This window comes from Festucalex cinctus, chromosome 15, assembly GCF_051991245.1.
Source record: "Festucalex cinctus isolate MCC-2025b chromosome 15, RoL_Fcin_1.0, whole genome shotgun sequence".
NCBI classification, from domain to species: Eukaryota; Metazoa; Chordata; class Actinopteri; order Syngnathiformes; family Syngnathidae; genus Festucalex; species Festucalex cinctus.
Genome location: NC_135425.1, coordinates 4,198,528 through 4,270,616, shown reverse-complemented (window position 1 = coordinate 4,270,616; position 72,089 = coordinate 4,198,528). Strand labels below are relative to the sequence as shown.

Genomic DNA, 72,089 nt, shown 5'->3' with positions numbered 1-72,089 from the left:
AATAATAATAATAATAATAATTTTTACAAAAACAATAGGGACCTCGCAGCGGTCGCTGCTCGGGCCCTAATAATAATAATAATAATAATAATAATAATAATTTTTACAAAAACAATAGGGACCTCGCAGCGGTCGCTGCTCGGGCCCTAATAATAATAATAATCCGATCGAAAAACAATAGGGACCTCGCAGCGGTAGCTGCTCGGGCCCTAATAATAATAATAATAATTTTTACAAAAACAATAGGGACCTCGCAGCGGTCGCTGCTCGGGCCCTAATAATAATAATAATAATTTTTACAAAAACAATAGGGACCTCGCAGCGGTCGCTGCTCGGGCCCTAATAATAATAATTTTTACAAAAACAATAGGGACCTCGCAGCGGTCGCTGCTCGGGCCCTAACTAGAGCTGCGAGCAGCTATAAAGGGCCCTCGCAGCCCGGGCCACGTTGGGGTCCTTGCACGTTGGGGTACTTGCACGTTGGGGTACTGGCACGTTGGGGTACTGGCATATTGGAAGCAAAATTTCTTTGAAAATGGCATAATAAACGTTTACATGTAGAATATTTTTTTGCCAGTGTGTGTGTCAAGTTCAACGGGTTTTGGTGATTGTTAAGACCTGCAAAAATCAGCGTTCTTTTTTATTTTTAGGCAGCAGTTGCCCTGATTGGTATTTTTTGTAAACGTGTATATACACATCATCGCTCGTTGTACTCATTGCACAATTGTCCAAAGGGGCAATTAAAAATGAATAAAACAATTAAAAATGAATAAAACAAAATGGAAACGTACATACGTTTGGATCGGTGTGAAGCCAGTGAACAATTTGAGTGGTGGAAACTAAAAGAATATTCATAAATGACTTAGTTATCACACTTAGAATGAGTGTACATTTTTTGTACAAAATACCGTATGTGGGGTATTTTATTTTTTTTATATAATATGCCTCAAGGGCTAGATGGCGCTGTATTTATAACTGAATGTTGTCATAGAGATACCTTTAGGCCTTGATTATAAGCATACATGTCAAGTGTGGGATTTTTTTTGGAGCATGTACCGTGGAGTTATTAAGCATATCCTTCATTCACGATATTGCTTTTAATGTCCACAGAGGCTATCAAAAATAAATAAAAAAATATATATGTTTGGATAAGTCTGATGCCAGTGAACATTTTGAGTGGTGGAAACTAAAAGAATATTCCTAAATGACTGAGTTATCACACTTAGAATGAGTTTACATTTTTTGCACAAAATACCGTATGTGGGGTATTTTTTTTTTATGCCTCAAGGGCTAGGTGGCGCTGCATATATAACTGAATGTTGTCATAGAGATAGCTTCAGGCCTTGACGATAAACATACATGTCAAGTTTGGGATTTTTTGGAGCATGTACCGGGGAGTTATTAAGCATATCCTTTTTCAGTGCGAAACACAAATTTTGATGCCCCGCCTTCATCATATAGTATTTCGAAAGGTCAAGATTTTTCCCCCTGTCGTTGGCTCAGGTCTTGACATGGTCCAGGTCAAGTCTTAACTCAGTCAGATGAAACGTGTAGGAGAAGTGGGCAAAAGTCTGCCCCCTGTGAATGTGCAAAAATTGTCAAAAATGGGACATTCAAAAATTCGTAGCTCACTTCCTGTTCATTTTAGCATATGGGTCCAAGAGACTTTTTTGTAGGTCTTGGGCTCCCTCATACACCTAAAAATATTCGTCGTTCTTGCTTAAACGTACAACCGGGGCTGCTTCGTTAAAAACTTCTAGGGGGCGCTATTGAGTCATTTTTGTAAAAATAGCACAATCAACAATAAAATATTGCTCATTTTACCAGGCCAGATGTGTGTGCCAAGTTTCATGAGTTTCTGTGCATGTTTAGACCCTCAAAACTGGCGTTGTTTTCTTGGCGAACAGCGCTTAGCCACACCCACAGCATTTCGCGAAAATTCACAAACTTCGTGATGTGACATCATGAAGGCCGAAACCCTCATCTGAGCAAATATGAGGTAGGTCCAGTTAACGTGTTTGGAGAAAAACGTAGAAGAAAATTCGTAAGAAAAAAAATGGCCACTAGGTGGCGCTATCAGTTAGATGAAATATAAGTCAGTAGATGTCTTTAGGGCTGGACTCTCATCAAATGTGTGAAATTTTGAGAAGATAGGATCATCTCGGTCAAGTTAATGCAGCTTTTATTTTCACGAAAAATCTTCAGACTTTGCGTCACCGTAGCGGCCACGCCCTTTGGCGAAAAGTTACAATATTCGGTGTGGGGCATGATCAACATCTTAAGGCTTTTCTGACCAATTTTCAAATGGATCCCTTCAACAAGCTCAGCACAGTAGCTAAAAACGTAAAGTATGACATTTATTGTAACCACTAGGTGGCGCTATATGTATAACTGAATTTTATCATATAGATGTTTTCAGGCCGTGACTATTACGTTGCCTGAGAAGTTTGAGATTTTTTGGAGCTTGAACATGGGAGTTATTAAGCATTTGCTCTTTCTGGACAAATGAAATTTTAAAGGCAATATTTGATGCCCTGCCCCCGTCATATAGTATTTCAAAAGGGCAAGATGTTTTGCCCAGTTGTTCTCTCAGGTCTTGAGATGAGAAATGCCAAGTTTGAAGTCAATTGGATGAAAAATGTTTGCAAAGGGGGAAAAAGCATGACCACAGTGAATGTGCCAAAATAGGCCAAAATTGGACATAAAAAAATTCATAACTCACTTCCTGTACATTTTAGCTACATGGTCCCAATAGACTTTTTTGTGCGTCTCGGGGTGCTACACGTGCCTGCCAATTTTTGTTGCTCTAGCTCAAACGTGCCGGGCTTGGTTTTTATTTTTCTACGCTAGGGGGCGCTATAGAGTCGCATTGTTATGACGACTTAATAATATCAAATTTTTCGCCGCGCCTGAGGAGTGTGCAAAGTTCGGTGAGTTTTCGTGAATGTTTAGGTACCCAAAATCGCGATCGTTTGCGGAGAATAAAGAATAATAATAATAACTAGAGCTGCGAGCAGCTATAAAGGGCCCTCGCAGCCCGGGCCACGTTGGGGTCCTTGCACGTTGGGGTACTTGCACGTTGGGGTACTGGCACATTGGGGTACTGGCATATTGGAAGCAACATTTCTTTGAAAATGGCATAATAAACGTTTACATGTAGAATATTTTTTTGCCAGTGTGTGTGTCAAGCTCAACGGATTTTGGTGATTGTTAAGACCTGCAAAAATCAGCGTCCTTATTCATTTTTAGGCAATGAGTTGCCCTGATTGGTATTTTTTTGTAAAAGTGTATATACACATCATCGCTCGTTGTACTCATTGCACAATGTTTACTTTTATTGTCCAAAGGGGCAATCAAAAATGAATAAAACAAAATGGAAACGTACATACGTTTGGATCGGTGTGAAGCCAGTGAACAATTTGAGTGGTGGAAACTAAAAGAATATTCATAAATGACTTAGTTATCACACTTAGAATGAGTGTAAATTTTTTGTACAAAATACCGTATGTGGGGTATTTTTTTTATTTTTTTTTATATAAGCCTCAACGGCTAGGTGGCGCTGTATTTATAACTGAATGTTGTCATAGAGATACCTTCAGGCCTTGATTATAAGCATACATGTCAAGTGTGGGATTTTTTTTGGAGCATGTACCGTGGAGTTATTAAGCATATCCTTCATTCACGATATTGCTTTTAATGTCCATAGAGGCTATCAAAAATAAATAAAAATATATATATGTTTGGATAAGTCTGATGCCAGTGAACATTTTGAGTGGTGGAAACTAAAAGAATATTCATAAATGACTTCGTTATCACACTTAGAATGAGTTTACATTTTTTGTACAAAATACCGTATGTGGGGTATTTTTTTTTCATGCCTCAAGGGCTAGGTGGCGCTGCATATATAACTGAATGTTGTCATAGAGATAACTTCAGGCCTTGACGATAAACATACATGTCAAGTTTGGGATTTTTTGGAGCATGTACCGGGGAGTTATCAAGCATATCCTTTTTCATTGCGAAACACAAATTTTGATGCCCCGCCCTCATCATATAGTATTTCGAAAAGTCAAAATTTTTCCCCCTGTCGTTGGCTCAGGTCTTGACATGGTCCAGGCCAAGTCTTAACTCAGTCGGATGAAACGTGTAGGAGAAGTGGGCAAAAGTCTTCCCCCTGTGAATGTGCAAAAATCGTCAAAAATGGGACATTCAAAAATTCGTAGCTCACTTCCTGTTCATTTTAGCATATGGGTACAAGAGACTTTTTTGTAGGTCTTGGGCTCCCTCATACACCTAAAAATATTCGTCGTTCTTGCTTAAACGTACAACCGGGGCTGCTTCGTTAAATATTTCGAGGGGGCGCTATTGAGTCATTTTTGTAAAAATAGCACAATCAACAATAAAATATTGCTCATTTTACCAGGCCAGATGTGTGTGCCAAGTTTCAGGAGTTTCTGTGCACGTTTAGACCCTCAAAACTGGCGTTGTTTTCTTGGCGAACAGCGCTTAGCCACGCCCACAGCAATTCGCGAAAACTCAGAAACTTCGTGTTGTGACATCATGAAGGCCGAAACCCTCATCTGAGCAAATATGAGGGACGTCCAGTTAACGTGTTTGGAGAAAAACGTAGAAGAAAATGTGTAAGAAAAAAAATTGCCACTAGGTGGCGCTATCAGTTAGATGAAATGTAAGTTAGTAGATGTCTTTAGAGCTGGACTCTCATCAAATGTGTGAAATTTTGAGAAGATAGGATCATCTCGGTCAAGTTAATGCAGCTTTTATTGTCACGAAAAATCTTCAGACTTTGCGTCACCGTAGCGTCCACGCCCTTTGGCGAAAAGTTACAATATTCGGTGTGGGGCATCATCAACATCTTAAGGCTTTTCTGACCAATTTTCAACTGGATCCCTTCAACGAGCTCAGCACAGTAGCTAAAAACGTAAAGTATGACATTTATTGTAACCACTAGGTGGCGCTATATGTATAACTGAATTTTGTCATATAGATGTTTTCAGGCCGTGACTATTACGTTGCCTGAGAAGTTTGAGATTTTTTGGAGCTTGTACATGGGAGTTATTCAGCATTTGCTCTTTCTGGACAAATGAAATTTTAAAGGCAATATTTGATGCCCCGCCCCCGTCATATAGTATTTCGAAAAGGCAAGACTTTTTGCCCAGCTGTTCTCTTAGGTCTTGAGATGATAAATACCAAGTTTGAAGTCAATGGGATGAAAAATGTTTGCATAGGGGGAAAAAGCATGACCACAGTGAATGTGCCAAAATAGGCCAAAATTGGACATTAAAAAATTCATAGCTCACTTCCTGTACATTTTAGCTACATGGTCCAAATAGACCTTTTTGTGCGTCTCGGGGTGCTACACGTGCCTGCCAATTTACGTTGCTCTAGCTCAAACGTGCCGGGCTTGGTTTTTATTTTTCTATGCTAGGGGGCGCTATAGAGTCGCGTTGTTATAACGACTTCATAATATCAAATTTTTCGCCGGACCTGAGGAGTGTGCAAAGTTCGGTGAGTTTTCGTGAATATTTAGGTACCCAAAATCGCGATCGTTTGCGGAGAATAAAGAAGAAGAAGAATAATAATAATAACTAGAGCTGCGAGCAGCTATAAAGGGCCCTCGCAGCCCGGGCCACGTTGGAGTCCTTGCACGTTGGGGTACTTGCACGTTAGGGTACTGGCACGTTGGGGTACTGGCATATTGGAAGCAAAATTTCTTTGAAAATGGCATAATAAACATTTACATGTAGAATATTTTTTTTGCCAGTGTGTGTCAAGCTCAACGGGTTTTGGTGATTGTTATGACCTGCAAAAATCAGCGTCCTTTTTTATTTTTAGGCAATGAGTTGCCCTGATTGGTATTTTTTGTAAAAGTGTATATATACATCATCGCTCGTTGTACTCATTGCACAATGTTACTTTTATTGTCCAAAGGGGCAATCAAAAATGAATAAAACAAAATGGAAACGTACATACGTTTGGATCGGTGTGAAGCCAGTGAACAATTTGAGTGGTGGAAACTAAAAGAATATTCAGAAATGACTTAGTCATCACACTTAGAATGAGTTTGCATTTTTTTGTACAAAATACCGTATGTGGGTTTTTTTTTTTATATAAGCCTCAAGGGCTAGGTGGCGCTGTATTTATAACTGAATGTTGTCATCGAGATACCTTCAGGCCTTGATTATAAGCATACATGTCAAGTGTGGGATTTTTTTGGGAGCATGTACCGTGGAGTTATTAAGCATATCCTTCATTCACAATATTGCTTTTAATGTCCACAGAGGCTATCAAAAATAAATAAAAATATATATATGTTTGGATAAGTCTGATGCCAGTGAACATTTTGAGTGGTGGAAACTAAAAGAATATTCATAAATGACTTAGTTATCACACTTAGAATGAGTTTACATTTTTTGTACAAAATACCGTATGTGGGGTATTTTTTTTTTATGCCTCAAGGGCTAGGTGGCGCTGCATATATAACTGAATGTTGTCATAGAGATAGCTTCAGGCCTTGACGATAAACATACATGTCAAGTTTGGGATTTTTTGGAGCATGTACCGGGGAGTTATTAAGCATATCCTTTTTCAGTGCGAAACACAAATTTTGATGCCCCGCCTTCATCATATAGTATTTCGAAAGGTCAAGATTTTTCCCCCTGTCGTTGGCTCAGGTCTTGACATGGTCCAGGTCAAGTCTTAACTCAGTCAGATGAAACGTGTAGGAGAAGTGGGCAAAAGTCTGCCCCCTGTGAATGTGCAAAAATTGTCAAAAATGGGACATTCAAAAATTCGTAGCTCACTTCCTGTTCATTTTAGCATATGGGTACAAGAGACTTTTTTGTAGGTCTTGGGCTCCCTCATACACCTAAAAATATTCGTCGTTCTTGCTTAAACGTACAACCGGGGCTGCTTCGTTAAAAACTTCTAGGGGGCGCTATTGAGTCATTTTTGTAAAAATAGCACAATCAACAATAAAATATTGCTCATTTTACCAGGCCAGATGTGTGTGCCAAGTTTCATGAGTTTCTGTGCATGTTTAGACCCTCAAAACTGGCGTTGTTTTCTTGGCGAACAGCGCTTAGCCACACCCACAGCAATTCGCGAAAACTCACAAACTTCGTGTTGTGACATCATGAAGGCCGAAACCCTCATCTGAGCAAATATGAGGTAGGTCCAGTTAACGTGTTTGGAGAAAAACGTAGAAGAAAATTCGTAATAAAAAAAATTGCCACTAGGTGGCGCTATCAGTTAGATGAAATATAAGTCAGTAGATGTCTTTAGGGCTGGACTCTCATCAAATGTGTGAAATTTTGAGAAGATAGGATCATCTCGGTCAAGTTAATGCAGCTTTTATTTTCACGAAAAATCTTCAGACTTTGCGTCACCGTAGCGGCCACGCCCTTTGGCGAAAAGTTACAATATTCGGTGTGGGGCATGATCAACATCTTAAGGCTTTTCTGACCAATTTTCAAATGGATCCCTTCAACAAGCTCAGCACAGTAGCTAAAAACGTAAAGTATGACATTTATTGTAACCACTAGGTGGCGCTATATGTATAACTGAATTTTATCATATCGATGTTCTCAGGCCGTGACTATTACGTTGCCTGAGAAGTTTGAGATTTTTTGGAGCTTAAACATGGGAGTTATTAAGCATTTGCTCTTTCTGGACAAATGAAATTTTAAAGGCAATATTTGATGCCCCGCCCCCGTCATATAGTATTTCAAAAAGGCAAGATGTTTTGCCCAGTTGTTCTCTCAGGTCTTGAGATGATAAATGCCAAGTTTGAAGTCAATTGGATGAAAAATGTTTGCAAAGGGGGAAAAAGCATGACCACAGTGAATGTGCCAAAATAGGCCAAAATTGGACATTAAAAAATTCATAGCTCACTTCCTGTACATTTTAGCTACATGGTCCCAATAGACTTTTTTGTGCGTCTCGGGGTGCTAGACGTGCCTGCCAATTTTTGTTGCTCTAGCTCAAACGTGCCGGGCTTGGTTTTTATTTTTCTACGCTAGGGGGCGCTATCGAGTCGCATTGTTATGACGACTTAATAATATCAAATTTTTCGCCGGGCCTGAGGAGTGTGCAAAGTTCGGTGAGTTTTCGTGAATGTTTAGGTACCCAAAATCGCGATCGTTTGCGGAGAATAAAGAAGAAGAAGAATAATAATAATAATAATAATAATAATAATAATAATAATAATAATAATAATTTTTACAAAAACAATAGGGACCTCGCAGCGGTCGCTGCTCGGGCCCTAATAATAATAATAATAATAATTTTTACAAAAACAATAGGGACCTCGCAGCGGTCGCTGCTCGGGCCCTAATAATAATAATAATAATAATAATAATAATAATAATAATAATTTTTACAAAAACAATAGGGACCTCGCAGCGGTCGCTGCTCGGGCCCTAATAATAATAATTTTTACAAAAACAATAGGGACCTCGCAGCGGTCGCTGCTCGGGCCCTAATAACTAGAGCTGCGAGCAGCTATAAAGGGCCCTCGCAGCCCGGGCCACGTTGGGGTACTTGCACGTTGGGGAACTTGCACATTGGGGTACTGGCACATTGGAAGCAGAATTTCTTTGAAAATGGCATGATAAACATGTGGACTTTTTTTTTTTTTTTGCCAGGTGTGATGAGTGTGTCAAGCTCAATGGGTTTTGGTGATTGTTAAGATCTGCAAAAATCAGCGTCTTTTTTTTATTTTTAGGCAATGAGTTGCTCTGATTGGTATTTTTCGTAAAAGTATATATACACACATCATCGCTCGTACTCATTGCACAATGTTGCTTTTATTGTCCATAGAGGCAATAAAAAAAATAAATAAAACTAAATAAAAAATACGTATGTTTGGATCGGTCTGATACCAGTGAACATATTGAGTGGTGGAAAGTAAAAGAATATTCATAAATGACTTAGTTATCACACTTACAATGAGTTTACAATTTTTGCAAAAATACCGTAAGTGAGGTATTTTTTTTTATGCCTCAAGGACTAGGTGGCGCTGTATTTATAACTGAATTTTGTCATAGAGATACCTTCAGGCCTTGACTCTAAATATACATTTCAAATATGGGATTTTTTGGAGCATGTACCTGGGAGTTATTAAGCATAGCCTTCATTCACCATATTGCTTTTAATGTCCATAGAGGCTATCAAAAATACATAAAACTAAATAACAAAAATATGTATGTTTGGTTAGGTCTGATGCCAGTGAATATTTTGAGTGGTGGAAGGTAAAAGAATATTCCTAAATGACTTAGTTATCACACTTAGAATGAGTTTACATTTTTTGTACAAAATACCGTAAGTGGGGTATTTTTTTTTCATGCCTCAAGGGCTAGGTGGCGCTGCATATATAACTGAATGTTGTCATAGAGATACCTTCAGGCCTTGACGATAAACATACATGTCAAGTTTGGGATTTTTTGGAGCATGTATCGGGGAGTTATTAAGCATATCCTTTTTCAGTGCGAAACACAAATTTTGATGCCCCGCCCTCATCATATAGTATTTCCAAAAGTCAAGATTTTTCCGTCTGTTGTTGGCTCAGGTCTTGGCATGGTCCAGGTCAAGTCATAAGTCAGTCGGATAAAACGTGTAGGAGAAGTGGGCAAAAGTATGCCCTCTGAAAATGTGCAAAAATCGTAAAAAATGGGACATTCAAAAATTCGTAGCTCACTTCCTGTTCATTTTAGCATATGGGTCCAAGAGTCTTTTTTGTAGGTCTTTGGCTCCCTCATACACGTAAAAATTTTCGTAGATCTTGCTTAAACGTACAATCGGGGCTGCTTCGTTAAAAATTTCTAGGGGGCGCTATTGAGTCATTTTTGTAAAAATAGCACAATCAACAATAAAATATTGTTCATTTTACCAGGCCAGATGTGTGTGCCAAGTTTCATGAGTTTCTGCGCATGTTTAGACCCTCAAAACTGGCGTTGTTTTCTTGGCGAACAGTGCTTAGCCACGCCCACAGCGACTCGCGAAAACTCACAAACTTCGTGTTGTGACAGCATGAAGGCCGACACCCTCATCTGAGCAAATATGAGGTAGGTCCAGTTAACATGGTTGGAGAAAAACATTGAAGAAAAATCGTAAGAAAAAAAATTGCCAGTAGGTGGCGCTATCAGTAAGATGAAATATAAGTTTGTAGATGTCTTTAGGGCTGGACTCTCATCAATTGTGTAAAATTTTGAGAAGATAGCATCATCTCGGTCAAGTTAATGCAGCTTTTGTTGTCACGAGAAATCTTCAGACTTTGCGGCACCGTAGCGGCCACGCCCTTTGGCGAAAAGTTACAATATTCGGTGTGGGGCATGATCAACATCTTAAGGCTTTTCTGACCAATTTTCAACTGGATCCCTTCAACGAGCTCAGCGCAGTAGCTAAAAACGTAAAGTATGACATTTATTGTTACCACTAGGTGGCGCTATATGTATAACTGAATTTTATCATATAGATGTTTTCAGGCCGTGACTATTACATTGCCTGAGAAGTTTGAGATTTTTTGGAGCTTGAACATGGGAGTTATTAAGCATTTGCTCTTTCTGGACAAATGAAATTTTAAAGGCAATATTTGATGCCCTGCCCCCTTCATATAGTATTTCAAAAAGGCAAGATGTTTTGCCCAGTTGTTCTCTCAGGTCTTGAGATGATAAATGCCAAGTTTGAAGTCAATTGGATGAAAAATGTTTGCAAAGGGGGAAAAAGCATGACCACAGTGAATGTGCCAAAATAGGCCAAAATTGGACATTAAAAAATTCATAGCTCACTTCCTGTACATTTTAGCTACATGGTTCCAATAGACTTTTTTGTGCGTCTCAGGGTGCTACACGTGCCTGCCAATTTTTGTTGCTCTAGCTCAAACGTGCCGGGCTTGGTTTTTATTTTTCTACGCTAGGGGGCGCTATCGAGTCGCATTGTTATGACGACTTAATAATATCAAATTTTTCGCCGGGCCTGAGGAGTGTGCAAAGTTCGGTGAGTTTTCGTGAATGTTTAGGTACCCAAAATCGCGATCGTTTGCGGAGAATAAAGAAGAAGAAGAAGAAGAAGAGGAATAACTAGAGCTGCGAGCAGCTATAAAGGGCCCTCGCAGCCCGGGCCACATTGGGGTCCTTGCACGTTGGGGTACTTGCACGTTGGGGTACTGGCACGTTGGGGTACTGGCATATTGGAAGCAAAATTTCTTTGAAAATGGCATAATAAACGTTTACATGTAGAATATTTTTTTGCCAGTGTGTGTGTCAAGCTCAACGGGTTTTGGTGATTGTTAAGACCTGCAAAAATCAGCGTCCTTTTTTATTTTTAGGCAATGAGTTGCCCTGATTGGTATTTTTTTGTAAAAGTGTATATACACATCATCGCTCGTTGTACTCATTGCACAATGTTACTTTTATTGTCCAAAGGGGCAATCAAAAATGAATAAAACAAAATGGAAACGTACATACGTTTGGATCGGTGTGAAGCCAGTGAACAATTTGAGTGGTGGAAACTAAAAGAATATTCATAAATGACTTAGTTATCACACTTAGAATGATTGTACATTTTTTGTACAAAATACCGTATGTGGGGTATTTTTTGTTTATTTTTATATAAGCCTCAAGGGCTAGGTGGCGCTGTATTTATAACTGAATGTTGTCATAGAGATACCTTCAGGCCTTGATTATAAGCATACATGTCAAGTGTGGGATTTTTTTTGGAGCATGTACCGTGGAGTTATTAAGCATATCCTTCATTCACGATATTGCTTTTAATGTCCACAGAGGCTATCAAAAATAAATAAAAATATATATATGTTTGGATAAGTCTGATGCCAGTGAACATTTTGAGTGGTGGAAACTAAAAGAATATTCATAAATGACTTAGTTATCACACTTAGAATGAGTTTACATTTTTTGTACAAAATACCGTATGTGGGGTATTTTTTTTTTATGCCTCAAGGGCTAGGTGGCGCTGCATATATAACTGAATGTTGTCATAGAGATAGCTTCAGGCCTTGACGATAAACATACATGTCAAGTTTGGGATTTTTTGGAGCATGTACCGGGGAGTTATTAAGCATATCCTTTTTCAGTGCGAAACACAAATTTTGATGCCCCGCCTTCATCATATAGTATTTCGAAAGGTCAAGATTTTTCCCCCTGTCGTTGGCTCAGGTCTTGACATGGTCCAGGTCAAGTCTTAACTCAGTCAGATGAAACGTGTAGGAGAAGTGGGCAAAAGTCTGCCCCCTGTGAATGTGCAAAAATAGTCAAAAATGGGACATTCAAAAATTCGTAGCTAACTTCCTGTTCATTTTAGCATATGGGTCCAAGAGACTTTTTTGTAGGTCTTGGGCTCCCTCATACACCTAAAAATATTCGTCGTTCTTGCTTAAACGTACAACCGGGGCTGCTTCGTTAAAAACTTCTCGGGGGCGCTATTGAGTCATTTGTGTAAAAATAGCACAATCAACAATAAAATATTGCTCATTTTACCAGGCCAGATGTGTGTGCCAAGTTTCATGAGTTTCTGTGCATGTTTAGACCCTCAAAACTGGCGTTGTTTTCTTGGCGAACAGCGCTTAGCCACACCCACAGCAATTCGCGAAAACTCACAAACTTCGTGTTGTGACATCATGAAGGCCGAAACCCTCATCTGAGCAAATATGAGGTAGGTCCAGTTAACGTGTTTGGAGAAAAACGTAGAAGAAAATTCGTAAGAAAAAAAATTGCCACTAGGTGGCGCTATCAGTTAGATGAAAAATAAGTCAGTAGATGTCTTTAGGGCTGGACTCTCATCAAATGTGTGAAATTTTGAGAAGATAGGATCATCTCGGTCAAGTTAATGCAGCTTTTATTTTCACGAAAAATCTTCAGACTTTGCGTCACCGTAGCGGCCACGCCCTTTGGCGAAAAGTTACAATATTCGGTGTGGGGCATGATCAACATCTTAAGGCTTTTCTGACCAATTTTCACATGGATCCCTTCAACAAGCTCAGCACAGTAGCTAAAAACGTAAAGTATGACATTTATTGTAACCACTAGGTGGCGCTATATGTATAACTGAATTTTATCATATAGATGTTTTCAGGCCGTGACTATTACGTTGCCTGAGAAGTTTGAGATTTTTTGGAGCTTGAACATGGGAGTTATTAAGCATTTGCTCTTTCTGGACAAATGAAATTTTAAAGGCAATATTTGATGCCCCGCCCCCGTCATATAGTATTTCAAAAAGGCAAGATATTTTGCCCAGTTGTTCTCTCAGGTCTTGAGATGATAAATGCCAAGTTTGAAGTCTATTGGATGAAAAATGTTTGCAAAGGGGGAAAAAGCATGACCACAGTGAATGTGCCAAAATAGGCCAAAATTGGACATTAAAAAATTCATAGCTCACTTCCTGTACATTTTAGCTACATGGTCCCAATAGACTTTTTTGTGCGTCTCGGGGTGCTACACGTGCCTGCCAATTTTTGTTGCTCTAGCTCAAACGTGCCGGGCTTGGTTTTTATTTTTCTACGCTAGGGGGCGCTATCGAGTCGCATTGTTATGACGACTTAATAATATCAAATTTTTCGCCGGGCCTGAGGAGTGTGCAAAGTTCGGTGAGTTTTCGTGAATGTTTAGGTACCCAAAATCGCGATCGTTTGCGGAGAATAAAGAAGAAGAATAATAACTAGAGCTGCGAGCAGCTATAAAGGGCCCTCGCAGCCCGGGCCACGTTGGGGTACTTGCACGTTGGGGAACTTGCACATTGGGGTATTGGCACATTGGAAGCAGAATTTCTTTGAAAATGGCATGATAAACGTGGATTTTTTTTTTTTTTTTTTGCCAGGTGTGATGAGTGTGTCAAGCTCAATGGGTTTTGGTGATTGTTAAGATCTGCAAAAATCAGCGTCTTATTTTTTATTTTTAGGTAATGAGTTGCCCTGATTGGTATTTTTTGTAAAAGTGTATATACACATCATCGCTCGTTGTACTCATTGCACAATGTTACTTTTATTGTCCAAAGGGGCAATCAAAAATGAATAAAACAAAATGGAAATGTACATACGTTTGGATCGGTGTGAAGCCAGTGAACAATTTGAGTGGTGGAAACTAAAAGAATATTCATAAATGACTGAGTTATCACACTTAGAATGAGTGTACATTTTTTGTACAAAATACCGTATGTGGGGTATTTAATCCTCAAGGGCTAGGTGGCGCTGCATATATAACTGAATGTTGTCACAGAGATAACTTCAGGCCTTGACGATAAACATACATGTCAAGTTTGGGATTTTTTGGAGCATGTACCGGGGAGTTATCAAGCATATCCTTTTTCATTGCGAAACACAAATTTTGATGCCCCACCCTCATCATATAGTATTTCAAAAAGTCAAAATTTTTCCCCCTGTCGTTGGCTCAGGTCTTGACATGGTCCAGGCCAAGTCTTAACTCAGTCGGATGAAACATGTAGGAGAAGTGGGCAAAAGTCTGCCCCCTGTGAATGTGCAAAAATCGTCAAAAATGGGACATTCAAAAATTCGTAGCTCACTTCCTGTTCATTTTAGCATATGGGTCCAAGAGACTTTTTTGTAGGTCTTGGGCTCCCTCATACACCTAAAAATATTCGTCGTTCTTGCTTAAACGTACAACCGGGGCTGCTTCGTTAAAAACTTCTAGGGGGCGCTATTGAGTCATTTTTGTAAAAATAGCACAATCAACAATAAAATATTGCTCATTTTACCAGGCCAGATGTGTGTGCCAAGTTTCATGAGTTTCTGTGCATGTTTAGACCCTCAAAACTGGCGTTGTTTTCTTGGCGAGCAGTGCTTAGCCACGCACAAAGCAATTCGCGAAAACTCACAAACTTCGTGTTGTGACATCATGAAGGCCGAAACCCTCATCTGAGCAAATATGAGGTAGGTCCAGTTAACGTGTTTGGAGAAAAACGTAGAAGAAAATTCGTAAGAAAAAAAATTGCCACTAGGTGGCGCTATCAGTTAGATGAAATATAAGTCAGTAGATGTCTTTAGGGCTGGACTCTCATCAAATGTGTGAAATTTTGAGAAGATAGGATCATCTCGGTCAAGTTAATGCAGCTTTTATTTTCACGAAAAATCTTCAGACTTAGCGTCACCGTAGCGGCCACGCCCTTTGGCGAAAAGTTACAATATTCGGTGTGGGGCATGATCAACATCTTAAGGCTTTTCTGACCAATTTTCAAATGGATCCCTTCAACGAGCTCAGCACAGTAGCTAAAAACGTAAAGTATGACATTTATTGTAACCACTAGGTGGCGCTATATGTATAACTGAATTTTGTCATATAGATGTTTTCAGGCCGTGACTATTACGTTGCCTGAGAAGTTTGAGATTTTTTGGAGCTTGTACATGGGAGTTATTCAGCATTTGCTCTTTCTGGAAAAATGAAATTTTAAAGTCAATATTTGATGCTCCGCCCCCGTCATATAGTATTTCGAAAAGGCAAGATGTTTTGCCCAGCTGTTCTCTCAGGTCTTGAGATGATAAATGCCAAGTTTGAAGTCAATTGGATGAAAAATGTTTGCAAAGGGGGAAAAAGCATGACTACAGTGAATGTGCCAAAATAGGCCAAAATTGGACATAAAAAAATTCATAGCTCACTTCCTGTACATTTTAGCTACATGGTCCCAATAGACTTTTTTGTGCGTCTCGGGGTGCTACACGTGCCTGCCAATTTTCGTTGCTCTAGCTCAAACGTGCCGGGCTTGGTTTTTATTTTTCTACGCTAGGGGGCGCTATAGAGTCGCGTTGTTATAACGACTTCATAATATCAAATTTTTCGCCGGACCTGAGGAGTGTGCAAAGTTCGGTGAGTTTTCGTGAATATTTAGGTACCCAAAATCGCGATTGTTTGCGGAGAATAAAGAAGAATAATAATAACTAGAGCTGCAAGCAGCTATAAAGGGCCCTCGCAGCCCGGCCACGTTGGGGTCCTTGCACGTTGTGGTACTTGCATGTTAGGGTACTGGCACGTTGGGGTACTGGCATATTGGAAGCAAAATTTCTTTGATAATGGCATAATAAACGTTTACATGTAGAATTTTTTTTTGCCAGTGTGTGTCAAGCTCAACGGGTTTTGGTGATTGTTAAGACCTGCAAAAATCAGCGTCCTTATTTATTTTTAGGCAATGAGTTGCCCTGATTGGTATTTTTTGTAAAAGTGTATATATACATCATCGCTCGTTGTACTCATTGCACAATGTTACTTTTATTGTCCAAAGGGGCAATCAAAAATGAATAAAACAAAATGGAAACGTACATACGTTTGGATCGGTGTGAAGCCAGTGAACAATTTGAGTGGTGGAAACTAAAAGAATATTCATAAATGGCTTAGTTATCACACTTAGAATGAGTTTACATTTTTTGTACAAAATACCGTATGTGTTTTTGTTTTTTTTATATATTATGCCTCAAGGGCTAGGCGGCGCTGTATTTATAACTGAATGTTGTCATAGAGATACCTTCAGGCCTTGATTATAAGCATACATGTCAAGTGTGGGATTTTTTTTGGAGCATGTACCGTGGAGTTATTATGCATATCCTTCATTCACGATATTGCTTTTAATGTCCACAGAGGCTATCAAAAATAAATAAAAATATATATATGTTTGGATAAGTCTGATGCCAGTGAACATTTTGAGTGGTGGAAACAAAAAGAATATTCATAAATGACTTAGTTATCACACTTAGAATGAGTTTACATTTTTTGTACAAAATACCGTATGTGGGGTATTTTTTTTTTATGCCTCAAGGGCTAGGTGACGCTGCATATATAACTGAATGTTGTCATAGAGATAGCTTCAGGCCTTGACGATAAACATACATGTCAAGTTTGGGATTTTTTGGAGCATGTACCGGGGAGTTATTAAGCATATCCTTTTTCAGTGCGAAACACAAATTTTGATGCCCCGCCTTCATCATATAGTATTTCGAAAAGTCAAGATTTTTCCCCCTGTCGTTGGCTCAGGTCTTGACATGGTCCAGGTCAAGTCTTAACTCAGTCAGATGAAACGTGTAGGAGAAGTGGGCAAAAGTCTGCCCCCTGTGAATGTGCAAAAATCGTCAAAAATGGGACATTCAAAAATTCGTAGCTCACTTCCTGTTCATTTTAGCATATGGGTCCAAGAGACTTTTTTTGTAGGTCTTGGGCTCCCTCATACACCTAAAAATTTTCGTAGATCTTGCTTAAACGTACAACCGGGGCTGCTTCATTAAAAATTCCTAGGGGGAGCTATTGAGTCATTTTTGTAAAAATAGCACAATCAACAATAAAATATTGTTCATTTTACCAGGCCAGATGTGTGTGCCAAGTTTCATGAGTTTCTGCGCATGTTTAGACCCTCAAAACTGGCGTTGTTTTCTTGGCGAACAGTGCTTAGCCACGCCCACAGCGATTCGCGAAAACTCACAAACTTCGTGTTGTGACATCATGAAGGCCGAATCCCTCATCTGAGCAAATATGAGGTAGGTCCAGTTAACGTGTTTGGAGAAAAACGTAGAAGAAAATTCGTAAGAAAAAAAATTGCCACTAGGTGGCGCTATCAGTAAGATGAAATATAAGTTCATAGATGTCTTTAGGGCTGGACTCTCATCAAATGTGTGAAATTTTGAGAAGATAGGATCATCTCGGTCAAGTTCATGCAGCTTTTATTGTCACGAAAAATCTTTAGACTTTGCGGCACCGTAGCGGCCACGCCCTTTGGCGAAAAGTTACAATATTCGGTGTGGGGCATGATCAACATCTTAAGGCTTTTCTGACCAATTTTCAACTGGATCCCTTCAACGAGCTCAGCGCAGTAGCTAAAAACGTAAAGTATGACATTTATTGTTACCACTAGGTGGCGCTATATGTATAACTGAATTTTATCATATAGATGTTTTCAGGCCGTGACTATTACATTGCCTGAGAAGTTTGAGATTTTTTGGAGCTTGAACATGGGAGTTATTAAGCATTTGCTCTTTCTGGACAAATGAAATTTTAAAGGCAATATTTGATGCCCCGCCCCCATCATATAGTATTTCGAAAAGGCAAGACTTTTTGCCCAGTTGTTCTCTCACATCTTGAGATGATAAATGCCAAGTTTGAAGTTAATTGGATGAAAAATGTTTGCAGAGGGGGAAAAAGCATGACCACAGTGAATGTGCCAAAATAGGCCAAAATTGGACATTAAAAAATTCATAGCTCATTTCCTGTACATTTTAGCTACATGGTCCCAATAGACGTTTTTGTGCATCTCGGGGTGCTACACGTGCCTGCCAATTTTCGTTGCTCTAGCTCAAACGTGCCGGGCTTGGTTTTTATTTTTCTACGCTAGGGGGCGCTATAGAGTTGCGTTGTTATGACGACTTCATAATATCAAATTTTTCGCCGGGCCTGAGGAGTGTGCAAAGTTCGGTGAGTTTTCGTGAATGTTTAGGTACCCAAAATCGGGATCGTTTGCGGAGAATAAAGAAGAAGAAGAAGAATAATAATAATTTTTACAAAAACAATAGGGACCTCGCAGCGGTCGCTGCTCGGGCCCTAACTAGAGCTGCGAGCAGCTATAAAGGGCCCTCGCAGCCCGGGCCACGTTGGGGTCCTTGCACGTTGGGGTACTTGCACGTTAGGGTACTGGCATGTTGGGGTACTGGCATATTGGAAGCAAAATTTCTTTGAAAATGGCATAATAAACGTTTACATGTAGAATATTTTTTTTGCCAGTGTGTGTCAAGCTCAACGGGTTTTGGTGATTGTTAAGACCTGCAAAAATCAGCGTCCTTATTTATTTTTAGGCAACGAGTTGCCCTGATTGGTATTTTTTGTAAAAGTGTATATATACATCATCGCTCGTTGTACTCATTGCACAATGTTACTTTTATTGTCCAAAGGGGCAATCAAAAATGAATAAAACAAAATGGAAACGTACATACGTTTGGATCGGTGTGAAGCCAGTGAACAATTTGAGTGGTGGAAACTAAAAGAATATTCAGAAATGACTTAGTCATCACACTTAGAATGAGTTTACATTTTTTTGTACAAAATACCGTATGTGTTTTTTTTTTTTATATAAGCCTCAAGGGCTAGGTGGCGCTGTATTTATAACTGAATGTTGTCATCGAGATACCTTCAGGCCTTGATTATAAGCATACATGTCAAGTGTGGGATTTTTTTTGGAGCATGTACCGTGGAGTTATTAAGCATATCCTTCATTCACGATATTGCTTTTAATGTCCACAGAGGCTATCAAAAATAAATAAAAATATATATATGTTTGGATAAGTCTGATGCCAGTGAACATTTTGAGTGGTGGAAACTAAAAGAATATTCATAAATGACTTAGTTATCACACTTAGAATGAGTTTACATTTTTTGTACAAAATACCGTATGTGGGGTATTTTTTTTTTATGCCTCAAGGGCTAGGTGGCGCTGCATATATAACTGAATGTTGTCATAGAGATAACTTCAGGCCTTGACGATAAACATACATGTCAAGTTTGGGATTTTTTGGAGCATGTACCGGGGAGTTATCAAGCATATCCTTTTTCATTGCGAAACACAAATTTTGATGCCCCGCCCTCATCATATAGTATTTTGAAAAGTCAAAATTTTTCCCCCTGTCGTTGGCTCAGGTCTTGACATGGTCCAGGCCAAGTCTTAACTCAGTCGGATGAAACGTGTAGGAGAAGTGGGCAAAAGTCTGCCCCCTGTGAATGTGCAAAAATCGTCAAAAATGGGACATTCAAAAATTCGTAGCTCACTTCCTGTTCATTTTAGCATATGGGTACAAGAGACTTTTTTGTAGGTCTTGGGCTCCCTCATACACCTAAAAATATTCGTCGTTCTTGCTTAAACGTACAACTGGGGCTGTTTCGTTAAAGATTTCTAGGGGGCGCTATTGAGTCATTTTTGTAAAAATAGCACAATCGCCGATAAAAAATTGCTCATTTTGCCAGGCCAGCTGTGTGTGCCAAGTTTCGTGTGTTTCTGTGCCAGTTTAGGCCCTCAAAATTGGCGTTGTTTTCTTGGCGAACAGCGCTTAGCCACGCCCACAGCGACTCGCGAAATCTCACAAACTTCGTGTTGTGACAGCATGAAGGCCGACACCCTCATCTGAGCAAATATGAGGTAGGTCCAGTTAACATGGTTGGAGAAAAACATTGAAGAAAAATCGTAAGAAAAAAAATTGCCAGTAGGTGGCGCTATCAGTAAGATGAAATATAAGTTTGTAGATGTCTTTAGGGCTGGACTCTCATCAATTGTGTAAAATTTTGAGAAGATAGCATCATCTCGGTCAAGTTAATGCAGCTTTTGTTGTCACGAGAAATCTTCAGACTTTGCGGCACCGTAGCGGCCACGCCCTTTGGCGAAAAGTTACAATATTCGGTGTGGGGCATGATCAACATCTTAAGGCTTTTCTGACCAATTTTCAACTGGATCCCTTCAACGAGCTCAGCACAGTAGCTAAAAACGTAAAGTATGACAATTATTGTTACCACTAGGTGGCGCTACATGGATAACTGAATTTTATCATATAGATGTTTTCAGGCCGTGACTATTAAGTTGCCTGATAAGTTTGAGATTTTTTGGAGCTTGAACATGGGAGTTATTAAGCATTTGCTCTTTCTGGACAAATGAAATTTTAAAGGCAATATTTGATGCCCCGCCCCCGTCATATAGTATTTCGAAAAGGCAAGATTTTTTCCCCAGTTGTTCTCTCAGGTCTTGAGATGATAAATGCCAAGTTTGAAGTCAATTGGATGAAAAATGTTTGCAAAGGGGGAAAAAGCATGACCACAGTGAATGTGCCAAAATAGGCCAAAATTGGACATTAAAAAATTCATAGCTCACTTCCTGTACATTTTAGCTACATGGTCCCAATAGACTTTTTTGTGCGTCTCGGGGTGCTACACGTGCCTGCCAATTTTCGTTGCTCTAGCTCAAACATGCCGGGCTTGGTTTTTATTTTTCTATGCTAGGGGGCGCTATAGAGTCGCGTTGTTATGACGACTTCATAATATCAAATTTTTCGCCGGGCCTGAGGAGTGTGCAAAGTTTGGTGAGTTTTCGTAAATGTTTAGGTACCCAAAATCGTGATCGTTTACGGAGAAGAAGAAGAAGAAGAAGAATAATAATAATAATAATAATAATCCGATCGAAAAACAATAGGGACCTCGCAGCGGTAGCTGCTCGGGCCCTAATAATAATAATAATAATAATAATAATAATAATAATTTTTACAAAAACAATAGGGACCTCGCAGCGGTCGCTGCTCGGGCCCTAACTAGAGCTGCGAGCAGCTATAAAGGGCCCTCGCAGCCCGGGCCACGTTGGGGTCCTTGCACGTTGGGGTACTTGCACGTTGGGGTACTGGCACGTTGGGGTACTGGCATATTGGAAGCAAATTTCTTTGAAAATGGCATAATAAACGTTTACATGTAGAATATTTTATTTGCCAGTGTGTGTCAAGCTCAATGGGTTTTGGTGATTGTTAAGACCTGCAAAAATCTGCGTCCTTTTTTATTTTTAGGCAATGAGTTGCCCTGATTGGTATTTTTTTGTAAAAGTGTATATACACATCATCGCTCGTTGTACTCATTGCACAATGTTACTTTTATTGCCCAAAGGGGAAATCAAAAATGAATAAAACAAAATGGAAACGTACATACGTTTGGATCGGTGTGAAGCCTGTAAACAATTTGAGTGGTGGAAACTAAAAGAATATTCATAAATGACTTAGTTATCACACTTAGAATGAGTTTACATTTTTTGTACAAAATACCGAATGTGTTTTTTTTTTTTTTTTATATATTATGCCTCAAGGGATAGGTGGCGCTGTATTTATAACTGAATGTTGTCATAGAGATACCTTCAGGCCTTGATTATAAGCATACATGTCAAGTGTGGGATTTTTTTGGTAGCATGTACCGTGGAGTTATTATGCATATCCTTCATTCACGATATTGCTTTTAATGTCCACAGAGGCTATCAAAAATAAATAAAAATATATATATGTTTGGATAAGTCTGATGCCAGTGAACATTTTGAGTGGTGGAAACTAAAAGAATATTCATAAATGACTTAGTTATCACACTTAGAATGAGTTTACATTTTTTGTACAAAATACCGTATGTGGGGTATTTTTTTTTTATGCCTCAAGGGCTAGGTGACGCTGCATATATAACTGAATGTTGTCATAGAGATAGCTTCAGGCCTTGACGATAAACATACATGTCAAGTTTGGGATTTTTTGGAGCATGTACCGGGGAGTTATTAAGCATATACTTTTTCAGTGCGAAACACAAATTTTGATGTCCCGCCTTCATCATATAGTATTTCGAAAAGTCAAGATTTTTCCCCCTGTCGTTGGCTCAGGTCTTGACATGGTCCAGGTCAAGTCTTAACTCAGTCAGATGAAACGTGTAGGAGAAGTGGGCAAAAGTCTGCCCCCTGTGAATGTGCAAAAATCGTCAAAAATGGGACATTCAAAAATTCGTAGCTCACTTCCTGTTCATTTTAGCATATGGGTCCAAGAGACTTTTTTGTAGGTCTTGGGCTCCCTCATACACCTAAAAATATTCGTCGTTCTTGCTTAAACGTACAACCGGGGCTGCTTCATTAAAAATTCCTAGGGGGCGCTATTGAGTCATTTTTGTAAAAATAGCACAATCAACAATAAAATATTGTTCATTTTACAAGGCCAGATGTGTGTGCCAAGTTTCATGAGTTTCTGCGCATGTTTAGACCCTCAAAACTGGCGTTGTTTTCTTGGCGAACAGTGCTTAGCCACGCCCACAGCGATTCGCGAAAACTCACAAACTTCGTGTTGTGACATCATGAAGGCCGAATCCCTCATCTGAGCAAATATGAGGTAGGTCCAGTTAACGTGTTTGTAGAAAAACGTAGAAGAAAATTCGTAAGAAAAAAAAGTTACCACTAGGTGGCGCTATCAGTAAGATGAAATATAAGTTAATAGATGTCTTTAGGGCTGGACTCTCATCAAATGTGTGAAATTTTGAGAAGATAGGATCATCTCGGTCAAGTTAATGCAGCTTTTATTGTCACGAAAAATCTTCAGACTTTGCGGCACCGTAGCGGCCACGCTCTTTGGCGAAAAGCTACAATATTCGGTGTGGGGCATGATCAACATCTTAAGGCTTTTCTGACCAATTTTCAACTGTATCCCTTCAACGAGCTCAGCGCAGTAGCTAAAAACGTAAAGTATGACATTTATTGTTACCACTAGGTGGCGCTATATGTATAACTGAATTTTATCATATAGATGTTTTCAGGCCGTGACTATTACATTGCCTGAGAAGTTTGAGATTTTTTGGAGCTTGAACATGGGAGTTATTAAGCATTTGCTCTTTCTGGACAAATGAAATTTTAAAGGCAATATTTGATGCCCCGCCCCCATCATATAGTATTTCGAAAAGGCAAGACTTTTTGCCCAGTTGTTCTCTCACGTCTTGAGATGATAAATGCCAAATTTGAAGTGAATTGGATGAAAAATGTTTGCAGAGGTGGAAAAAGCATGACCACAGTGAATGTGCCAAAATAGGCCAAAATTGGACATTAAAAAATTCATAGCTCATTTCCTGTACATTTTAGCTACATGGTCCCAATAGACTTTTTTGTGCAGCTCGGGGTGCTACACGTGCCTGCCAATTTTCGTTGCTCTAGCTCAAACGTGCCGGGCTTGGTATTTATTTTTCTACGCTAGGGGGCGCTATAGAGTCGCGTTGTTATGACGACTTCATAATATCAAATTTTTCGCCGGGCCTGAGGAGTGTGCAAAGTTCGGTGAGTTTTCGTGAATGTTTAGGTACCCAAAATCGGGATCGTTTGCGGAGAATAAAGAATAATAATAATAATAATAATAATAATAATAATAATAATAATAATAATAATAATAATAATAATTTTTACAAAAACAATAGGGACCTCGCAGCGGTCGCTGCTCGGGCCCTAACTAGAGCTGCGAGCAGCTATAAAGGGCCCTCGCAGCCCGGGCCACATTGGGGTACTTGCACGTTGGGGTACTCGCACATTGGGGTACTGCCACATTTGGAGCAAAATTTCTTTGAACATGGCATGATAAACCTGTACATGTGAGTTCTTTTTGCCAGGTGTGATGTGTGTGACAAGCTCAATGTGTTTTGGTGATTGTCAAGATCTGCAAAAATCAGCGGCCTTTTTTATTTTTAGGGAATGAGTTGACCTGATTAGTATTTTTTGCAAAAGTATATATACCCGTCGTCGCTCGTACTCATTGCACGATGTTGCTCTTATTGTCCATAGAGGCTATCAAAAATAAATAAACAAAATAAAAAAGTACATATGTTTGGATCGGTCTGATACCAGTGAACATCTTGAGTAGTGGAAAAAGTAAAAGAATATTCATAAATGACTTCGTTATTACACTTACGAGTTCACAAATTTTGTTCAAAATACTGTAAGTGGGATTGTTTTTGTTTTTTGTTTTTTATGCCTCAAGGACTAGGTGCTTTTAATGTCCATAGAGGCTATCAAAAATAAATAAAAAAGTACATATGTTTGGATAAGTCTGATGCCAGTGAACATTTTGAGTGGTGGAAAATAAAAGAATATTCATAAATGACTTACTTATCACACTAAGAATGAGTTTACATTTTTTGTACAAAATACCGTATGTGGGGTATTGTTTTTTTATGCTTCAAGAGCTAGGTGGCGCTGTATTTATAACTAAATTTTGTCATAGAGATACCTTCCCGCCTTGATTATAAGCATACATGTCAAGTTTGGGATTTTTTTGGAGCATGCACCGGGGAGTTATTAAGCATATCCTTTTTCATTGCGAAACATGTTTACAATTTTTGTAAAAATACCGTAAGTGGGGTATATTTTTTTCACGCCTCAAGGGCTAGGTGGCGCTGCATATATAACTGAATTTTGTCATAGAGATACCTTCAGGCCTTGACTATAAACATACATGTCAAGTTTGGGATTTTTTGGAGCATGTACCGGGGAGTTATTAAGCATATCGTTTTTCAGTGCGAAACACAAAATTTGATGCCCCGCCCTCATCATATAGTATTTCCAAAAGTCAAGATTTTTCCGCCTGTCGTTGGCTCAGGTCTTGACATGGTCCAGGTCAAGTCTGAAGTCAGTCGGATGAAACGTGTAGGAGAAGTGGGCAAAAGTATGCCCCCTGTAAATGTGCAAAAATCGTCAAAAATGGGACATTCAAAAATTCATAGCTCACTTCCTGTTCAATTTAGCATATGGGTCCAAGAGACTTTTTTGTAGGTCTTGGGCTCCCTCATACACCTAAAAATTTCCGTAGATCTTGCTTAAACGTACAACCGGGGCTGCTTCGTTAAAAAATTCTAGGGGGCGCTATTGAGTCATTTTTGTAAAAATAGCACAATCAACAATAAAATATTGTTCATTTTACCAGGCCAGATGTGTGTGCCAAGTTTCATGAGTTTCTGCGCATGTTTAGACCCTCAAAACTGGCGTTGTTTTCTTGGCGAACAGCGCTTAGCCACGCCCACAGCAATTCGCGAAAACTCACAAACTTCGTGTTGTGACATCATGAAGACCGAAACCCTCATCTGAGCAAATATGAGGTAGGTTCAGTTAACGTGTTTGGAGAAAAACGTAGAAGAAAATTCATAAGAAAAAAAAATTGCCACTAGGTGGCGCTATCAGTTAGATGAAATATAAGTTTGTAGATGTCTTCAGGGCTGGACTCTCATCAAATGTGTGAAATTTTGAGAAGATAGGATCATCTCGGTCAAGTTAATGCAGCTTTTATTGTCACGAAATATCTTCAGACTTTGCGTCACCGTAGCGGCCACGCCCTTTGGCGAAAAGTTACAATATTCGTTGTGGAGCATGATCAACATCTTAAGGCTTTTCTGACCAATTTTCAACTGGATCCCTTCAACGAGCTCAGCACAGTAGCTAAAAACGTAAAGTATGACATTTATTGTTACCACTAGGTGGCGCTATATGTATAACTGAATTTTATCATATAGATGTTTTCAGGCCGTGACTATTACGTTGCCTGAGAAGTTTGCGATTTTTTGGAGCTTGAACATGGGAGTTATTAAGCATTTGCTCTTTCTGGACAAATGAAATTTTAAAGGCAATATTTGATGCCCCGCCCCCGTCATATAGTATTTCGAAAAGGCAAGATTTTTTGCCCAGTTGTTCTCTCAGGTCTTGAGATGATAAATGCCAAGTTTGAAGTCAATTGGATGAAAAATGTTTGCAAAGGGGGAAAAAGCATGACCACAGTGAATGTGCCAAAATAGGCCAAAATTGGACATAAAAAAATTCATAGCTCACTTCCTGTACATTTTAGCTACATGGTCCCAATAGACTTTTTTGTGCTTCTCGGGGTGCTACACGTGCCTGCCAATTTTCGTTGCTCTAGCTCAAACGTGCCGGGCTTGTTGTTTTTTTTTCTATGCTAGGGGGCGCTATAGAGTCGCGTTGTTATGACGACTTCATATTATCAAATTTTTCGCCGGGCCTGAGGAGTGTGCAAAGTTTGGTGAGTTTTCGTGAATGTTTAGGTACCCAAAATCGTGATCGTTTACGGAAAAGAAGAAGAAGAAGAAGAAGAAGAAGAAGAAGAAGAATAACTAGAGCTGCGAGCAGCTATAAAGGGCCCTCGCAACCCGGGCCACGTTGGGGTACTTGCACGTCGGGGTACTGGCACGTTGGGGTACTGTCAAATAGGACAAGGACCATCTAAAATGTTTTTGACAAGCCTTGTGTGTGCAAAGTTTAATCAAAACGCAAAATATGGTGTGCAATTCCCAAAATAAATTCAAAATGGCGGACTTCCTTTTAGGTTTAGCATACGGCTACAGAATACTTTTTATAGGTCTTAGACTAATAGGTATGCCTCTGAGTTTTCACAAATCTCGGTCAAGTCAAGTCATCTTTAGTTATTTCGCGCTTGAATCATCCAATCAGAAATGCTCCATAAAAATGTATAGAGGGCGCGATTTATTGCAAATTGCACAAGAAATCTCTAAAAATTCATGTTCATGACAAGTCTGATGTGTGTGCAAAGTTTCATGAGTTTTGACACATGTATAGACCAAAAAAATAAGCAGCACTTGGCAAACAATGCACCGCTATGGCAACAGCATGTGACAAAATAAAAAACTTTCGATACTTTGCATCTTAAACATCTTAAGATGAAACACACCAAGTTTGAAGACGGTCGGATGAATTTTGTACGAGGAGTTCGTGAAAATATGACCCCTAAGAAAGGCCACAAAAAATGGCTACAAATGCCGACGTAAATCAAAATGGCGGACTTCCTGTTTGGTTTAGCAGATGGTTCCATGAGACTTTTTTGTACATCGTGGGCTCTTATGTATGCCTCCAAATTATCATTGCGCTAGGTGAAACGTACAACCGGGAATGCTTCGTTAAAGAGGAGTTTTTTTAGCTCAAAATGTGATGCCCGGCCCCTGGGGGACTTCCTGTTGGGTTTAGCACAGGGCACCAAGAGACTTTTTTGTACATCTTGGGCTGTTACATATGTCTACAAATTTTCGTAGCTCTTGCTGCTTCGTACAAATGGGAATGCTTCATTAAGAAGGATTTTTTTCCTTTGCAAAAAGTGCGTGCCATGACAACAGTGTGCGACGAAATACAAAGCTTTCAATAACTTTTCATCTTCAACATCTTAAGATGAATCACACCAAGTTTGAAGATGATCGGATAAACACTGTAGGAGGAGTTCGTTAAAATAAGACCCCAATGAAATGGCCAAAAAAATGGCAACACATTCCAAAATAAATCAAAATGGTGGACTTCCTGTCAGGTTTAGCATATGCTTCAAAAAGAGTTTTTTGTAGGTCATAGCCTGTTACATATGTGTACCAATTTTCGTAGCTCTAGATTAAACGTACAACCGGCAATGCTTCGTGAAGTAAGAATTTTTAAACTCTAAATTTGATGCGTCGCCGCCGTCATATAGTATATCAAAAACTTTCGATTTTTTACATTGATGTTGTCCCAGGTGTTGAGATGGTCCATTCCAAGTTTGAAGTGAATCGGGTTAACCGTGTAGGAGAAGCGGGCAAAAGTATGATCCCTGTAAATGTGCAAAACTGGGCCAAAATTGGACATTCAGATGATCATACCTCACTTTCTGTCTATTTTAGGGTACACACATCAAAGAGGTTTTTGTTCATCTGGATGTGCTACGGGTGCCACACAATTTTCGTCGCCATAGGACAATCGTAGCGGGACAGGGATCCGTTTAACCTATGTAGGTGGCGCTATGGAGCCATTTTTCTGTTATCATGTATGGTGACTTTAAAATATCAAATTTTTCGCCAGGCCTGATGTGCGTGTAAAGTTTGGTGAGTTTTCGTTCACGTTTAGCGTCTCAAAAATGCGATTGTTTGCGGAGAAGAATAATAATCAGAATAATAATAAGAAGAAGAATTCCTACAAAAACAATAGGGCCTCGCAGCGGCACCGCTGCCGCCGCTGCTCGGGCCCTAACTAGAGGGCGCTATTGAGCCATTTATTACAAATTGCACAACAAATCTCTAAATAAAATATTCATGTTCCAGACAGGTCTGGTGTGTGTGCAAAGTTTTGTGAGTTTTCACCCATATTTAGACTCTCAAAAAAGCATTTTTCTTCACAAACAATGCATGGCTACAGCAAAGGCGTGTGACAAAATAAAAAAATTCAATAACTTTTCATCTTAAATATCTTAAGATGAAACACGCCAACGAATGAAGACGATCTGATAAGTTCTGTTGAAAATATGACCCCTATAAAAGGCCCCAAAAAATGGCTACAAATACCAAAGTAAATCAAAATGGCAGACTTCCTTTTTGATTCAGCATATGGCTTTAGAAACCTTTTTGTAAGTCTGAGGCTGATAGGTATCCCAATTTTTACAAATCTAGCTGAATCATAAAACACAAAACATTTGCAAAAGCTTCATAAAAATGTCTAGAGGGCGCTATTGAACCATTTATTGCAAATTGAATAAGAAATCTCTAAAATATTCATGCTGATGACAAGCCTGATGTGTGTGTAAAGTTTCATGAGTTTTTGCACATGTTCAGACAGAAAAAAAAAAAGCAGCATTTTACTTGGCAAACAATGCATCGCCATGACAACGCCGTGCGACAAAATAAATAACTTTCGATAACTTTGCATCTTAAACATCTTAAGATGAAGCACACCAAGTTTAAAGACTGTCGGATAAATTTTGTAGGAGGAGTTCGTTAAAATATGACCCCTAAAAAAGGCCACAAAAATGGCTACAAATCCCAACGTAAATCAAAATGGTGGACTTCCTGATTGGTTTAGCATATGGCTCCAAGAGACTTTTTTGTACATCCTGAGCTCTTATGTTTGCCTGCAAATTATCATAGCTTTAGGTGAAACGTACAACCGGGAATGCTTTGTCTGTTTAATCAAAACGCAAAATATGGTGTGCAATTCCAATGCATTGCTATGGCAACAGCGTGTGACAAAATAAAAAACTTTCGATTAATTTGCATCTTAAACATCTTAAGATGAAACAAACAAAGTTTGAAGACAGTCGGATAAATTTTGTAGGAGGGGTTCGTTAAAATATGACCCCTGAAAAAGGCCACAAAAAATGGCAACAAATCCCATCATAAATCAAAATGGCGGACTTCCTGTTTGGTTTAGCACATGGTTCCAAGAGACTTTTTTGTACATCGTGGGCTCTTATGTATGCCTCTAAATTATCATAGCGCTAGGTGAAACGTACAACCGGGAATGCTTTGTTAAAGAGGAGTTTTTTAGCTCAAAATGTGATGCCCAGCCCCTACGGGACTTCCTGTTGGGTTTAGCACATGGCACCAAGAGACTTTTTTTGTACATCGTGGGCTGTTACATTTGTCTCCAAATTTTCGTCGCTCTAGCTGCTTCGTACAACTGGGAATGCTTCATTAAGAAGGAATTTTTTCCTTTGCAAACTGTGCATGCCACGGCAACAGCGTGCGACGAAATAAAAAGCTTTCAATAACTTTTCTTCTTCAACATCTTAAGATGAATCACACCAAGTTTGGAGATGATCAGATAAACTCTGTAGGAGGAGTTCGTTAAAATAAGACCCCTATGAAATGGCCCAAAAAAATGGCAACACGTTCCAAAGTAAATCAAAATGGCGGACTTCCTGTTCGGTTTAGCATTTGGTTCAAAAAGAGTTTTTTGTACCTTGAGGGCTGTTACATATGTCTTCAAATTTTGGTAACTCTAGATGAAATGTACAGCCGGGAATGCTTCATTAAGTTAGAATTTTGAAACACAAAATTTGATGCCTCGCCTCTGGCGGACTTCCTGTTAGGTTTAGCATATGGCACCAACAGGCTTTTTTGTAGATCATAGTCTGTTACATATGTGTACCAATTTTCATAGCTCTAGGTTAAACGTACCACCGGCAATGCTTCGTTAAGTAAGAATTTTGAAACTGTAAATTTGATGCCCCGCCACCGTCATATAGTATGTCAAAAACTTTAGATTTTTTACCATGATGTTGTCCCAGGTGTTGAGATGGTACAGCCCAAGTTTGAAGTCAATCGGGTAAACCGTGTAGGAGAAGCGGGCAAAAGTATGACCCCTGTAAATGTGCAAAAATTGGCAAAAATTGGACATTTAAATACTCATACCTCACTTTCTGTCTATTTTAGGGTACACACTTCAAAGAGGTTTTTGTTCATTGGGATGTGCTACAGGTGCCACACAATTTTCATAGCCGTCGGACAATCGTAGCGGGACAGGGATCCGTTTAACCTATGTAGGTGGCGCTACAGAGCCATTTTTCTGTTATCATGTATGGCGACTTTAAAATATCAAATTTTTCGCCAGGCCCGATCTGCGTGTAAAGTTTGGTGAGTTTTCGTTCATGTTTAGTGCCTCAAAAATGTGGTTGTTTGCGGAAAAGAATAATAACAAAGAAAAAGAAGAAGAAGACTAGAGCTGCGAGCAGCTATAAAGGGCCCTCGCAACCCGGGCCACGTTGGGGTATATGCAAGTCGGGGGACTTGCACGTTGGGGTACTGTTAAATAGACAAGGACCATGGAAAATAGAAATGCATTTGCCGTGCCTTGTGTGTAAAAAGGTGCAGTAAAAGGCCAAAAATGATGCACAATTCCCAAAATAAATTCAAAAGTGTGGACTTTCTGATGTGTGTGCAAAGTTTCATGAAAAGTCGCTCGTTTGATATTCAAAACCAGCATCTGTTCATTTGAAAACATTGCATGGCACAGAGATGGTGTGTGATCAAATAAAAAGCTTTTTGATGACTCTTAATGTGGTGTCGCTGTGCAACACATATGTATTCATGACATAGTGAAGTATTGTGACAGTTTTGTAGGGTCCAGCAAACAGTAAATGTGTGACAGTTATTCAAGAAAAAATGTAGCTTTGAAGCAGGCTAACCAATGACATCATCTAAAGGGGAAAAAAGCACATGAGCAAGCATAGGTATAAGTAGAGGAGAAAAAGAGATGAAAGAAGTGCGAGAGATGGAACAGGAGAGGAATGCAGCTGTTTATGTATAGCTGTTGTAACAGGACAGATTAAATAACACTTTAACCTGGGGTTAACAGCGCCCTAGGACAGATAAACTCTTTAGTGTAAAAGTTTTCTGGGACAGATGAATCCCTTGGGGTCAAAGAGTTTGGGTTAGCACATAGTCTGTCTTAGGATAATGTAACCTCCATGGATGAATTAGTCCTAGGACGCTTTGACCTGCGGGCTAAAACTTCAGGGGGGTTAACCTGTCCTGTTATATTGTGATCATCGTCTTCGTGCATGTCCTCAGTGGCTTCTTCTGTCTGTGTGGCAGCATTTGATACATCTGTAGAACAAAAAAGAATGAAGAATCATGTTAGATCTGTGAAGTTTGGTTGTCTTAGGTGTAGTTTACAGAACAGTCGTGTGCATATTTTTAGCATGGTAGTGTCTTAATACAAATGCATATTATGTAATGCACTGTATATGGATATTACAGACGTAATATTTGACGGTGATCTTATATTCATAGTTTTTGCCCGTTAATAAATAATATAGCTAGTAAGTAATAAGACACGCAAAAATGGTATAGTTGAATCATCTGGGTCAAAAAGCAATGTTTTAGGATTGTGTGATGAAATGATGAATAAAAGTAAGGATACGACAGGTACATAAATGGTTATGTAAGTGTAACGTGTTGGTGCAAAACGTTGTGGTCGTGTTGCATGTTACTCAATGGCTGTGTGTGTCAAAACGAGTTTATTTGAAAGAATATACAAATATATACACACGGACATATATATTTATACAGTATAACAGTACCGCATGTATTGGTTTTAAGGAAAGAGTTGAAAAGCAGTGTTCAGAAAAAAGCATAAGACGCACAAAGTACCATTTCACTACATGTAATAAGTTGTCAAGTAGACATGTGAATTAAGTGGTTAAGATAGTGGCTACTGTGCAAGTAAGCTTCAATTGTCTCTAAAAGGTTAGCATATGTGTTCTACATGATATCAATGGCTAGACGTGCTCGTGGAGAAACATTACAAACAGAAAAACACACTAAAGGTGCCTTTAACAAACCTGTTAATAAATGAGAACTTAATACATATATGTATGGCATACTGTATATGATTGAGAAAGTTGTCCTGTTTAGTTTATGTATTGTATACTTACGGAAAAAAGTTGGCAATCTTTGCGTATGGAGATGATTAGAGGGTCTTTATCAAAAGAGAATTTGCTTGGTGATTTGTTCATGTTCTGTAGAAAAGCAAAGGAGTAGAAATAAATACAGTATCATACTTCATAAACATACAAGAAATTTGTAGCTGTATTAACCATTGTTGGTATTTGAAGTGATAATTTAGGAATAGAAGTGTAGTGATTGCAGAATTTATAGAGTGCTTACCTTGTATGACTTTGTAGATGGAAATGTCTTTTGTTGAAAGAGCTCTTTGTTGTCTACTATATATGCAAGGACAAGCATAAGTAGGTGTGGTTATGAAGTACTTGACCATTGAAATAAAGCAGTGGTATCAAATGTATGGACCGTGGTTTGGCTCAGGCCTGCAAAGGGGTTTAATGTGGCACAAGAGATAATCTTGTAAGGTACAAAAAATAATAATAATATAATAGGTATGCCTCTGAGTTTTCACAAATCTAGGTCAAGTCAAGTCATCTTTAGTTATTTCGCGCTTGAATCATCCAATCGGAAATGCTCCATAAAAAATGTATAGAGGGTGCGATTTATTGCAAATTGCACAAGAAATCTCTAAAAATTCATGTTAATGACAAGTCTGATGTGTGTGCAAAGTTTCACGAGTTTTCACACATGTATAGATAAAAAAAAAACAAAGCAGCACTTTACTTGGCAACCAATGCATCGCTATAGCAGCAGCGTGCGACAAAATAAAAAACTTTCGATAAATTTGCATCTTAAACATCTTAAGATGAAACACACCAAGTTTGAACACGGTCGGATGAATTTTGTAGGAGGAGTTAAAATATGACCCCTAAAAAAGGCCACAAAAAAAGGCTACAAATCCCATCATAAATCAAAATGGCGGACTTCCTGTTTGGTTTAGCACATGGTTCCAAGAGACTTTTTTGTACATCGTGGGCTCTTATGTATGCCTCTAAATTATCATAGCGCTAGGTGAAACGTACAACCGGGAATGCTTCGTTAAAGAGGAGTTTTTTAGCTCAAAATGTGATGCCCGGCCCCTACGGGACTTCCTGTTGGGTTTAGCACATGGCACCAAGAGACTTTTTTGTACATCGTGGGCTGTTACATTTGTCTCCAAATTTTCGTAGCTCTAGCTGCTTCGTACAACTGGGAATGCTTCATTAAGAAGGAATTTTTTCCTTTGCAAACTGTGCATGCCACGGCAACAGCGTGCGACAAAATAAAAAGCTTTCAATAACTTTTCATCTTCAACATCTTAAGATGAATCACACCAAGTTTGGAGATGATCGGATAAACTCTGTAGGAGGAGTTCGTTAAAATAAGACCCCTATGAAATGGCCCAAAAAATGGCAACACGTTCCAAAGTAAATCAAAATGGCGGACTTCCTGTTCGGTTTAGCATATGGTTCAAAAAGAGTTTTTTGTACCTTGAGGGCTGTTACATATGTCTTCAAATATTGGTAACTCTAGGTGAAATGTACAGCCGGGAATGCTTCATTAAGTTAGAATTTTGAAACACAAAATTTGATGCCTCGCCTCTGGCGGACTTCCTGTTAGGTTTAGCATATGGCACCAACAGGCTTTTTTGTAGATCATAGTCTGTTACATATGTGTACCAATTTTCGTAGCTCTAGATTAAACGTACCACCGGCAATGCTTCGTTAAGTAAGAATTTTGAAACTGTAAATTTGATGCCCCGCCACCGTCATATAGTATGTCAAAAACTTTAGATTTTTTACCATGATGTTGTCCCAGGTGTTGAGATGGTACAGCCCAAGTTTGAAGTCAATCGGGTTAACCGTGTAGGAGAAGCGGGCAAAAGTATGACCCCTGTAAATGTGCAAAAATGGGCCAAAATTGGACATTCAAATACTCATACCTCACTTCCTGTCTATTTTAGGGTACACATAACAAAGAGGTTTTTGTTCATCTGGATGTGCTACAGGTGCCACACAATTTTCGTAGCCATAGGACAATCGTAGCGGGACAGGGATCCGTTAAACCTATGTAGGTGGCGCTACAGAGCCATTTTTCTGTTATCATGTATGGCGACTTTAAAATATAAAATTTTTCGCCAGACCCGATCTGCGTGTAAAGTTTGGTGAGTTTTCGTTCATGTTTAGTGCCTCAAAAATGTGGTTGTTTGCGGAAAAGAATAATAACAAAGAAAAAGAAGAAGAAGAAGAAGAAGAAGAATAATAACTAGAGCTGCGAGCAGCTATAAAGGGCCCTCGCAACCCGGGCCACGTTGGGGTATATGCAAGTCGGGGGACTTGCACGTTGGGGTACTGTTAAATAGACAAGGACCATGGAAAATAGAAATGCATTTGCCGTGCCTTGTGTGTAAAAAGGTGCAGTAAAAGGCCAAAAATGATGCACAATTCCCAAAATAAATTCAAAAGTGTGGACTTTCTGATGTGTGTGCAAAGTTTCATGAAAAGTCGCTCGTTTGATATTCAAAACCAGCATCTGTTCATTTGAAAACATTGCATGGCACAGAGATGGTGTGTGATCAAATAAAAAGCTTTTTGATGACTCTTAATGTGGTGTCGCTGTGCAACACATATGTATTCATGACATAGTGAAGTATTGTGACAGTTTTGTAGGGTCCAGCAAACAGTAAATGTGTGACAGTTATTCAAGAAAAAATGTAGCTTTGAAGCAGGCTAACCAATGACATCATCTAAAGGGGAAAAAAGCACATGAGCAAGCATAGGTATAAGTAGAGGAGAAAAAGAGATGAAAGAAGTGCGAGAGATGGAACAGGAGAGGAATGCAGCTGTTTATGTATAGCTGTTGTAACAGGACAGATTAAATAACACTTTAACCTGGGGTTAACAGCGCCCTAGGACAGATAAACTCTTTAGTGTAAAAGTTTTCTGGGACAGATGAATCCCTTGGGGTCAAAGAGTTTGGGTTAGCACATAGTCTGTCTTAGGATAATGTAACCTCCATGGATGAATTAGTCCTAGGACGCTTTGACCTGCGGGCTAAAACTTCAGGGGGGTTAACCTGTCCTGTTATATTGTGATCATCGTCTTCGTGCATGTCCTCAGTGGCTTCTTCTGTCTGTGTGGCAGCATTTGATACATCTGTAGAACAAAAAAGAATGAAGAATCATGTTAGATCTGTGAAGTTTGGTTGTCTTAGGTGTAGTTTACAGAACAGTCGTGTGCATATTTTTAGCATGGTAGTGTCTTAATACAAATGCATATTATGTAATGCACTGTATATGGATATTACAGACGTAATATTTGACGGTGATCTTATATTCATAGTTTTTGCCCGTTAATAAATAATATAGCTAGTAAGTAATAAGACACGCAAAAATGGTATAGTTGAATCCTCTGGGTCAAAAAGCAATGTTTTAGGATTGTGTGATGAAATGATGAATAAAAGTAAGGATACGACAGGTACATAAATGGTTATGTAAGTGTAAAATTTGGCATGGTGTGTCCAGATACATGCAGGATAAGTATAAAATATTATGGTGTGTGATTGATTTTTTCTTAGTAAAAATTAGTATTGTAATGGTCAGTATGTCCCAAAAAATTTTTAAAAAAAATCTATGGTATAGAAACATCATAATCAGGGGCAAAGACATAAACATAATAATAGTAATTAATAATGATAGAATTTAAATACAATCTTTTCCATGAATATGTCAGTTATTTTGAGAAGATACAGAAAAAAAAGAACTTTGAAGTGTCTATCAGTGGATGAAAGAGGGCAAGATCACAGCATAGCTACATGATATCAGTCACATTTGAAAGTAATCAAGTGTAGTATGTATTCACATTATATACATTGAGAAATTGCGGCTCAATAATCAGTCAGTGTTTTAGTTAACAGTCCAATGTTACCTTCAAGATATTCCTAACAGAAAAAAAGGAACGTGCATTAACAAAAAAATGTAAAAATGTCCATTGTCAAACATGTCATTCATTATACACAATGTGTAGGATGGGGATGCTTGCTGTGTTAGTGTTTGTGTGTCTTCCATGTCATATAGCTTACCATCACGGACAAATGCATCACATGCATCCGTTATATACAATGCAGTCTGGAGTTCTTTCACAAGCTTGGTTTTGAAGTCTATCTGTTTTTCAAGTGCTCGATTGACTCGAGTCACATGGACTAGTTGGTTCATTTGGGAATGAAGATCAAGGCTGCGCTGGTATAAGTCGTTGCGACTGGAAGCATGATCAATGCATGCATACTGTAATGACAAAGCAATCAATGAAAATCAGTCATGTTAGATTCCATGATTCTAAATAGCAGAGGTAACGTGTTGGTGCAAAACGTTGTGGTCGTGTTGCATGTTACTCAATGGCTGTGTGTGTCAAAACGAGTTTATTTGAAAGAATATACAAATATATACACACGGACATATATATTTATACAGTATAACAGTACCGCATGTATTGGTTTTAAGGAAAGAGTTGAAAAGCAGTGTTCAGAAAAAAGCATAAGACGCACAAAGTACCATTTCACTACATGTAATAAGTTGTCAAGTAGACATGTGAATTAAGTGGTTAAGATAGTGGCTACTGTGCAAGTAAGCTTCAATTGTCTCTAAAAGGTTAGCATATGTGTTCTACATGATATCAATGGCTAGACGTGCTCGTGGAGAAACATTACAAACAGAAAAACACACTAAAGGTGCCTTTAACAAACCTGTTAATAAATGAGAACTTAATACATATATGTATGGCATACTGTATATGATTGAGAAAGTTGTCCTGTTTAGTTTATGTATTGTATACTTACGGAAAAAAGTTGGCAATCTTTGCGTATGGAGATGATTAGAGGGTCTTTATCAAAAGAGAATTTGCTTGGTGATTTGTTCATGTTCTGTAGAAAAGCAAAGGAGTAGAAATAAATACAGTATCATACTTCATAAACATACAAGAAATTTGTAGCTGTATTAACCATTGTTGGTATTTGAAGTGATAATTTAGGAATAGAAGTGTAGTGATTGCAGAATTTATAGAGTGCTTACCTTGTATGACTTTGTAGATGGAAATGTCTTTTGTTGAAAGAGCTCTTTGTTGTCTACTATATATGCAAGGACAAGCATAAGTAGGTGTGGTTATGAAGTACTTGACCATTGAAATAAAGCAGTGGTATCAAATGTATGGACCGTGGTTTGGCTCAGGCCTGCAAAGGGGTTTAATGTGGCACAAGAGATAATCTTGTAAGGTACAAAAAATAATAATAATATAATAGGTATGCCTCTGAGTTTTCACAAATCTAGGTCAAGTCAAGTCATCTTTAGTTATTTCGCGCTTGAATCATCCAATCGGAAATGCTCCATAAAAAATGTATAGAGGGTGCGATTTATTGCAAATTGCACAAGAAATCTCTAAAAATTCATGTTAATGACAAGTCTGATGTGTGTGCAAAGTTTCACGAGTTTTCACACATTTATAGATAAAAAAAAACAAAGCAGCACTTTACTTGGCAACCAATGCATCGCTATAGCAGCAGCGTGCGACAAAATAAAAAACTTTCGATAAATTTGCATCTTAAACATCTTAAGATGAAACACACCAAGTTTGAACACGGTCGGATGAATTTTGTAGGAGGAGTTAAAATATGACCCCTAAAAAAGGCCACAAAAAAAGGCTACAAATCCCATCATAAATCAAAATGGCGGACTTCCTGTTTGGTTTAGCACATGGTTCCAAGAGACTTTTTTGTACATCGTGGGCTCTTATGTATGCCTCTAAATTATCATAGCGCTAGGTGAAACGTACAACCGGGAATGCTTCGTTAAAGAGGAGTTTTTTAGCTCAAAATGTGATGCGGGACTTCCTGTTGGGTTTAGCACATGGCACCAAGAGACTTTTTTGTACATCGTGGGCTGGTACATTTGTCTCCAAATTTTCGTAGCTCTAGCTGCTTCGTACAACTGGGAATGCTTCATTAAGAAGTAATTTTTTCCTTTGCAAACTGTGCATGCCACGGCAACAGCGTGCGACAAAATAAAAAGCTTTCAATAACTTTTCATCTTCAACATCTTAAGATGAATCACACCAAGTTTGGAGATGATCGGATAAACTCTGTAGGAGGAGTTCGTTAAAATAAGACCCCTATGAAATGGCCCAAAAAATGGCAACACGTTCCAAAGTAAATCAAAATGGCGGACTTCCTGTTCGGTTTAGCATATGGTTCAAAAAGAGTTTTTTGTACCTTGAGGGCTGTTACATATGTCTTCAAATATTGGTAACTCTAGGTGAAATGTACAGCCGGGAATGCTTCATTAAGTTAGAATTTTGAAACACAAAATTTGATGCCTCGCCTCTGGCGGACTTCCTGTTAGGTTTAGCATATGGCACCAACAGGCTTTTTTGTAGATCATAGTCTGTTACATATGTGTACCAATTTTCGTAGCTCTAGATTAAACGTACCACCGGCAATGCTTCGTTAAGTAAGAATTTTGAAACTGTAAATTTGATGCCCCGCCACCGTCATATAGTATGTCAAAAACTTTAGATTTTTTACCATGATGTTGTCCCAGGTGTTGAGATGGTACAGCCCAAGTTTGAAGTCAATCGGGTTAACCGTGTAGGAGAAGCGGGCAAAAGTATGACCCCTGTAAATGTGCAAAAATGGGCCAAAATTGGACATTCAAATACTCATACCTCACTTCCTGTCTATTTTAGGGTACACATATCAAAGAGGTTTTTGTTCATCTGGATGTGCTACAGGTGCCACACAATTTTCGTAGCCATAGGACAATCGTAGCGGGACAGGGATCCGTTAAACCTATGTAGGTGGCGCTACAGAGCCATTTTTCTGTTATCATGTATGGCGACTTTAAAATATCAAATTTTTCGCCAGACCCGATCTGCGTGTAAAGTTTGGTGAGTTTTCGTTCATGTTTAGTGCCTCAAAAATGTGGTTGTTTGCGGAAAAGAATAATAACAAAGAAAAAGAAGAAGAAGAAGAAGAAGAATAATAATAATAAGAATTCCTTCAGGAACAATAGGGACCTCGCAGCGGTCGCTGCTCGGGCCCTAATAAGAATTCCTTCAGGAACAATAGGGACCTCGCAGCGGTCGCTGCTCGGGCCCTAACTAGAGCTGCGAGCAGCTATAAAGGGCCCTCGCAACCCGGGCCACGTTGGGGTATTTGCACGTCGGGGTACTGGCATGTTGGGGTACTGTCAAATAGGAAACCATCTAAATTTTAAACGTTTTTGCCATGCTTTGTGTTTGTAAAGTTTCATGGAAAGGCCAAAAATGATGCACAATTAACAAAATAAAATCAAAATGGATTGGCACATGGCTATATAGAATACTTTTTGAATATATTAGGCATGCCTGCCAATATTCACACATCTAGCTGAATCATATAATCGGAAAGACTTCATAAAAATGTCTAGAGGGCGCTATTGAAGCATTTATTGCAAATTTAATAAGAAATCTCTAAAATATTCATGCTTATGACAAGCCTGATGTGTGTGTAAAGTTTCATGAGTTTTTGCACATGTTTAGACCAAAAAAAAAAAAGCAGCATTTTACTTGGCAAACAATCCATCGCCATGAAACGGCGTGCGACAAAATAAATAACTTCCGATAACTTTGTATCTTAAACATCTTAAGATGAAGCACACCAAGTTTGAAGACAGTCGGATAAATTTTGTAGGAGGAGTTCGTTAAAATATGACCCCTAAAAAAGGCCACAAAAAATGGCTACAAATCCCAACGTAAATCAAAATGGCGGACTTCCTGTTTGGTTTAGCAGATGGTTCCAAGAGACCTTTTTGTACATCGTGGGCTCTTATGTATGCCTCTAAATTATCATAGCGCTAGGTGAAACGTACAACCGGGAATGCTTCGTTAAAGAGGAGTTTTTTGCCTCAAAATGTGATGACCGGCCCCTACGGGACTTCCTGTTGGGTTTAGCACATGGCACCAAGAGACTTTTTTGTACATCGTGGGCTGTTAAATTTGTCTCCAAATTTTCGTAGCTCTAGCTGCTTCGTACAACTGGGAATGCTTCATTAAGAGGGAATTTTTTCCTTCGCAATCTGTGCATGCCACGGCAACAGCGTGCGACGAAATAAAAAGCTTTCAATAACTTTTCATCTTCAACATTTTAAGATGAATCACACCAAGTTTGGAGATGATCGGATAAACTCTGTAGGAGGAGTTCGTTAAAATAAGACCCCTATGAAATGGCCCAAAAAATGGCAACACGTTCCAAAGTAAATCAAAATGGCGGACTTCCTGTTCGGTTTAGCATATGGTTCAAAAAGAGTTTTTTGTACCTTGAGGGCTGTTACATATGTCTTCAAATGTTGGTAACTCTAGGTGAAATGTACAGCCGGGAATGCTTCATTAAATAAGAATTTTGAAACACAAAATTTGATGCCTCGCCTCTGGCGGACTTCCTGTTAGGTTTAGCATATGGCACCAACAGGCTTTTTTGTAGATCATAGTCTGTTACATATGTGTACCAATTTTCGTGGCTCTCAATTAAACGTACCACCGGCAATGCTTAGTTAAGTAAGAATTTTGAAACTGTAAATTTGATGCCCCGCCACCGTCATATAGTATGTCAAAAACTTTAGATTTTTTACCATGATGTTGTCCCAGGTGTTGAGATGGTACAGCCCAAGTTTGAAGTCAATCGGGTTAACCGTGTAGGAGAAGCGGGCAAAAGTATGACCCCTGTAAATGTGCAAAAATGGGCCAAAATTGGACATTCAAATACTCATACCTCACTTCCTGTCTATTTTAGGGTACACATATCAAAGAGGTTTTTGTTCATCTGGATGTGCTACAGCTGCCACACAATTTTCGTAGCCATAGGACAATCGTAGCGGGACAGGGATCCCTTAAACCTATGTAGGTGGCGCTACAGAGCCATTTTTCTGTTATCATGTATGGCGACTTTAAAATATCCAATTTTTCGCCAGGCCCGATCTGCGTGCAAAGTTTGGTGAGTTTTCGTTCATGTTTAGTGCCTCAAAAATGTGGTTGTTTGCGGAAAAGAATAATAACAAAGAAAAAGAAGAAGAAGAAGAAGAATAATAACTAGAGCTGCGAGCAGCTATAAAGGGCCCTCGCAACCCGGGCCACGTTGGGGTATATGCAAGTCGGGGGACTTGCACGTTGGGGTACTGTTAAATAGACAAGGACCATGGAAAATAGAAATGCATTTGCCGTGCCTTGTGTGTAAAAAGGTGCAGTAAAAGGCCAAAAATGATGCACAATTCCCAAAATAAATTCAAAAGTGTGGACTTTCTGATGTGTGTGCAAAGTTTCATGAAAAGTCGCTCGTTTGATATTCAAAACCAGCATCTGTTCATTTGAAAACATTGCATGGCACAGAGATGGTGTGTGATCAAATAAAAAGCTTTTTGATGACTCTTAATGTGGTGTCGCTGTGCAACACATATGTATTCATGACATAGTGAAGTATTGTGACAGTTTTGTAGGGTCCAGCAAACAGTAAATGTGTGACAGTTATTCAAGAAAAAATGTAGCTTTGAAGCAGGCTAACCAATGACATCATCTAAAGGGGAAAAAAGCACATGAGCAAGCATAGGTATAAGTAGAGGAGAAAAAGAGATGAAAGAAGTGCGAGAGATGGAACAGGAGAGGAATGCAGCTGTTTATGTTGTTGAATTGAGTGGATTGAGTGGGTCAGATGAAACGCCATATCATGTAAAATGAGATAGCAAATTAATGGGCTAGACTCAATTCTTACTTAGAGACCAATAGGTGTCTATAGGACTGATAATTAAACTTTGGCCTCTGGGTGTAGTTCCTCAAAGTAACCACCAGATGCCGCCAAACCTGTACAACTAAGCCACCCACTCAGCATTGCCCGGACATTCTATATAAGATACAAATTAAATATAAATAAATGATATCCTGAATTAAATAATAATACACAACACAATCTATATTCGATAATTGTTAACCTGATTTTTGGATCAATGTTTGTAACACATTGAAAGCCAACTATGAAGTTTTTCTGTCTTTCTTTTTCTTTTCTTTCATTTATAAGCGATACTGTCTTTTATCGCTGATAATATTGCTGTAACTGCATTGAAAAGATTGTCCGTATGTATTGTTTGATTTAACAAAGATATATACAAGATGTGCAACAGAGATTAGAATTAACCTGTTAAATTCAAGCTGAGAGAATTTGGGATTTAACATGTAATGTAAATATATGTTATTCATGCTTGCTTAATTAATATATATATGATTTTATTTATTTTAACGTTTATCATTTGTCGAATAGAGCTGAAGACCTTGACATATTTTCATGTATGACTCATCATGCAACGCTGTGTATCCATGACACATTTGTAAGGAATGTATGACCTCATCATGACTCATCTTCATGGCCCGTCGGTGGAAGATTACTGAAAATGAGTTCCAGCAAGTGCGCTTTGATATGAGAAGGTGCGCGGAGAGACATTCACCGGAAGGAGTCAGTGGTGTGGCCCAAGAGTATAAAAGGCCGTCACCAACTCTGAGCTAGGCCCCCTTTTCACCCTGCGATGTGTCTGTATAGAGTGCATTCTCGAAGATGGAATATAACTGCCTGCCTGGACTTTGGATTTTTACGAAGGACTGGGATTAAGCTGTGACTGGAATCTTTTCTTCAATGATTGGTAATGTACAAATCTTTTAGCAATAATGATGTATAATAGGAAGATATGAATGACTAATCGCGTGTTAGGGTGGGGGCCATTTAATACACTCTCATATCTTCAAAATTATTTTTGCCAAAAACATCTTATTGTCAATCAGGTCTTAAGCTTTTCCGAGGAATGATCAATCTTGTAAAGCTTATTGTAAAAGGTTATACTATTTTTAATCTCCTGTTTTATTTTATTTTATTTTATTTTATTTTATTTTATTTTGATTGATTTAAAGTTTTATCATTAAATGTGATTTTTGATTTATATTGGTTGTCTTATTATTGTTAATAAAATTATTTAAAAGACAAGGTTCGTATTAATCATTCTACTATCTTGTCTCATATTGTTTTGATTTTATTATATTTATTTTTGGACGTTTTAATAAGTCCGGTCGTTCTATAAGACCTTTTCATTTGCTTATGATTTTATTTTTATAATTTGGTCGTTCTATAAGACCTTTTTATTTGCTTATGATTTTATTTTTATAATTTGGTCGTTCTATAAGACCTTTTCATTTGCTTATGATTTTATTTTTATTCGTTGGTCGTTTTATAAGACCTTAATGTTTGTTTATGATTTTATTTGGGACGTTTGATGAGCCCTCATTATTTTTTTGATTTTATTTTATTTATTTTGGACATTTTATGAGTCCACCTCATTATTTTTTCCAAGACGGACAACAGTAACGGACGTTTGGAGGAAGGTAAGTGCATTTGAATAACCTCTAACCAATGCTTCCATCTGTATTAATATAAGTCAAATACTCCTGCTTGATATGTAACAAATCCGTATGATCCTAACAAGGATTATTAAATTACTAGGTCAATAACAAATGCAAACAACTTAGAAAAGTGGAGCTGCCAATGAAGTGAGGTGTACATGCTAGCATTCCTGGGCTCTGTGTGTGTGGTTACTCACTCAGGATTGATAGGTGTATGAAAACGGATTGGCCTCATGATAAGATGACAGTGAACAAACCTAGGTGAATCCACTTTGATATATCGGCTTATTTAATTCCCGTCTCCTCACGCTGACGCCTTAGAGCTGGTGAGGAAAAAGGGGAATTTCTAACCCTTTAATTGGAGAGTCGATCAGGACATATTTCCCGATTTAAGTCCTGCGGGTAAGCGGAAGTTGACATGTGGCGCCCAGACGTGGGGCTTCGATTGACTCATTTTTGTCAAAATCGGGATCGATCGAGGCCCAAAACAGGAACCCGAGTGAGCGAAGCTTGCGGCTCTGAGCGGAGGGCACAGAGCTTAGAGCTGATAGCGAACTCGCTGATAAATTGTCATGTCAGACGACCCTGAGTTAACACAAAATAGTCTCTTTGATGAATAGGGTTTCATGGGAAAGAACTTCTTTAATTGTGAAAATCTAGTGTGATTTTTGAGTTGAAGTTGATTGTACTATTTTGTGTTAAAGAAACGGTGACTGGCTCCCCCAGTAGACTTGCACTCTAAAAGAAGTTGAGTGTGAGAAGGCCATTCAAAGTGAATGGGCTTTAACAGCGACCTGCTGCTCTGGTCAGCTGTGAAAGTACTGATAGTGTACTTGGCAGAGCGCGCTGCGTCGCGCTTTCCTGAGGGGGGGGGCTGAGTCAAGGGGTGGTTCAGGCCTGTCCACAAAAAGAAGGAGGGCTTGAACAGTTAGAGTTAATGTTGAGAGGCTGCTCGGAGAGAGGCAGTCTCTTTTAGACTTGTGATGTTAAACTATGGGTTGCGCTATTTAGGCTTGCCAGATTGGGTGCGGTTGCCCATTTTATTGGTTTGTTATCTCAGGTATCCATTTGTAGCAAAACTACCATACTCTTTGCTTAGTTATTGCGGGGTGCCTGAAGATATTTATAGTCCCTTATCTTGGATAGCGGACTCAGTGTCAGAGGCTGACGCTGCAAACCTAACCCTGATTCCCGGTCGCTTGCCTTTTCTCCTGGAGTTTTTGAAAAACTTTTAAGTTTTCGGTTCCCGACAGGAGTGTCCATTGGCACAAGAAGAAAGTTGTCGAGAACCTAGGAGGAAAGGTAGGTGTTTCCACTAGACTAATGTTCTAGTGGAGGCAGCCTTTTTTCGGTTCCCCGACAGGAGTGTCAATTGGCACAAGAAGAAAGTCGTCGAGAACCTAGGAGAAAAGGTAGGGGTTTCCACTAGACTAATGTTCTAGTGGAAGCAGCCTTTTTTCGGTTCCTGACAGGAGTGTCCATTGGCACAAGAAGAAGGTCGTCGAGAAACCAAGGAGAGAAGGTAGGTGTTTCCACTAGACTAATGTTCTAGTGGAGGCAGCCTTTTTCGGTTCCTAGCAGACGTGTCCATTGGAACAAGAAGACATCCAGATCCCGGAGAAGAGAAGCGGGAAGGATTACAACCGACCCGAGAGGACAACACACCCCACCGTTTGAGAGAGGACATCCGCCGACGAGTAAAGGTAGGAAACCCGAAGGCGGTAGTCCCGATAGCAGTAGAGGCAATGTACACAGGTACGGAGCTGAGTAACCAGGAGCTAAAGTACGTCCCTGAACCCAAAGCGCGCGGGGAAGGCTTCGGAAATAGATAGCTCCACTCCTACAATAAGAAAGCAAAGCGGGCTATAGAACACGCTAGTGAAGTAATGGAAAGAATGATAGGGAGAAATGGGAGGGGAAAGCCCCCCAGCCCCACAGAGGGGGTAGCAGGGTTAATGCCTGCACCCCATCCTCTAGAACAACCAGATATACCAGTAGTGGTTATGCTACTGGGCGAGGGTGTAGATCGATGGCCACCAGGAGCAAGAAGGCACCTGGAAGTAAACAACCCTTCAATCCGTCTTGCCGACCTCGCAGCTGAGGTGGAGAGGTCGGTGAAGGAAACAGGAGTGTTCGTGAGTGAATTTCCCAAAATAATGGGCATAGCAACAGTAGTGGTAAAGAGATATGCCGCCGAAAAGGTCAGACTCCTGGTAGTGCCCAAGCAGGAGAGGCTACAGCGGTGTTAGAAGGATTGTTAGAGGCCATAAGATTACACGTGAGTCGAGTAAGACTTATAACCGATAGTCATTATTGCGCCCAGGCGCTCAGAGAAGACTTATCCATTTGGGAAGAAAATGGGTTTGAAGGAGCGAGGAGTAGAGAAATTGCTCATGCTGAGTTGTGGAAGAAAATAGCCGAGTTAAGGTTAAATATGACTATCGATGTTGTTCACCAGAAAGCCCACGTCAAGGAGGGGGCTCACTGGAGAGGAAATGATGAAATAGATAAATACGTCCAAGAGAGAAGATTGGTAATTGTAGGAGCAGAAAAATGGGACAATACTCCCAAAGGAGGAAAAGTGGTCCCAGATGAGTTTGTGTGTGAGGTTACTAAGGCCGTACATGGAGCGCTAGGCCATGGAGGTGCCTTGCCCACAAAGAGAGAGCTGGAGAAACTGGAACTTTGGATCCCAGAAAAGAAAATTCGTTCAGTTATACGAAATTGCGAGTTGTGTAATAAGTATAATGCAGGACGCCGAGGGCAACGAGTGGACGGATTGACGATTAAAAGCACTGTTCCATGGGCATCAGTTTGCATGGACGTAGCAGGCCCCATGGGAGTAAACGGCACTAAAGGTGAGAAGTATCTTGTTGTGCTGGTAGATTCGATGTCAGGACATTTTGGATTAAAAGCGGTACGTAATGCGAATGCTAATAGCGTACTAAAAACGCTGGAAGAGGGTTGTATGTGGTTAGGCATACCGAGAGAGTTAAGAACTGACAATGGAACTCATTTCAAAAACGCTACAATAGACAGGTGGTGTCAAAAGTGGGGAATAATGAGGACTTACTCTCCGCCTTACACCCCTCAAGCTAATGGCGTGGCTGAACGAACCATTGGCCTAGTTAAAAGTTGGCTCGGGAAAAATGCTAATGGAAAAGAATGGAGTGAAAAATTGGTGGAGCTGGTCAAGGACTTGAATGGGAGGAGCAGAGCAGATAGACCGTCCCCTTCAGAGGAGTTAAACCAGCGCCCCTTTGTCGCTCCTGAGGTAGGACGAATGCAAAGTACAGAAAACACTCAGAAGGGAAAGTGCCCATTTCAGGTAGGACAGAGAGTGTGGATAAAATCTCATGGTCCATCTGATAGCCAGGCAGTAAAAGCAAAGTATGACCAATCTGACATCATTGAAGAAGTTTTAGACAGAAATACAGTGCGATTAAAAAAGAAGGGACTCCAAGGGGTAGAGCAGCTAAAACCAATGCCAGTTAATTCAGCCTAAAGCTAAGGAGTAAGACAAATAATTAAAAGATGGAACAAGCCACTCCGCCCTTTGTCAAGCTCGTTATGGTGAAAGGAGCTGTCATCGTGCGGAGGACTGAAAAGGAAATAATGGTTGGTAGGGCATTTAATCTTTGGATAAATGCAATAAGAGGATATATTGTTAATAGAGTAGAAGATTTTAGTTGGCAACCGGCTATCTTGACCTGCATAATTTGTAGTGGAAGCGAAGAGTCGAGGAGCCAGTGGAATGTGGAACAGATATCCGACGAAGGCTGGTTGGACGAGCTTAAGCCGGATTTGAGCGAGGTAGGCACGGCTAAGATACTTGAAATACAGGTATGTGGGTATTGTAGAATAAAGAGCCTACCTAGAATAAAAGTGCATGTTCAGTGGGATTTAGCCCCGCAAGAGAATACAGATGCACAGTATTGTAAATGTATGTGGGATGGAGAGAAGGTATTGTATTGTCAACATTGTTGGATGAGAATGGAAAGAGGTTCACTGATAAGAGCTGGGGAAGCCGAAGGGTGGCAGTTAACTAGAGCGGAAACCCCGATAAAGTCGCTGAGTTCCGATTTGCTGACCTATTGGCCGATGGAGATAAACGAGAGGACGTGCGACCCAAGATTTCAGGCGCTGCTTTACAACAACTGGCCGCCGGAAGGAGGTGAGTATCGCCCGGCTCCGCTTATTGTTGGCTCGGAGGCGACGCCAACTCTAATATATGTTGAACCTAAGTGTGTAGTTGAACCAGGGGTACCCTGGGCCACAGTAATCAATGGTGTGTTAGCCCGAGGGGATATTCCGATGGAAACATTACCTGACGTCCCACAAGAAAGGGTAATAAATATTAGTAGTATGTGTAGTAGTAATGTGTTAATGTACGCTACATTGGATAAAATGGAATATAAGGCTAAAACAGCAGTAGTAAGGGTGAGTCCAGTGGTGTCGCCTCAACAAGATACGAGGTCGGACACAGGATACTGGATAAAAGTAAAAATAATGATGGCCATGAAACCTTATGAGGGTATATACTCATTGGGAATGGAAGTGTCGATGAGTACGGAGGAGGAGGCCAAGCGGCTTCACCCCAAATGTACTTTTTATAGGGAGTGCCATAGTAGTGCACAGATAAGAATGTATAGTGGTAGAACCTATAGAGATGAAAAGAGTGAAAAAATAAGGCCTAGTGGTAATGAGAAGATGATGGCATTAGCCCAGGTGGCCACAGAAAAGCTAGAAAAACTTAATGCGAGTTCATTAAGTGAGGGAAGGCTTGGGCAAGAACGAGTGACCCATGTCAGGGGAAAATCTGACCTTAAAAGTCGCCCAGAGAAAAAATGGTGGCAAGGATGTCCATACCCGGGTTGTACCGGTGAAGGACATGTAGTTGGCGACCGCCGAGTGCATCGGTCGCTACGTGGATGTCCTAGTTTTAACAAGGCAAATCCATGTGAGTATAGATCACCTAGATGGAAAGAATTGGTGAGAAAGTGTAGAAGGGCCCCTCATTCCATTTTTTCCCAGAAGGAACAGATGGAGATGGGTAAAGTATTGGAAACTCCAGCCGCGAGGTCAAAGGCGGAATGGAGGGAAGGGCCAGTAAAGGGAAAGAGCGCCTCCCCTAACAAGGAGGAACCAGAAGAGAAAAAGTACAAGTTCGAGTTGAGCGAAGATAGTGAGGACGACGAGGTAAGAAAATATAAGAACCTCGAGGTAGTTTTGTCACGCCTTTGGAACAGACGCCAGGGTCCACAGCCTTCCACATCTTCAGAGAAGTAACAACAAGAAGCAGATGGAAGGCGAGATTGCTGAGCTAAAGACTAGAGTAACCAGATTAGAGATACGTAGACAATTATTAGAAAATTTTTTAGGAGCATTAATACCGGCCCTAAACAATCTTTTTGTAGATGTTGGGCAATTTAGGCCACATTGGTTGTCTTTAATTGAGAGTTCTCAGGAAAAAATCGCTGAGCAAAAAGAAATGAGGGAGATAATTAGAAAATTGGAAAAAAAGAATTGCGGAAGTAGAAGCCAAGGTACAGAAGTCTAATCAAACACCCGTGAATTTTGAACAGGAGAAAGCACCAGGACCCTCAACGGCCCTGTTGTTTGATTATCAAGAGTTTTTATGAAATCAGATGCAAGAAGGATTGGCTGAATTGCGGGCCAGACATGATGAAGATAAGTGGTCAAAAGATCAAAAAAGCTAGGAAGATTGATTATCAATAAATTAAGAAGGGAAAAAAAAAAAAAAACCCCGCCTATTTTAAAATAAAATAAGTTTTTGTAAAAAGATAAGATAATTGTGTAATGAAGGCCAACCCCCAAGAAAAGGAGGAGGAGCTAATGAGATATTAAAACGCAACAGTCCTTAAAGGGCAAGACCAAAAGGAGAAAGCATGAAACGGAGCTACGAGATGGAGGAAGAGCAAGGTTGGAGCAAGCTAGTAGTACCTGGACCTCGACCTGCGACTCTAAACTTGCCTCACCCCATGACTCTAGAGGTAGGAGAAGGGCCGCATGTCTATTACAATGGAGGAACAATTACACGCCAACCGAAGCGCAGAAAGACAGAGAACCATTATGAGACTCCAGTAAATGAAGACCCACCGGACACAGTTGATGAACAACTTAAAGCTATCAACCGCCAGCGACAAAATTGGAGGTATGGAGGAGTTTTGATAACTATCAAACTTTGTTTTATGGTAATATTTTTGATATATTATTTGAGAAGACAAAAATCTAGCATCGCTAGCATAGCCCCGATTAATCCCCTCGACCTAGTAGAAATACGGCATGGCACCACTAAAATAACCAATCAGACGTGTTGGAAGGTGGAAGTGAAGCATGTTTGTGAAGAATGGAGAAGGAAGAAGGGAGCCTGCGGTGCTGGCGAGGAAAAACCCTGTGGGATAGGATGGAGAAGGGAGAGGATTGCAACCCTAAATTCCTATCTTCGCACCTTTAACAGCACATGTTATAATGAAACCCTAGAGGTCTTGAGAAGAAGTACTATATATCCTGCGAAATCAAAAAGCAAGTGTGCACATCCAGTGATTCTACGAGTCGATAACACAACAAGCGACTTTACAGTCAATATTACCTTGTTATGTCTGGAGAAGCAAGAACAAAGGGTCATCAGAAAAAACTGGGTCCAGATCGGGAAGGAAGAACCTGCTTGGTACTTCAACGAATATTGTGCAAGACTGCCAGATGCAACAGGTGGATACTGGTTGAAGACAGACCATGACGCCCCTGACTTCACCTACCCGGCGGCCCCACGGAATGACACCTGTACCGAATTCCGCCCGGCAGGGGAACCATGTTGGAACTGTATAACCTTTCGGTGCGAGGAGCCAGGGACCAACGGGACCACTGATTACTTGCCAGGTACTCCTGCTTCATCGTCAGGTAGGTCACCTAAATTTTTTAAGTTACGTAGGTTTGCAAAATTTAAAAAGCCTGTACCAATATCACAGAAAAAATTAGTAATAACGCGACGGCCAGGATGCAAGTTAATGTTAGAAAAGGCCCAGTCGTATAATAATAGCCATTGTGATTGGAATATGATGAAATATTGTTTTGAGCCCTATCATATGTTTTGTTATGCAGATGAGGGTAATATAATTACACCCTCCGATATAGGGCTTAGGCGTGATGTAAGGTTAATCCTGAGTCACTTTATTAGATTATATGCCAGAAATGCATTAGATCGAGAGAAAATAGAAGTGAAACATGAAGTATGGCTAAATGATTCCTTTCCATGGATATGGAAAAGAGATACATATATATTGAAATCAACCTTTAATAAAACTTTGGGAATAAATGTGTTAAAAGTAGTATGGGCACGGATGTGGGCTCAACGTATTCCTACACCGGATGATTTATATAATGTCCCAAAAGGGGATTTTGATAAAATTGACCAATGTGTAGCATTGAGAATGTATAACAGATTGCATAGGAAGGAGTGGATAAGTGGAATTTCACCACGATGCCCCTTGGTGGAGACAGGAACGCCACCTTTGACTCATTGGATATATAACTGTACAGGGTTGAACACAAACCTAACGATTAAAGGAGTCCTCCAAGCATGGAAAGAAGGACACACGAGAGATGAGAGTAAGACGTGGTGGGGGCTCAATAAAGATGAGATGGTTCAGGATGTGATACCTTGCTTAGGAGAGTCGGAGAATTATTGGGTTAAATATCAATATATGGCGACGGTGTATTCTAAAGAGAACGATATTTGGCCTGACATTGAAAAACCAGCCTTATATGCTAATCCAAGACCATGGGAAATGTTGTGTAAGGGGGGAGAGTCCGTGAAAAATTTTAATGAATGCACAATTGTATTAGCACGTATACCCTGTTATAAAGTCTCCCGATTTTAGAATTTTTGTAATGTATGTTATCGCGATGAGAATTATGCCAACTATGAGGGGGCAGTATGGATCAAGGATAACAGTAATCAATGGATCCGGAGTCAAGCTGCGGGTAGAGAATATTGTACGCGATGGGACAAAGATCATGACTTATCCAAAATGGTAGGATTAAGAATGATCCCCAAGCCTCCTGACTCTATGATGCAGATCTTAGAAGGTCACGCATTTAGGAAGACCCTTTGTAAAGGGGATATAGTTACAGGGTTTGATTGGCTGGGATTTAATAAGATTTATGGCCCTGGCACATGCCACGAACCTGCTGAAAGATGGCTGCATTGTGGACACAGTGACGAATATGATCATAAGGGGGAACATGTATGTACTTGGTATGAGAGAATAGGATTGGCAATAAAAGGTGTAGTAAAAACTGTGGCCACTACAGCCGGGGAAGTTGTAGAAGATGTAGCAGGGACGGCGATTATTGGGATAAGTACAGGGCTGTATGGTTTGTTATATGATGTAGGACTATGGTTCCTGCTAGTGTCAGGAATTGTTTTGTCAGCAGTTATAGCTGTCGCAGTTATCAAAAGAGGGATTTTGGCATTATCCACCCACCGAAATTATAAAGAGAAAACCTCACCAAATAAGGTTAAAGCTCAGTTATTGGCCAACGAGCTGCAGAAAAAATGGGGGGGCCGACTAAGGGGAAATTATTGAGAAGTGGGGATGGGCTTCAGAAAAGGGCGGGATCGATCCAATTATAGATAAGACGCCCTAGCCCTGACTTCCTCACTTCTCACTGAAATCTTTTGGCGGAACAGTAACCAACAACTAACCATGGCTTGTAATGCTTTGGGTAAAGGTATTATTGGAAGACCAGGCGCCCTTCAAAACGTGAGTAATGAAGTGGAATATTGGATAATTTTTATAACATGGCTTTTTTATTGTTGTCTCGGATATAGCAAACAACTAAGTTAGTAGTGTGGGGAATAATTTTAATTCTCCTTTGATTATGTCTGGTCGACCACTTGGTTTTAGTAATTTGGGTATTATCTATGTTTTTTTACTCTCCCGCCAAGAGGTTCCGCTACTCGGAAGAGCGACCACACTCTCGCTCTCCCGTAGTAGAGGTGTTCCGCATTGATGGAGTAGATGCGGATGGAAACTTAGACTAAGATTAGAATGTATATATTGGGAGCCGCAATATTTTAGGTTTCCCCCAGGTCTAAGAATTGTCGAATTTTGGAGGTGTGTTTAACAGGATAACCAGGATCAGCCGCGGTGTGTCTTCTGTGGAAGTGATCTCCTCACGTCCGCTTGGGTGGTGGGGGACGCTTTCTATGGACACTGCTGCTATCCGTTGCCCGCAGTGGATGAGGGTAGAGAAATGTGGCTCATACCAGACGGGCTTTTTCTAAATTTCGTCAGTGATTTTTTCATTGATATCCAGTGTGATTCCTGGATATGGCCTGGCTTTGCTGACTTCGCGGGCTCAAGTAAGTTGGAAGGTTTGGTTCAAAGTCGCTTGAAAGAGATACGTTATTATTTTAACGTTGAGGGTGAATTCATTGGGAGAACTTTCCCTTTAATGCGCATGATATGGCGCCTGCCTGACGGTGCTCGGCGCTTGACATTCAACACATTGGCTGGCTTCTGTGTAGCCGCCACTCCTTTGAGACAGGTCGGATCCAATCAGGATGAGTGGCCCTACGAGCCTGTAACGCCCTCCTCGCCCTTCCTGGACCGGGTTGACGAGCCTGGGGAACCCAGAGCCGCCCGACAGGATGTTCCAGTTGGTAAGGTTGTGCCACTGTTGAGATCACCCTCCCCCACGGTTACATCGACCACTGATGACCTGGAGGGTGTGCAAGGCGAGGATGGGGGTGGAACGGGGTCATCTCCCTCCCTGATGATAGGTGAACTGGGCCTGTGGTCTCCTCTTACTGATCCTCCGTCCGACTCCTTGCCTTCTGAATCCCCGGTGTCTCCGTTGCCGGAGGACACAAGGGGGTTGCATGCAGGTGACGGGTTGGATGGGGGCTTTTGAGGTTGATCAGTTTGGACACCATTGATCTCTAGGAGGGGGTGTTGAATTGAGTGGATTGAGTGGGTCAGATGAAACGCCATATCATGTAAAATGAGATAGCAAATTAATGGGCTAGACTCAATTCTTACTTAGAGACCAATAGGTGTCTATAGGACTGATAATTAAACTTTGGCCTCTGGGTGTAGTTCCTCAAAGTAACCACCAGATGCCGCCAAACCTGTACAACTAAGCCACCCACTCAGCATTGCCCGGACATTCTATATAAGATACAAATTAAATATAAATAAATGATATCCTGAATTAAATAATAATACACAACACAATCTATATTCGATAATTGTTAACCTGATTTTTGGATCAATGTTTGTAACACATTGAAAGCCAACTATGAAGTTTTTCTGTCTTTCTTTTTCTTTTCTTTCATTTATAAGCGATACTGTCTTTTATCGCTGATAATATTGCTGTAACTGCATTGAAAAGATTGTCCGTATGTATTGTTTGATTTAACAAAGATATATACAAGATGTGCAACAGAGATTAGAATTAACCTGTTAAATTCAAGCTGAGAGAATTTGGGATTTAACATGTAATGTAAATATATGTTATTCATGCTTGCTTAATTAATATATATATGATTTTATTTATTTTAACGTTTATCATTTGTCGAATAGAGCTGAAGACCTTGACATATTTTCATGTATGACTCATCATGCAACGCTGTGTATCCATGACACATTTGTAAGGAATGTATGACCTCATCATGACTCATCTTCATGGCCCGTCGGTGGAAGATTACTGAAAATGAGTTCCAGCAAGTGCGCTTTGATATGAGAAGGTGCGCGGAGAGACATTCACCGGAAGGAGTCAGTGGTGTGGCCCAAGAGTATAAAAGGCCGTCACCAACTCTGAGCTAGGCCCCCTTTTCACCCTGCGATGTGTCTGTATAGAGTGCATTCTCGAAGATGGAATATAACTGCCTGCCTGGACTTTGGATTTTTACGAAGGACTGGGATTAAGCTGTGACTGGAATCTTTTCTTCAATGATTGGTAATGTACAAATCTTTTAGCAATAATGATGTATAATAGGAAGATATGAATGACTAATCGCGTGTTAGGGTGGGGGCCATTTAATACACTCTCATATCTTCAAAATTATTTTTGCCAAAAACATCTTATTGTCAATCAGGTCTTAAGCTTTTCCGAGGAATGATCAATCTTGTAAAGCTTATTGTAAAAGGTTATACTATTTTTAATCTCCTGTTTTATTTTATTTTATTTTATTTTATTTTATTTTATTTTGATTGATTTAAAGTTTTATCATTAAATGTGATTTTTGATTTATATTGGTTGTCTTATTATTGTTAATAAAATTATTTAAAAGACAAGGTTCGTATTAATCATTCTACTATCTTGTCTCATATTGTTTTGATTTTATTATATTTATTTTTGGACGTTTTAATAAGTCCGGTCGTTCTATAAGACCTTTTCATTTGCTTATGATTTTATTTTTATAATTTGGTCGTTCTATAAGACCTTTTTATTTGCTTATGATTTTATTTTTATAATTTGGTCGTTCTATAAGACCTTTTCATTTGCTTATGATTTTATTTTTATTCGTTGGTCGTTTTATAAGACCTTAATGTTTGTTTATGATTTTATTTGGGACGTTTGATGAGCCCTCATTATTTTTTTGATTTTATTTTATTTATTTTGGACATTTTATGAGTCCACCTCATTATTTTTTCCAAGACGGACAACAGTAACGGACGTTTGGAGGAAGGTAAGTGCATTTGAATAACCTCTAACCAATGCTTCCATCTGTATTAATATAAGTCAAATACTCCTGCTTGATATGTAACAAATCCGTATGATCCTAACAAGGATTATTAAATTACTAGGTCAATAACAAATGCAAACAACTTAGAAAAGTGGAGCTGCCAATGAAGTGAGGTGTACATGCTAGCATTCCTGGGCTCTGTGTGTGTGGTTACTCACTCAGGATTGATAGGTGTATGAAAACGGATTGGCCTCATGATAAGATGACAGTGAACAAACCTAGGTGAATCCACTTTGATATATCGGCTTATTTAATTCCCGTCTCCTCACGCTGACGCCTTAGAGCTGGTGAGGAAAAAGGGGAATTTCTAACCCTTTAATTGGAGAGTCGATCAGGACATATTTCCCGATTTAAGTCCTGCGGGTAAGCGGAAGTTGACAATGTATAGCTGTTGTAACAGGACAGATTAAATAACGCTTTAACCTGGGGTTAACAGCGCCCTAGGACAGATAAACTCTTTAGTGTAAAAGTTTTCTGGGACAGATGAATCCCTTGGGGTCAAAGAGTTTGGGTTAGCACATAGTCTGTCTTAGGATAATGTAACCTCCATGGATGAATTAGTCCTAGGACGCTTTGACCTGCGGGCTAAAACTTCAGGGGGGTTAACCTGTCCTGTTATATTGTGATCATCGTCTTCGTGCATGTCCTCAGTGGCTTCTTCTGTCTGTGTGGCAGCATTTGATACATCTGTAGAACAAAAAAGAATGAAGAATCATGTTAGATCTGTGAAGTTTGGTTGTCTTAGGTGTAGTTTACAGAACAGTCGTGTGCATATTTTTAGCATGGTAGTGTCTTAATACAAATGCATATTATGTAATGCACTGTATATGGATATTACAGACGTAATATTTGACGGTGATCTTATATTCATAGTTTTTGCCCGTTAATAAATAATATAGCTAGTAAGTAATAAGACACGCAAAAATGGTATAGTTGAATCCTCTGGGTCAAAAAGCAATGTTTTAGGATTGTGTGATGAAATGATGAATAAAAGTAAGGATACGACAGGTACATAAATGGTTATGTAAGTGTAAAATTTGGCATGGTGTGTCCAGATACATGCAGGATAAGTATAAAATGTTATGGTGTGTGATTGATTTTTTCTTAGTAAAAATTAGTATTGTAATGGTCAAGTCACAGTATGTCCAAAAAATTTTTTTTTTAAAATCTATGGTATAGAAACATCATAATCAGGGGCAAAGACATAAACATAATAATAGTAATTAATAATGATAGAATTTAAATACAATCTTTTCCATGAATATGTCAGTTATTTTGAGAAGATACAGAAAAAAAAGAACTTTGAAGTGTCTATCAGTGGATGAAAGAGGGCAAGATCACAGCATAGCTACATGATATCAGTCACATTTGAAAGTAATCAAGTGTAGTATGTATTCACATTATATACATTGAGAAATTGCGGCTCAATAATCAGTCAGTGTTTTAGTTAACAGTCCAATGTTACCTTCAAGATATTCCTAACAGAAAAAAAGGAACGTGCATTAACAAAAAAATGTAAAAATGTCCATTGTCAAACATGTCATTCATTATACACAATGTGTAGGATGGGGATGCTTGCTGTGTTAGTGTTTGTGTGTCTTCCATGTCATATAGCTTACCATCACGGACAAATGCATCACATGCATCCTTTATATCCAATGCAGTCTGGAGTTCTTTCACAAGCTTGGTTTTGAAGTCTATCTGTTTTTCAAGTGCTCGATTGACTCGAGTCACATGGACTAGTTGGTTCATTTGGGAATGAAGATCAAGGCTGCGCTGGTATAAGTCGTTGCGACTGGAAGCATGATCAATGCATGCATACTGTAATGACAAAGCATTCAATGAAAATCAGTCATGTTAGATTCCATGATTCTAAATAGCAGAGGTAACGTGTTGGTGCAAAACGTTGTGGTCGTGTTGCATGTTACTCAATGGCTGTGTGTGTCAAAACGAGTTTATTTGAAAGAATATACAAATATATACACACGGACATATATATTTATACAGTATAACAGTACCGCATGTATTGGTTTTAAGGAAAGAGTTGAAAAGCAGTGTTCAGAAAAAAGCATAAGACGCACAAAGTACCATTTCACTACATGTAATAAGTTGTCAAGTAGACATGTGAATTAAGTGGTTAAGATAGTGGCTACTGTGCAAGTAAGCTTCAATTGTCTCTAAAAGGTTAGCATATGTGTTCTACATGATATCAATGGCTAGACGTGCTCGTGGAGAAACATTACAAACAGAAAAACACACTAAAGGTGCCTTTAACAAACCTGTTAATAAATGAGAACTTAATACATATATGTATGGCATACTGTATATGATTGAGAAAGTTGTCCTGTTTAGTTTATGTATTGTATACTTACGGAAAAAAGTTGGCAATCTTTGCGTATGGAGATGATTAGAAGAGGGTTTTTATCAAAAGAGAATTTGCTTGGTGATTTGTTCATGTTCTGTAGAAAAGCAAAGGAGTAGAAATAAATACAGTATCATACTTCATAAACATACAAGAAATTTGTAGCTGTATTAACCATTGTTGGTATTTGAAGTGATAATTTAGGAATAGAAGTGTAGTGATTGCAGAATTTATAGAGTGCTTACCTTGTATGACTTTGTAGATGGAAATGTCTTTTGTTGAAAGAGCTCTTTGTTGTCTACTATATATGCAAGGACAAGCATAAGTAGGTGTGGTTATGAAGTACTTGACCATTGAAATAAAGCAGTGGTATCAAATGTATGGACCGTGGTTTGGCTCAGGCCTGCAAAGGGGTTTAATGTGGCACAAGAGATAATCTTGTAAGGTACAAAAAATAATAATAATATAATAGGTATGCCTCTGAGTTTTCACAAATCTAGGTCAAGTCAAGTCATCTTTAGTTATTTCGCGCTTGAATCATCCAATCGGAAATGCTCCATAAAAAATGTATAGAGGGTGCGATTTATTGCAAATTGCACAAGAAATCTCTAAAAATTCATGTTAATGACAAGTCTGATGTGTGTGCAAAGTTTCACGAGTTTTCACACATGTATAGATAAAAAAAACAAAGCAGCACTTTACTTGGCAACCAATGCATCGCTATAGCAGCAGCGTGCGACAAAATAAAAAACTTTCGATAAATTTGCATCTTAAACATCTTAAGATGAAACACACCAAGTTTGAACACGGTCGGATGAATTTTGTAGGAGGAGTTAAAATATGACCCCTAAAAAAGGCCACAAAAAAAGGCTACAAATCCCATCATAAATCAAAATGGCGGACTTCCTGTTTGGTTTAGCACATGGTTCCAAGAGACTTTTTTGTACATCGTGGGCTCTTATGTATGCCTCTAAATTATCATAGCGCTAGGTGAAACGTACAACCGGGAATGCTTCGTTAAAGAGGAGTTTTTTAGCTCAAAATGTGATGCCCGGCCCCTACGGGACTTCCTGTTGGGTTTAGCACATGGCACCAAGAGACTTTTTTGTACATCGTGGGCTGTTACATTTGTCTCCAAATTTTCGTAGCTCTAGCTGCTTCGTACAACTGGGAATGCTTCATTAAGAAGGAATTTTTTCCTTTGCAAACTGTGCATGCCACGGCAACAGCGTGCGACAAAATAAAAAGCTTTCAATAACTTTTCATCTTCAACATCTTAAGATGAATCACACCAAGTTTGGAGATGATCGGATAAACTCTGTAGGAGGAGTTCGTTAAAATAAGACCCCTATGAAATGGCCCAAAAAATGGCAACACGTTCCAAAGTAAATCAAAATGGCGGACTTCCTGTTCGGTTTAGCATATGGTTCAAAAAGAGTTTTTTGTACCTTGAGGGCTGTTACATATGTCTTCAAATATTGGTAACTCTAGGTGAAATGTACAGCCGGGAATGCTTCATTAAGTTAGAATTTTGAAACACAAAATTTGATGCCTCGCCTCTGGCGGACTTCCTGTTAGGTTTAGCATATGGCACCAACAGACTTTTTTGTAGATCATAGTCTGTTACATATGTGTACCAATTTTCGTAGCTCTAGATTAAACGTACCACCGGCAATGCTTCGTTAAGTAAGAATTTTGAAACTGTAAATTTGATGCCCCGCCACCGTCATATAGTATGTCAAAAACTTTAGATTTTTTACCATGATGTTGTCCCAGGTGTTGAGATGGTACAGCCCAAGTTTGAAGTCAATCGGGTTAACCGTGTAGGAGAAGCGGGCAAAAGTATGACCCCTGTAAATGTGCAAAAATGGGCCAAAATTGGACATTCAAATACTCATACCTCACTTCCTGTCTATTTTAGGGTACACATATCAAAGAGGTTTTTGTTCATCTGGATGTGCTACAGGTGCCACACAATTTTCGTAGCCATAGGACAATCGTAGCGGGACAGGGATCCGTTAAACCTATGTAGGTGGCGCTACAGAGCCATTTTTCTGTTATCATGTATGGTGACTTTAAAATATCAAATTTTTCGCCAGACCCGATCTGCGTGTAAAGTTTGGTGAGTTTTCGTTCATGTTTAGTGCCTCAAAAATGTGGTTGTTTGCGGAAAAGAATAATAACAAAGAAAAAGAAGAAGAAGAAGAAGAAGAAGAAGAAGAAGAAGAATTCCTTCAGGAACAATAGGGACCTCGCAGCGGTCGCTGCTCGGGCCCTAATAATAAGAATTCCTTCAGGAACAATAGGGACCTCGCAGCGGTCGCTGCTCGGGCCCTAAATAATAAGAAGAATTCCTTCAGGAACAATAGGGACCTCGCAGCGGTCGCTGCTCGGGCCCTAATAATAATTCGAACGAAAAACAATAGGGACCTCGCAGCGGTCGCTGCTCGGGCCCTAATAATAATAATAATAATAATAATAATAATAATAATAATAATTTTTACAAAAACAATAGGGACCTCGCAGCGGTCGCTGCTCGGGCCCTAATAATAATTTTTACAAAAACAATAGGGACCTCGCAGCGGTCGCTGCTCGGGCCCTAATAATAATAATTTTTACAAAAACAATAGGGACCTCGCAGCGGTCGCTGCTCGGGCCCTAATAATAATAATAAGAATTCCTACAAAAACAATAGGGCCTCGCAGCGGCACCGCCGCCGCCGCTGCTCGGGCCCTAATAATAATAACTAGAGCTGCGAGCAGCTATAAAGGGCCCTCGCAACCCGGGCCACGTTGGGGTACTTGCACGTCGGGGTACTGGCACGTTGGGGTACTGTCAAATAGGACAAGGACCATCTAAAATGTTTTTGACAAGCCTTGTGTGTGCAAAGTTTAATCAAAACGCAAAATATGGTGCGCAATTCCCAAAATAAATTCAAAATGGCGGACTTCCTTTTAGGTTTAGCATACGGCTACAGAATACTTTTTGTAGGTCTTAAGCTAATAGTTATGCCTCCCAGTTTTCACAAATCTAGGTCAAGTCATCTTTAGTTGTGTATCGCTTGAATCATACAATTGGAAATGCTCCATAAAAATGCATAGAGGGCGCTATTGAGCACAACGTTGGGTTACTTGCACGTCGGGGTACTGGCACGTTGGGGTACTGTTACATGGAACAAGGACCATTTAAAATGTTAGTTTTTTCCATGCCTTGTCTGTGCAAAGTTTCATGAAAAAGGCCAAAAATGATGTATAATTCCCAAAATAAAATCAAAATAGCGGTCTTCCTCTTTGGTTTGGCAAATGGCTACATAATACTTTTTTGTAGGTCTAGCATAATCATACAATCAGAAATGCTTCGTAAAAATGTCTAGAGGGCGCTATTTATTGCAAATTGCACAATAAATCTCTGAAAATTCATGTTCATGACACGTCTGATGTGTTTGCAAAGTTTCATGAGTTTTCATGTGTATAAAAAAAAAAAAGCAGCACTTGACAAACAATGCATTGCTATGGCAACAGCGTGTTACAAAATAAAAAACTTTCGATTACTTTGCATCTTAAACATCTTAAGATGAAACACACCAAGTTTGAAGACAGTCGGATAAATTTTGTAGGAGGGGTTCGTTAAAATATGACCCCTGAAAAAGGCCACAAAAAATGGCAACAAATCCCATCATAAATCAAAATGGCAGACTTCCTGTTTGGTTTAGCACATGGTTCCAAGAGACTTTTTTTTGTACATCATGGGGTCTTATGTATGCCTGCAAATTATCATAGCGCTAGGTGAAACGTACAACCGGGAATGCTTCGTTAAAGAGGAGTTTTTTAGCTCAAAATGTGATGCCCGGCCCCTGAGGGACTTCCTGTTGGGTTTAGCACATGGCACCAAGAGACTTTTTTGTACATCCTGGGCTGTTACATATGTCTACAATTTTTCGTCGCTCTAGCTGCTTCGTACAACTGGGAATGCTTCATTAAGAAGGATTTTTTTCCTTTGCAAAAAGTGCATGCCACGACAACAGCGTGTGATGAAATAAAAAACTTTCAATAACTTTTCATTTTCAACATCTTAAGATGAATCACACCAAGTTTGAAGATGATCGGATAAACTCTGTAGGAGGAGTTTGTTAAAATATGACCCCTATGAAATGGCCAAAAAAAATGGCAACACATTCCAAAGTAAATCAAAATGGCGGACGCCCTGTTAGGTTTAGCATATGGTTCAAAAAGAGTTTTTTGTACCTCGAGGGCTGTTATATACCTCTACAAATGTTGGTAACTCTAGGTGAAACGTACAGCCGGGTATGCTTTGTTAAAGAGGAGTTTTTTAGCTCAAAATGTGATGCCCGGCCCCTGGGGGACTTCCTGTTGGGTTTAGCACAGGGCACCAAGAGACTTTTTTGTACATCTTGGGCTGTTACATATGTCTACAAATTTTCGTAGCTCTAGCTGCTTCGTACAAATGGGAATGCTTCTTTAAGGATATTTTTTTCCTTTAAAAACAGTGCATGCCATGACAACAGCGTGCGACGAAATACAAAGCTTTCAATAACTTTTCATCTTCAACATCTTAAGATGAATCACACCAAGTTTGAAGATGATCGGATAAACACTGTAGGAGGAGTTCGTTAAAATAAGACCCCAATGAAATGGCCAAAAAAATGGCAACACGTTCCAAAATAAATCAAAATGGTGGACTTCCTGTTAGGTTTAGCATATGGTTCAAAAAGAGTTTTTTGTAGGTCATAGCCTGTTACATATGTGTACCAATTTTCGTAGCTCTAGATTAAACGTACAACCGGCAATGCTTCGTGAAGTAAGAATTTTTAAACTCTAAATTTGATGCGCCGCCGCCGTCATATAGTATATCAAAAACTTTTCATTTTTCACAATGATGTTGTCCCAGGTGTTGAGATGGTACATCCCAAGTTTGAAGTCAATCGGGTTAACCGTGTAGGAGAAGCGGGCAAAAGTATGACCCCTGTAAATGTGCAAAAATTGGCAAAAATTGGACATTTAAATACTCATACCTCACTTTCTGTCTATTTTAGGGTACACACTTCAAAGAGGTTTTTGTTCATTGGGATGTGCTACAGGTGCCACACAATTTTCATAGCCATCGGACAATCGTAGCGGGACAGGGATCCGTTTAACCTATGTAGGGGGCGCTAAGGAGCCATTTTTCTGTTATCATGTATGGCGACTTTAAAATATCAAATTTTTCGCCAGGCCTGATGTGCGTGTAAAGTTTGGTGAGTTTTCGGTCACGTTTAGTGTCTCAAAAATGCGATTGTTTGCGGAGAAGAATAATAAGAATAAGAATAATAATAATAAGAAGAATTCCTACAAAAACAATAGGGCCTCGCAGCGGCACCGCCGCCGCCGCTGCTCGGGCCCTAATAATAAGAATTCCTTCAGGAACAATAGGGACCTCGCAGCGGTCGCTGCTCGGGCCCTAAAAAGAAGAAGAAGAATAATAACTAGAGCTGCGAGCAGCTATAAAGGGCCCTCGCAACCCGGGCCACGTTGCGGTACTTGCACGTCGGGGTACTGGCACGTTAGGGTACTGTCAAATAGGACAAGGACCATCTAAAATGTTTTTGACAAGCCTTGTGTGTGCAAAGTTTAATCAAAACGCAAAATATGGTGCGCAATTCCCAAAATAAATTAAAAATGGCGGACTTCCTTTTAGGTTTAGCATACGGCTACAGAATACTTTTTGTAGGTCTTAAGCTAATAGGTATGCCTCCCAGTTTTCACAAATCTAGGTCAAGTCATCTTTAGTTGTGTATCGCTTGAATCATACAATTGGAAATGCTCCATAAAAATGCATAGAGGGCGCTATTGAGCACAACGTTGGGTTACTTGCACGTCGGGGTACTGGCACGTTGGGGTACTGTTACATGGAACAAGGACCATTTAAAATGTTATTTTTTTCCATGCCTTGTCTGTGCAAAGTTTCATGAAAAAGGCCAAAAATGATGTATAATTCCCAAAATAAAATCAAAATAGCGGTCTTCCTCTTTGGTTTGGCAAATGGCTACATAATACTTTTTTGTAGGTCTAGCATCATCATACAATCGGAAATGCTTCGTAAAAATGTCTAGAGGGCGCTATTTATTGCAAATTGCACAATAAATCTCTGAAAATTCATGTTCATGACAAGTCTGATGTGTTTGCAAAGTTTCATGAGTTTTCATGTGTATAAAAAAAAAAAGCAGCACTTGACAAACAATGCATTGCTATGGCAACAGCGTGTTACAAAATAAAAAACTTTCGATTACTTTGCATCTTAAACATCTTAAGATGAAACACACCAAGTTTGAAGACAGTCGGATAAATTTTGTAGGAGGGGTTCGTTAAAATATGACCCCTGAAAAAGGCCACAAAAAATGGCAACAAATCCCATCATAAATCAAAATGGCAGACTTCCTGTTTGGTTTAGCACATGGTTCCAAGAGACTTTTTTTGTACATCATGGGCTCTTATGTATGCCTGCAAATTATCATAGCGCTAGGTGAAACGTACAACCGGGAATGCTTCGTTAAAGAGGAGTTTTTTAGCTCAAAATGTGATGCCCGGCCCCTGGGGGACTTCCTGTTGGGTTTAGCACATGGCACCAAGAGACTTTTTTGTACATCCTGGGCTGTTACATATGTCTACAATTTTTCGTCGCTCTAGCTGCTTCGTACAACTGGGAATGCTTCATTAAGAAGGATTTTTTTTCCTTTGCAAAAAGTGCATGCCACGACAACAGCGTGTGATGAAATAAAAAACTTTCAATAACTTTTCATTTTCAACATCTTAAGATGAATCACACCAAGTTTGAAGATGATCGGATAAACTCTGTAGGAGGAGTTTGTTAAAATATGACCCCTATGAAATGGCCAAAAAAAATGGCAACACATTCCAAAGTAAATCAAAATGGCGGACGCCCTGTTAGGTTTAGCATATGGTTCAAAAAGAGTTTTTTGTACCTCGAGGGCTGTTATATACCTCTACAAATGTTGGTAACTCTAGGTGAAACGTACAGCCGGGTATGCTTGGTTAAAGAGGAGTTTTTTAGCTCAAAATGTGATGCCCGGCCCCTGGGGGACTTCCTGTTGGGTTTAGCACAGGGCACCAAGAGACTTTTTTGTACATCTTGGGCTGTTACATATGTCTACAAATTTTCGTAGCTCTAGCTGCTTCGTACAAATGGGAATGCTTCTTTAAGGATATTTTTTTCCTTTAAAAACAGTGCATGCCATGACAACAGCGTGCGACGAAATACAAAGCTTTCAATAACTTTTCATCTTCAACATCTTAAGATGAATCACACCAAGTTTGAAGATGATCGGATAAACACTGTAGGAGGAGTTCGTTAAAATAAGACCCCAATGAAATGGCCAAAAAAATGGCAACACGTTCCAAAATAAATCAAAATGGTGGACTTCCTGTTAGGTTTAGCATATGGTTCAAAAAGAGTTTTTTGTAGGTCATAGCCTGTTACATATGTGTACCAATTTTCGTAGCTCTAGATTAAACGTACAACCGGCAATGCTTCGTGAAGTAAGAATTTGTAAACTCTAAATTTGATGCGCCGCCGCCGTCATATAGTATATCAAAAACTTTTCATTTTTCACAATGATGTTGTCCCAGGTGTTGAGATGGTACATCCCAAGTTTGAAGTCAATCGGGTTAACCGTGTAGGAGAAGCGGGCAAAAGTATGACCCCTGTAAATGTGCAAAAATTGGCAAAAATTGGACATTTAAATACTCATACCTCACTTTCTGTCTATTTTAGGGTACACACTTCAAAGAGGTTTTTGTTCATTGGGATGTGCTACAGGTGCCACACAATTTTCATAGCCGTCGGACAATCGTAGCGGGACAGGGATCCGTTTAACCTATGTAGGGGGCGCTAAGGAGCCATTTTTCTGTTATCATGTATGGCGACTTTAAAATATCAAATTTTTCGCCAGGCCTGATGTGCGTGTAAAGTTTGGTGAGTTTTCGGTCACGTTTAGTGTCTCAAAAATGCAATTGTTTGCGGAGAAGAATAATAAGAATAAGAATAATAATAATAAGAAGAATTCCTACAAAAACAATAGGGCCTCGCAGCGGCACCGCCGCCGCCGCTGCTCGGGCCCTAATAAGAATAATAAGAAGAAGAATTCCTACAAAAACAATAGGGCCTCGCAGTGGCACCGCCGCTGCCGCTGCTCGGGCCCTAATAATAACTAGAGCTGCGAGCAGCTATAAAGGGCCCTCGCAACCCGGGCCACGTTGGGGTATTTGCACGTCGGGGTACTGGCATGTTGGGGTACTGTCAAATAGGAAACCATCTAAATTGTAAACGTTTTTGCCATGCTTTGTGTTTTTAAAGTTTCATGGAAAGGCCAAAAACGATGCACAATTAACAAAATAAAATCAAAATGGATTGGCACATGGCTATATAGAATACTTTTTGAATATATTCGGCATGCCTGCCAATATTCACACATCTAGCTGAATCATATAATCGGAAAGACTTCATAAAAATGTCTAGAGGGCGCTATTGAGCCATTTATTACAAATTGCACAACAAATCTCTAAATAAAATATTCATGTTCCAGACAGGTCTGGTGAGTGTGCAAAGTTTTGTGAGTTTTCACCCATATTTAGACTCTCAAAAAAGCATTTTTCTTCACAAACAATGCATGGCTACAGCAAAGGAGTGTGACAAAATAAAAAAATTCAATAACTTTTCATCTTAAGATGAAACACGCCAAAGAATGAAGACGATCTGATAAGTTCTGTTGAAAATATGACCCCTATAAAAGGCCCCAAAAAATGGCTACAAATACCAAAGTAAATCAAAATGGCAGACTTCCTTTTTGATTCAGCATATGGCTTTAGAAACCTTTTTGTAAGTCTTAGGCTGATAGGTATCCCAATTTTTACAAATCTAGCTGAATCATAAAACACAAAACATTTGCAAAAGCTTCATAAAAATGTCTAGAGGGCGCTATTGAACCATTTATTGCAAATTGAATAAGAAATCTCTAAAATATTCATGCTGATGACAAGCCTGATGTGTGTGTAAATTTTCATGAGTTTTTGCACATGTTTAGACCAAAACAAAAAAGCAGCATTTTACTTGGCAAACAATGCATCGCCATGACAACGGCGTGCGACAAAATAAATAACTTTCGATAACTTTGCATCTTAAACATCTTAAGATGAAGCACACCAAGTTTAAAGACAGTCGGATAAATTTTGTAGGAGGAGTTCGTTAAAATATGACCCCTAAAAAAGGCCACAAAAAATGGCTACAAATCCAAAAGTAAATCAAAATGGTGGACTTCCTGATTGGTTTAGCATATGGCTCCAAGAGACTTTTTTTGTACATCCTGAGCTCTTATGTTTGCCTGCAAATTATCATAGCTTTTGGTGAAACGTACAACCGGGAATGCTTTGTCTGTTTAATCAAAACGCAAAATATGGTGTGCAATTCGATGCATTGCTATGTCAACAGCGTGTGACAAAATAAAAAACTTTCGATTACTTTGCATCTTAAACATCTTAAGATGAAACATACCAAGTTTGAAGACAGTCGGATAAGTTTTGTAGGAGGGGTTCGTTAAAATATGACCCCTGAAAAAGGCCACAAAAAATGGCAACAAATCCCATCATAAATCAAAATGGCGGACTTCCTGTTTGGTTTAGCACATGGTTCCAAGAGACTTTTTTGTACATCGTGGGCTCTTATGTATGCCTGCAAATTATCATAGCGCTAGGTGAAACGTACAACCGAGAATGCTTCGTTAAAGAGGAGTTTTTTTAGCTCAAAATGTGATGCCCGGCCCCTGGGGGACTTCCTGTTGCGTTTAGCACATAGCACCAAGAGACTTTTTTGTACATCCTGGGCTGTTACATATGTCTACAATTTTTCGTCGCTCTAGCTGCTTCGTACAACTGGGAATGCTTCATTAAGAAGGATTTTTTTCCTTTGCAAAAAGTGCATGCCTCGATAACAGCGTGTGACGAAATAAAAAACTTTCAATAACTTTTCATTTTCAACATCTTAAGATGAATCACACCAAGTTTGAAGATGATCGGATAAACTCTGTAGGAGGAGTTTGTTAAAATATGACCCCTATGAAATGGCCAAAAAAAATGGCAACACATTCCAAAGTAAATCAAAATGGCGGACGTCCTGTTAGGTTTAGCATATGGTTCAAAAAGAGTTTTTTGTACCTCGAGGGCTGTTATATACCTCTACAAATTTTGGTAACTCTAGGTGAAACGTACAGTAGTAGTATGCTTTGTTAAAGAGGAGTTTTTTTTAGCTCAAAATGTGATGCCCGGCCCCTGGGGGTCTTCCTGTTGGGTTTAGCACAGGGCACCAAGAGACTTTTTTGTACATCTTAGGCTGTTACATATGTCTACAAATTTTCGTAGCTCTAGCTGCTTCGTACAACTGGCAATGCTTCTTTAAGGATATTTTTTTTCCTTTGCAAACAGTGCATGCCATGACAACAGCGTCCGACGAAATACAAAGCTTTCAATAACTTTTCATCTTCAACATCTTAAGATGAATCACACCAAGTTTGAAGATGATCGGATAAACACTGTAGGAGGAGTTCGTTAAAATAAGGCCCCAATGAAATGGCCAAAAAAATGGCAACACGTTCCAAAATAAATCAAAATGGTGGACTTCCTGTTAGGTTTAGCATATGGTTCAAAAAGAGTTTTTTGTAGGTCATAGTCTGTTACATATGTGTACCAATTTTCGTAGCTCTAGATTAAACGTACAACCGGCAATGCCTCGTGAAGTAAGAATTTTTAAACTCTAAATTTGATGCGCCGCCGCCGTCATATATTATATCAAAAACTTTTCATTTTTCACAATGATGTTGTCCCAGGTGTTGAGATGGTCCATCCCAAGTTTGAAGTCAATCGGGTTAACCGTGTAGGAGAAGCGGGCAAAAGTATGACCCCTGTAAATGTGCAAAAATTGGCAAAAATTGGACATTTAAATACTCATACCTCACTTTCTGTCTATTTTAGGGTACACACTTCAAAGAGGTTTTTGTTCATTGGGATGTGCTACAGGTGCCACACAATTTTCATAGCCGTCGGACAATCGTAGTGGGACAGGGATCCGTTTAACCTATGTAGGGGGCGCTAAGGAGCCATTTTTCTGTTATCATGTATGGCGACTTTAAAATATCAAATTTTTCGCCAGGCCTGATGTGCGTGTAAAGTTTGGTGAGTTTTCGGTCACGTTTAGTGTCTCAAAAATGTGATCGTTTGCGGAGAATAATAATAATAATAATAATAATAATAATAATAATAAGAATTCCTACAAAAACAATAGGGCCTCGCAGCGGCACCGCCGCCGCCGCTGCTCGGGCCCTAATAAGAATAATAACTAGAGCTGCGAGCAGCTATAAAGGGCCCTCGCAACCCGGGCCACGTTGGGGTACTTGCACGTCGGGGTACTGGCACGTTGGGGTACTGTCAAATAGGACAAGGACCATCTAAAATGTTTTTGACAAGCCTTGTGTGTGCAAAGTTTAATCAAAACGCAAAATATGGTGTGCAATTCCCAAAATAAATTCAAAATGGCGGACTTCCTTTTAGGTTTAGCATACGGCTACAGAATACTTTTTATAGGTCTTAGACTAATAGGTATGCCTCTGAGTTTTCACAAATCTCGGTCAAGTCAAGTCATCTTTAGTTATTTCGCGCTTGAATCATCCAATCGGAAATGCTCCATAAAAATGTATAGAGGGCGCGATTTATTGCAAATTGCACAAGAAATCTCTAAAAATTCATGTTCATGACAAGTCTGATGTGTGTGCAAAGTTTCATGAGTTTTCACACATGTATAGACCAAAAAAATAAGCAGCACTTTACTTGGCAAACAATGCATCGCTATGGCAACAGCATGTGACAAAATAAAAAACTTTCGATAACTTTGCATCTTAAACATCTTAAGATGAAACACACCAAGTTTGAAGACGGTCGGATGAATTTTGTACGAGGAGTTCGTGAAAATATGACCCCTAAGAAAGGCCACAAAAAATGGCTACAAATGCCGATGTAAATCAAAATGGCGGACTTCCTGTTTGGTTTAGCAGATGGTTCCATGAGACTTTTTTCTACATCGTGGGCTCTTATGTATGCCTCCAAATTATCATTGCGCTAGGTGAAACGTACAACCGGGAATGCTTCGTTAAAGAGGAGTTTTTTTAGCTCAAAATGTGATGCCCCTGCGGGACTTCCTATTGGGTTTAGCACATGGCACCAAGAGACTTTTTTGTACATCCTGGGCTGTTACATATGTCTACAATTTTTCGTCGCTCTTGCTGCTTCGTACAACTGGGAATGCTTCATTAAGAAGGATTTTTTTCCTTTGCAAAAAGTGCATGCCACGACAACAGCGTGTGACGAAATAAAAAACTTTCAATAACTTTTCATTTTCAACATCTTAAGATGAATCACACCAAGTTTGAAGATGATCGGATAAACTCTGTAGGAGGAGTTTGTTAAAATATGACCCCTATGAAATGGCCCAAAAAAATGGCAACACATTCCAAAGTAAATCAAAATGGCGGACGCCCTGTTAGGTTTAGCATATGGTTCAAAAAGAATTTTTTGTACCTCGAGGGCTGTTATATACCTCTACAAATGTTGGTAACTCTAGGTGAAACGTACAGCCGGGTATGCTTTGTTAAAGAGGAGTTTTTTAGCTCAAAATGTGATGCCCGGCCCCTGGGGGACTTCCTGTTGGGTTTAGCACAGGGCACCAAGAGACTTTTTTGTACATCTTGGGCTGTTACATATGTCTACAAATTTTCGTAGCTCTAGCTGCTTCGTACAAATGGGAATGCTTCTTTAAGTATATATTTTTTCCTTTGCAAACAGTGCATGCCATGACAACAGTGTGCGACGAAATACCTAGCTTTCAATAACTTTTCATCTTCAACATCTTAAGATGAATCACACCAAGTTTGAAGATGATCGGATAAACACTGTAGGAGGAGTTCGTTAAAATAAGACCCCAATGAAATGGCCAAAAAAATGGCAACACGTTCCAAAATAAATCAAAATGGTGGACTTCCTGTCAGGTTTAGCATATGCTTCAAAAAGAGTTTTTTGTAGGTCATAGCCTGTTACATATGTGTACCAATTTTCGTAGCTCTAGATTAAACGTACAACCGGCAATGCTTCGTGAAGTAAGAATTTTTAAACTCTAAATTTGATGCGTCGCCGCCGTCATATAGTATATCAAAAACTTTAGATTTTTTACATTGATGTTGTCCCAGGTGTTGAGATGGTCCATCCCAAGTTTGAAGTCAATCGGGTTAACCGTGTAGGAGAAGCGGGCAAAAGTATGACCCCTGTAAATGTGCAAAACTGGGCCAAAATTGGACATTCAGATGATCATACCTCACTTTCTGTCTATTTTAGGGTACACACATTAAAGAGGTTTTTGTTCATCTGGATGTGCTACGGGTGCCACACAATTTTCGTCGCCATAGGACAATCGTAGCGGGACAGGGATCCGTTTAACCTATGTAGGTGGCGCTATGGAGCCATTTTTCTGTTATCATGTATGGTGACTTTAAAATATCAAATTTTTCGCCAGGCCTGATGTGCGTGTAAAGTTTGGTGAGTTTTCGTTCACGTTTAGCGTCTCAAAAATGCGATTGTTTGCGGAGAAGAATAATAATCAGAATAATAATAAGAAGAAGAATTCCTACAAAAACAATAGGGCCTCGCAGCGGCACCGCTGCCGCCGCTGCTCGGGCCCTAATAAGAAGAATTCCTACAAAAACAATAGGGCCTCGCAGC

General features: G+C 39.5%; 1 protein-coding gene across 2 annotated transcripts; it reads right to left on the bottom strand.

Moving 5' to 3' along the window:
• Positions 1–31,044: 31,044 nt before the first annotated feature.
• LOC144002489 (uncharacterized) lies at positions 31,045–38,320 on the bottom strand. Of its 2 annotated transcripts, XM_077497779.1 has the most exons (5): positions 37,500–38,320; positions 36,747–36,948; positions 32,952–33,007; positions 32,720–32,803; positions 31,045–31,889 (listed from the first exon to the last, which is right to left on the bottom strand). In XM_077497779.1, the coding sequence occupies exons 1-5, from the start codon at positions 37,578–37,580 to the stop codon at positions 31,818–31,820; spliced, it is 495 nt and encodes a 164-aa protein (XP_077353905.1). In that variant the 5' UTR covers positions 37,581–38,320; the 3' UTR covers positions 31,045–31,817. The 2 variants fall into 2 exon arrangements, 1 of the variants encoding a protein (XP_077353905.1); XR_013278753.1 differs by lacking the exons at positions 31,045–31,889; positions 32,720–32,803; positions 32,952–33,007 and adding an exon at positions 34,866–35,821.
• Positions 38,321–72,089: the final 33,769 nt, after the last annotated feature.

What these genes read in the sequence shown, in the direction of transcription:
- LOC144002489 (XM_077497779.1), bottom strand. Translation starts at nt 37,580, where the DNA reads ATGAACAAATCACCAAGCAAATTCTCTTTTGATAAAGACCCTCTAATC. An exon ending in AAGATTGCCAACTTTTTTCC is followed by an intron (nt 36,949 to 37,499) that starts GTAAGTATACAA and finishes TTGTCATTACAG; the next exon opens with TATGCATGCATTGATCATGC. An exon ending in AAGATTGCCAACTTTTTTCC is followed by an intron (nt 31,890 to 32,719) that starts GTAAGTATACAA and finishes TTTGTTCTACAG; the next exon opens with ATGTATCAAATGCTGCCACA.